General features: G+C 43.6%; 2 protein-coding genes across 2 annotated transcripts in view; both read left to right on the top strand.

The window, feature by feature from the left end:
- lrriq1 (leucine-rich repeats and IQ motif containing 1) overlaps positions 1–35,909 on the top strand; it is a gene marked incomplete at both ends in the record, with an annotated part of 160,285 nt that extends 124,376 nt beyond the window's left edge. The window contains 5 exons of the mRNA XM_084335301.1: positions 7,477–7,726; positions 19,610–20,012; positions 28,471–28,531; positions 29,155–29,272; positions 35,776–35,909. Coding sequence (XP_084191427.1) covers positions 7,477–7,726; positions 19,610–20,012; positions 28,471–28,531; positions 29,155–29,272; positions 35,776–35,909 — 966 coding nt within the window. The remainder of the gene's footprint in view (positions 1–7,476; positions 7,727–19,609; positions 20,013–28,470; positions 28,532–29,154; positions 29,273–35,775) is intronic.
- Positions 35,910–42,141: 6,232 nt separating this feature from the next.
- Positions 42,142–48,011, top strand: alx1 (ALX homeobox 1; the record flags this gene model as incomplete). The annotated part of the gene is made up of 4 exons (XM_084335338.1): positions 42,142–42,385; positions 43,276–43,595; positions 43,994–44,122; positions 47,670–48,011. The coding sequence occupies 4 exons, from the start codon at positions 42,142–42,144 to the stop codon at positions 48,009–48,011; spliced, it is 1,035 nt and encodes a 344-aa protein (XP_084191464.1).
- Positions 48,012–72,089: the final 24,078 nt, after the last annotated feature.

Below are 72,089 nucleotides of genomic sequence, written 5' to 3'. Positions count from 1 at the left end.
TACTGCCTTCTATAGGTGTTACTTCCTCCTTGTGAAGTTGTACTGCCTTCTATAGGTGTTACTTCCTCCTTATGGAGTTGTACTGCCTTCTATAGGTGTTACTTCCTCCTTATGGAGTTGTACTGCCTCCAAAGGATTGGCTCAAATTTGCCGTTAGTCGACTATTGGTCGACAACAAAAAATATATATATTTAATATATATATTTTTTTCATTCAATTTGGGCTGTGGGGGGTGCTTAATGTCTGAAGGAGTTGACTGAAGGCTTCTTGTCCTCTGCAAAAGCATGCAATTGGTCCACTGATGGATACATCTTGATATTTGTCTAGTGTGTTCATTAGATGGGTGAAATCCTCTTTCAGTGCCTCTGTGCCTGTTTTCGTAGGCAGTTAGCCTCTGGTATGCGTGCCATTAGCGTTAGCCACGCTTCTATGCCTCTTTTCTTTTGAAAAAAATGATAATTTTTTTTTTTTATTATTATTATTATTTTTTATTATATTCGACTAAGAGGTTGGCCAGTCGACTACGGCCCCTTTCGACCGATTAGTCGACTAATCGATTAATAGGGGTCAGCCCTTCAAAACGAATGCCGTTACTGGCGATCAGAGCATCAAAAAACGACCCCCCCCCCCCCCCCCCCTTTGATGCATTCATGATGAAACATGAGAAACAAATGAGCCATAGTATTGTCTCCATAACTATAATATAGAATATATAGCCCTGCAAACACAGTGACGCACAGTGAAAATGCCTGTCTTTTAGCGTGGCCCAGTTAGAACGGAATAAAGATAATAGCTGGCAGTAAATGAGTTAAGATCAAACTGCCACCGATCCTCGACCGCTGTGTGACCTGTCGCCGTTGTTTCTGCGTTGTACTTGTTTCTGCGTTGAGGTGGAAGGGAGAGGGGCCCTGGTGACGGACTCTAAAGTGCCAGCATCATGTCTCTCCTTTAGCTCTTTGGTAGCTGTAGGCCATGACCCAACTCCAGACCCCCCCCCCCCCCACACACACACACATACATCCCAGAGCACTGATTCTCTCATATTATGACCAAGGCCCTTGCTGCCTCACGCCACCCTCCACCCCACCCCTTTTATAGATAGACAGACCTGGGTGATTGGATAATGTGCTTAAGAGCCCCCACTTAACAGGCATGACTCCTATACCCGACCCCAAGCAAGGGGAAAGGAGGGATGGAGCTTGTGGTGGTTGGTGTGTGTGTGTGGGGGGGGGGGGCTTGGGGGTGAGCAGATAGTTCATCAGGGGTCGAATAGGGAGTTTTTCTCTCAGTGCTACTGAACTGTAACACAGAACGCTAACCTCTCAGGCTCTCACTCAGAACATCTCATGACCAGGTCTATCAGTGCTTTATATTAGGAATATTTCAGCTTCATCAGCTGGAGGCCCACATTGAGTATGTTATTCCTACTATGGCTGTGACCTAGGCCCTTTAAAACCTATATATACTTGTACTCTTGTTATATAGGGACCTAGGCCCTTTAAAACCTATATATACTTGTACTCTTGTTATATAGGGACCCAGACCGTTTAAAACATATATACCTTTACTCTTGTTATATAGGGACCCAGATATTTTAAAACATATATACCTTTACTCTTGTTATATAGGGACCCAGATATTTTAAAACATATATACCTTTACTCTTGTTATATAGGGACCCAGATATTTTAAAACATATATACCTTTACTCTTGTTATATAGGGACCCAGATATTTTAAAACATATATACCTTTACTCTTGTTATATAGGGACCCAGGCCCTTTAAAGCCTATATACTTGTGTAAGAGCACTGGGACTTTTAACTATATGTATCACTCCGCCGCACAGTTGTTCTATTAATAACCGTTAATTAGGCAATTTATTGTACTGTTCGCTCATATAGTAGTTCCATACATAATTTACTGTGTGGAGGTATGGAGAAACACATATAAAACCAACCCACTTTTCATACTAAAGAAGAAAGCCATAAGAATTGTGAACCAAACAGATTACTATGAACCGACAAACGCACTTTTTTTTTTAAATCAAATACCTTAAAATTGGATCTTGTTGATCTTAGCGCTGCAATAATAATGTATAAAGCACATAACCACTCACTTCCAAGCTGCATTCAGGAGTTGTTCCAAACTAGAGAGAGCCGGTATAAACTATGGGGAACTTGTGTCTTCAATATCACAAAGGACAAATATAAAAAGTAGATGTATATCTGTTAAAGGGGTAAAACTATGGAATAACTGTGACAACGAATACAAAATGTGTAGTTCGATACATACATTTAAGAAATTATTCAAATAAGGTGATACATAAATATAAAACCTTATTATAATCCTAATTATATTTTACCATAACATAACTGTATTAAAATTGTGACAAAAAAGAAAATAATGTGCATAGGTTTTGTATGTTACTGTATAAACTGTACACTAAAACTATGAAACTTTTACTGGTGCGACATTAGCAGACAGACATTAACAGACAGATGATACAATCTATTAAGCACAATAGAATAATATATTTATGAAATAAAATATGGGCCAGGGCTGTACGACTGTATAAGCGGTTGAATACAATTATGTGGGATATAAACTAAATTAAATATAGCTCAACAGATAGATATAGTACAATGGACCTGTCTCAAACCCTGCCCTCTTTTCTTGATCCTCCAATCACAACTGTCGCTTACCTCGGACAAACTTGGTTTGTCCGAGGTAAGCGACAGTTGTGATTGGAGGATCAAGAAAAGAGGGCAGGGTTTGAGACAGGTCAATTATAAGTAAAAATAAAGTAGGAATATGAGTAGGCCACCAGGGCTGTGCAACTGGGCAGATGTGGTCAATTATACAATTATATACACTAGTTAGAATGAAGTAACAATACAGTGGGCAAGTATATGGTCCAGTAGGGCAGGGTTGGAGTTATCACCTGAGAGCTATGGGGGTCCAGTAGGGCAGGGTTGGAGTTATCACCTGAGAGCTATGGGGGTCCAGTAGGGCAGGGTTGGAGTTATCACCTGAGAGCTATGGGGGTCCAGTAGGGCAGGGTTGGAGTTATCACCTGAGAGCTATGGGGGTCCAGTAGGGCAGGGTTGGAGTTATCACCTGAGAGCTATGGGGGTCCAGTAGGGCAGGGTTGGAGTTATCACCTGAGAGCTATGGGGGTCCAGTAGGGCAGGGTTGGAGTTATCACCTGAGAGCTATGGGGGTCCAGTAGGGCAGGGTTGGAGTTATCACCTGAGAGCTATGGGGGTCCAGTAGGGCAGGGTTGGAGTTATCACCTGAGAGCTATGGGGGTCCAGTAGGGCAGGGTTGGAGTTATCACCTGAGAGCTATGGGGGTCCAGTAGGGCAGGGTTGGAGTTATCACCTGAGAGCTATGGGGGTCCCGGAACCGTGCGCCGCCAGAATGTTTTTGGACAATCTTTTCCTGAAATTGTGGCCGTTTTCGAAGTCATATTTAGAGGAATATCTTATTAGGAGTCTAATACTAATGAGTAATGACATCACACAACCGTCTAATCATTAGACTATTGTGTGATGTCATTACTCAGTCTCATTCTTAACCATCAATATTTGCTCATTTTCTTACTCACCTCTGATATATAATGTCATATTTACTTATTTGCATTTTGCATCTGATAAAATACAACAATTTAATTTGACAATTAGACTAAATTAGAAGAAACTTGAATGAACATTTATTTAACTCTGTCTCTGCACTTATAAATAAAAAACGAACAAAAAAAACCTAATGGAAAATAAATAGTTGTATGGCACTTAACAGCAGCATTTATCAGGATACAGTAACATTATCATCTGATAGAACATAAAATCATAAATACTTGTATAAATAAAATAAATAAATAAATAATGTTATAAACAAATGTGCACAGGTAATCAAGAACTGAATGAAAAATAAATTGCACTGAACAGAAGCATAATTTCAGTAGCAGCATCTTCTTAGAACAACAACAAAAAGTAACTACTGCAGCATGTCACCAAATAAGCAGCAACATTACGAACAGTAATACAATGCACTTTTCAGTCTTCGTCAGCTCAGTTCAGCTCTCTTGTCTTCCTCAGTTTCAATTTATATTTTTGGGTGCAATTATTCTTTTAAGCCAGGTATGCCTACATATCTTTCACCAGGCCATACCCATATAATCTAAGCATGTCTTCAATCCCATGTTTAATGATGATTGGATTAAAAAAAAATTAAAAATGTGATAAATTAGGCAAGAACACATGATGCTCAGCTTGATTAGAATATAGTGTTTCTTAAGTAGCTGTTTGCATGTGTCCCAGCTACAATACATGCAGCTTGCTGCTTCTTCTTCATCAAATGGATTGGAGTAGATTTGGTAGACACACTCATGGGGGCGACGCATAGCTTGGAGGTGAAATGCAGCCTATTCCACAACATTAATTACTCTGTTCTTTTAAAAACTGAAAAGAAAAATCTAATCTATTAACAATTTATTTAGGTAACATAAATAATACTAATTCATACATTGAAAAAAAAATATATAAAACATATTTTTTTTTAGAGACCCGACAGGTATTGTTGACTATGGGGGCCATAACTCGAACCCTGCAGTAGGGTGTGTTAATGTAACACAGTGGGGGGGTGTCAGTGAGGGTCCCGAGCCTTGTTGATGAAAAAACTGTTCTTGTGGCGTGAGGTTTTGGCCCTGATGGACCGCAGCCTCCTGCCAGAGAGGAGTGGCTCAAACAGGTTGTGACTGGGGGTAGGGGTCTACACCTTTTCGGTTGTTTTCTTTTTATAAATGTCCCACTACTTCTATCCCCAGGCCATCAGGATGCTCAACGAACAATAACAATATGTAACAACCATCAAATGCACTCACAGCCCACAGCACACACATCCACACGCACACACTCACTTTAAACATACAACTCACTGCAGCACCCACTTTACACACTTTAGAACACCTAAGCACACTTTATATTTATTGGTAAAGAATTTGCACTACAACCCATACCTCATTACACCTTACTGTAAATTGTACCTAAATTGTACCTCATCCTTTGCACTGTATAGTATATTGTATGGTAACTCAGTTACTTCTACTCTACATTGAGCATTGTATATATGTATATACTGAACATTTTTGTCTACGTACCTGACTTCTATTTTATACTTGCTATACTTATTTTATACTTATCTATTTTTGCCTAGCACAGTCTCTGGAGCGTAACAGAAAGAAGCATTTTGTATAAAAGTATTCTGTACTTCTGTATGACAACTAATAAAGAAACTTGAACTTGAACTACATACATGTCCTGTACATTGCTTTGTAAAAGAAGCCTATATACTTGTACTCTTGTTATATAGGGACCCAGGCCATTTAAAGCCTATATACTTGTACTCTTGTTATATAGGGACCCAGGCCATTTAAAGCCTATATACTTGTACTCTTGTTACATTTTGTTACACCCATTTCCGTTTATGAATATAAGCGAGGGGCGTGACCGTGCTTCTTCCTTCCCTCATAATTAATTCGGAAGTAGTTGCTACAGGCGCACTTTAAACAGTGGAATATTGGCTTTTTTATCTTATAGTTTTTTTCTTGTTGCTGTTTCTTCGATATGGCATCGCCATTCTTGGGGCTCCACCAGCGCACTCTCCTTCCAACCTCTGCCGTTTGCCTCAGCAGCGTGTGGCGCAGAGTGCAGTGCCGCCCGAAGGCCGTTGAGCACCCCTCACTTGTGAGGAAGATAGCTCCGGCGTCCCCATCAACAGACCCCCGACACGGGCACGGCCTCTCTGGTGGCAGACGGTTGCGGCACAAGCTCTTCGCCTGCTTGCTTCCGCCGTTCGGTGGTGAGCGAGTTGGAGGAAGAGTATACACAGTTTGAATATGTACATTTGTGATTTTTTCTTTTCCTTTTGAAAGTCCACACGTGTGTTTTTGATTTATCTGTAAACAAAGACCGAAAATAAACTATTCATTCATTCATTCAAGAGTATGCGGGCCGCGGGGTTCGATTCCCTTCGGTTCTGCGGAAGAGCTGGTGCCAGAGAGGACCTTGCGCTCTCCTACCATCACATCCGAGAGGGTTACATGGAGGGGCCGGGGGGGTTTCATCTTTGATGCCTCGCTGGCAAAGAGTCGGGGTTCGATTCTCCGACGCCAAATGGCGAGAGGCCTCGTCCTAATAGACGTAAACACGGAGGTAGAGAGGCGGCACTGCTATCCCTTTTTCACCTTGTACTGTATGTTTTCTCTTTATGTGGTAAGGTCGAAAATATGGCAGGCGGCAATTCTTGTTTTGAAATGGAGCCACTGGGACTCAGGTGGACACGTTTTAAACAAACAAATAGTCTCAGAGCCCACGGTTTGGTGGTTAGCTATCGTGTTTGGCTTTTTCAAAGCAATGAAGCGGGCGTATACACAGCTAGTAACACTAGTTACAGCTAGTAACAGTGCTCCTTGTTTTCACCTCGTATGTTTTCACGTTACGTGAGGTTGGTTGGGGACGGGGGATAAACCCTCCCCTTTGGGGTGTGTTATGTCAATTTGATGAAATACTGACGGCATGGGTGATGAAGAGGTGGCTTAAAACAAGCGCTCTCATTGATCGGGTATCCCCTGTACGCACCAGTGTGATGACGCACGTACGTGGGACTCCGCTCTGTCAGGTTCCCCATGGCGCCTGGCATTTCTCGGCGGGGGGGAGGGGTCCATCGAGGTACTGTTTTTTTTTATTCGTGGCAGAGTCAGTTCACTGGCGGAGTTGGGGTCCGGGACCCCGACCCCGCAAGATTATGACCCCACGAGATTATGACATTGTACACGGCGTGCCGGACGCCCTTCCCCCTCAGCGGGTGGATTGTCGGGGTACTGTTTTTAGCAGTTTAGGTCAGCCCCTCTAAGCGTTCCTGTGTAGTTCACAGTCCTCCAGGCACGGGGCGAGCCATGCTCTTGCTAAGAAACCTGTCAGCCTGGGTTAAAGGATCAACCCCCTTTTGGAGTGGTTGTCTCCCCGGTATGCCAGCTGACCCCACAAGATTATGAGGGGGAGCCTCTTCAGAGAGTTTCAGAGCCTCCTCAGGGAGTTTTTCGGAGCCTTCCCCCTCAGTGAGAGAGCCTCCTCAGAGAGTTTCAGAGTCTCCTCCTCAGAGAGTTTCAGAGCCTCCTCCTCAGAGAGTTTCAGAGTCTCCTCCTCAGAGAGTTTCAGAGCCTCCTCCTCAGAGAGTTTCAGAGCCTCCTCCTCAGAGAGTTTCAGAGCCTCCTCCTCAGAGAGTTTCAGAGTCTCCTCCTCAGAGAGTTTCAGAGCCTCCTCCTCAGAGAGTTTCAGAGTCTCCTCCTCAGAGAGTTTCAGAGTCTCCTCCTCAGAGAGTTTTCAGAGCCTCCTCATCAGGGGGTCCTCGCGGCGTACCAGGCGGAGAAGGGCCTTCACCTGTTGTGTCCTGTCCGTGCGCTGGTGGTGTAAAGGGTGGTGTCACGAGTAAACGCCTGGAGAGGTCTCGATGCCACGGCCTCGTTGACCTCACCAGGTCCCTTTGGTCAGGTCCTGGACTCTGCAGCAGGCCTGCCTTTGAGTGGTCCATGGGGCTGGGACCTCCTCCGCACCCCGCTGCTAAGGCTTCGCTGGCAGAGTCAGAGTTCGGAACCCCGACCCCACCAGACGCCTCGCGGGCAGAGTCGGGGTTCAATGACCTCGACCCCACGAGGTGTGGGAGCGGTAACACGAAAGCTTTCAAGGTTACAATAAGTAACAAGGTAATATCCCAGCACAGCAGAACGCTCACAAGAACTCATGTAACTAGGGTTATAGGATAACCTTCGTTATATAGGGACCCAGGCCCTTTAAAGGTCCCATGCATTATAAATGGCCTTTTACAGTGTTTAGCACACACACGCATTTTACACACAACCTGATGGCGTCCCTGGTAGAGAGAGAGAGAGGGACCGCGCGCAGGAGTGTGTAAATGTGTGTGCGCGGGGCTGGTGGAGGGACTTTTCCCTGGTAGAGAGAGAGAGAGTTTCAAGTTCAAGTTCAAGTTTCAAGTTTCAAGTTTCTTTATTAGAAATACAGAATACTTTTGCATGAAATGCTTCTTTCTGTTTTGCTCCTGAGAGTGTGCTAGATAAAATAACAAGATAGTGTAAAATAGTATAATATAAGTATAAAATAGAAAGTAAAGTACGTAAACAAGTGTAAACAAAACAAAAATGTTCAATATACATATACAGTATATGTACAGTCTATACTTCTGTATAGTCTATACAGTCAGCTACTATACAGTACAGTGTAGCATGGTGAGGTATAGCTTAGCTTGTGGTGCCACCTTGTGGTGGTGAGGTGCAATGATGCCAATAAATATAAAGTGTGTGTTAGTGTCTAAAGTGGGTAAAGTGGGTGCTGCAGTGTGTTGTTTTTAAAGTGAGTGTGTGCGTGTGGATGTGTGTGTTGTGGGTGTATTTGATGGTCTGTTATTGTTCATTGTTCATTGAGCATCCTGATGGCCTGGGGATAGAAGCTCCTTCTGAGTCTCTGTGTGCTTGCCATGAGACTCCGGTATCACTTGCCTGACCGCAGCAGTTCAAAGAGGCAGTTGTTTGGGTGGCTGGGGTCTTTGATTATTCTCTTGGCCTTACCCATACAGCGCTTGTTGTAAATGTCTTGGAGAGTGGGAAGCCCCCCTCCAATTGTGCGTTCGGCTGAACGGGCCACTCTCTGTAGTCTGCTACGGTCTTGTGCAGTGCTATTCCCAAACCAGGAGGTGATATTGTCAGTCAGGATGCTCTCTATTGTGCATGAGTAGAAGTTCTTGAGGAGCTTCTGACTCACTTTGAACTTCCTTAGGCGCCTAAGGAAGTATAGGCGTTGTCATGCCTTCTTGATAACACTGTCAATGTTCATGGTTCAGGTCCATGTCAAGTCCTCGGATATGTGGACTCCGAGGTACTTAAAACTGTTCACTCTCTCAACCGGTGCCCCGTCGATGCTGAGGGGGCTGTAGTCTCCCTCCCAGTGGTCTCCCTCCTACAACAATTTGACCTGACTCCCACTGCCATGCCTCCCACCCACAAAGCAGGCAACTCCTTGGATCTCATATTTTCCCGTAACTCCAGCATCATTAACACCACGGTAACTCCCCTACATGTATCTGACCATTCCTTCATATCCTTCTCACTAACTCTCATGCTTAACCGAAAGGTCTTCACCCCAACTCAAACCGTCTCACTCAGACGTAACCTGGCCTCCCTATCCCCCTCCACCCTCTCCTCTGACATAATATCCGCTCTACCTTTGAGTGACACCTTCTCTGCTCTCCCCACAGAGATGGCAACCTCCACCCTCCTCTCAGCCCTTGCAACCTCCTTTGACAAGCTCTGTCCCCTTGTTGAGAAACCTGCCCGCCGTTCCCCACCCAGTCCATGGCTGACGGATGCAGTGAGAGAACAAAGACAGGTCCTGAGAGCGGCTGAGAGGAAGTATAGAAAGTCACGCCTCACTGGTGACATCGACACATATCACAACCTCTTGTTAACATTCTCCAAAACCATTACTAATGTCAAAGCTTCTTTCTTTCACCATAGGATCGAGGCCTCTGCCAAGAATCTTCGCAAACTGCATGCTACCATGTCCTCCCTCCTCACTCCCCCCCCCACCCCCTCCTCCCTCATCTTTTTCTGCCGAAGACTTTGCGATCTTCTTTGAGGAAAAAGTGGAGAACATCCGCAGCTCCTTCTCCCAACCCCCACCCATTCCAAACGCTGAATCGAGAACCTCATCCTTCACTCTGTCATCTTTCTCTCCCATTACAGAAGCCGAGACCCTGACACTGGTAACGTCGAACCGTCCGACTACATGCCAGCTGGACCAGCTACCCTCCCCACTCCTCCAGACCATAGCACCGGACATCCTCCCATTCCTAACTGCAACCATCAACTCCTCACTCAACTCGGGGGTGGTCCCCACCTCCCTAAAACAAGCCAGAGTCACGCCCCTCATAAAAAAACCAACCCTGAACCCCACCGTCATAGCCAACTATCGTCCTGTCTCTCTTCTCTCCTTTCTTTCTAAAACACTTGAACGTGCTGTATCCAACCAACTTACTGCTTATCTCTTACAGAATGACCTCCTAGACCCCAATCAGTCTGGCTTCCGGACTGGCCACTCGACAGAAACGGCCCTCATTGCGGTCACAGAGGCACTTCACTTAGCAAAAGCGAAGGGCCTCTCCTCTGTCCTGATTCTCCTAGATCTATCTGCAGCCTTCGACACAGTCAACCATCTGATCCTCCTCGCGGCCCTCGCAGGAATGGGAGTGGCTGGATCTGCGCTGACATGGCTGACATCATACCTCAACGACCGCTCCTACCAAGTGTCATGGAGAGGGACTCTGTCTGCCACCCGCCCCCTCCGGACGGGTGTCCCCCAGGGCTCGGTCCTAGGACCCCTTCTCTTCTCCCTCTACACTAAATCACTGGGTAACATTATCACGTCTCATGGCTTCTCATATCATTGTTATGCCGATGATACTCAACTCTTCCTCTCCTTCCCTCCCTCAGATATCCACGTCTCTGAGCGGATCTCGGCCTGTCTGTCCGACATCTCCGCCTGGATGACGACCAACCACCTCAAACTGAACCTAAGCAAAACAGAATTGCTCCACCTGCCGGCCAAATCCTCCCCCCTGACCGACCTCTCCATCACAGTCGAGAATGCAGCTGTGACCGCGTCCCCGACCGCCAAGAACCTTGGTGTTGTCCTCGACGACCAGTTGAACTTCTCTGCTCACATCGCAGCAACAACCAGAACCTGCAGATTCCTCCTGAGCAACGTCAGAAGGATACGCCCCTTCCTGACAAAAGAAGCCACCCAACTCCTCGTCCAATCAACAGTCATCTCCCGCCTCGACTACTGCAACGCACTGCTAGCTGGCCTCCCGGCCACTGCCACCAAGCCTCTTCAACTCATTCAAAACGCAGCGGCCCGCCTGATCTCAAACCTACCGAAGTCGACCCATGTCACCCCACTTCTTAGGGACCTGCACTGGCTCCCCATTGCTGCACGTATCCGCTTCAAGGCCCTCGACCTAGCATACCGTGCGGCAAAGGGAACTGCTCCCGCCTACCTCCGGTCAATGGTCTCTAACTACACACCCTCAAGACCCCTACGCTCTGCATCTTCTGGCCGCCTCAGACCTACTCCTATCCAAGCTCCCGGAGGGTCATCAAAGAGAAGCCGCCTATTCTCAGTCCTTGCCCCACAATGGTGGAATGAACTACCCATCCCAGTTAGGACAGCCGAATCCCGTCCAATCTTTCGCCGTCGACTAAAGACTCACTTCTTCAACCATTATCTGAAATGATTTTAAAAAAAAAGAATCTAACCCTGACTAACCTTACTGTCATGCACTTGTCCTAATAAACTAACCTACACTGTAACACGCAATACTTTGATGAACATTGTTACTCAGCTGATAGAGTTGTACCCTTCTTGCTGTCTTGTCGTACAGAACTTGTAAGTCGCTTTGGATAAAAGCGTCAGCTAAATGACTAAATGTAAATGTAAAATGTAAATGTAGTCCCTGGCCCCCGACCTCCTAAAGTCCACAATCATCTCCTTTGTTTTGCTGACGTTCAGGGAGAGGCTGTTCTCTTGACACCATCCCGCTAGAACCTATACCTCTTCCAGGTAGGCCCTCTCGTCATTTGCAGAGATCAGGCCCACCACTACTGTGTCGTCAGCAAATTTGATGATTGTGTTGTTGTTCCGCTGTGCCACACAGTCATGTGTGTACAGGGAGTAGAGGAGGGGACTCAGAACACAGCCCTGGGGGGCCCCTATGTTGAGAGTGATGGATGAGGAGGTGCAGTTGCCTGCTCTCACCACCTGGGGTCTGCCCGTCAGCAAGTCCAAGACCCACTGGCAGAGGTCATAGTTCAAGCCCAGGTCCCTGAGCTTGGCTATGAGTTTGGAGGGGACTATGGTATTGAATGCTGAGCTGTAGTCGATGAATAGCATTCTCACATAGTTCCCCTGCCTCTTGTCCAGGTGTTATGCTGCTGTGTGCAGCACATGGGCTATGGCGTCCTCCATGGACCTGTTGGGGTGGTATGCAAATTGCAGGGGGTCCAGGTTGATGGGGAGGGAGGAACAGATGTAGCCCTTTACTAGAGAGACAGCGCTCAGGAGTGTGTAAATGTGTGCGCGCAGGGCTGGTGGGGCTTCTCCCTGGGATATCACTGTCAAAATATCTTTGCGCACGCTCCCACGCGCACACCCGTATTCCGATCCGTACAATAATAATCACAGGGGTATATATTGTCATTTGAAACAAGTTACCAATGCATTGTCCCGTGGGATTATGCCCCCCATGGCCAAATTAATTAGTATCCCCACCAATCTCTCTATCTCTCTCTCTGTGCCAGTCGAAGACTGTGTGGGTGACTGTTACTCAAAGCGCTTATGGGCGGAGCCCAGCACAGACTAAAATCCTGAGGCTGAAAAATGATGCTTTTGAGTAGCTTCCGTCTGGCTTCCGGACTGGCCACTCCACAGAAACGGCCCTCATTGCGGTCACAGAGGCACTTCACTTAGCAAAAGCGAAAGGCCTCTCTTCTGTCCTTATTCTCCTATATCTATCTACAGCCTTCGACACAGTCAACCATCAGATCCTCCTCGCGGCCCTCGCAGGAATGGGAGTGGCTGGATCTGCGCTGACATGGCTGACATCATATCTCAATGACCGCTCCTACCAAGTGTCATGGAGAGGGACCCTGTCGGCCACCCGCCCCCTGCTGACGGGTGTCCCCCAGGGCTCGGTCCTAGGACCCCTTCTCTTTTCCCTCTACACTAAATCACTGGGTAACATTATCACGTCTCATGGCTTCTCGTATCATTGTTATGCCGACGATACTCAACTCTTCCTCTCCTTCCCTCCCTCAGATATCCACGTCTCTGAGCGGATCTCGGCCTGTCTCTCTGACATCTCCGCCTGGATGACGACCAACCACCTCAAACTGAACCTAAGCGAAACAGAATTGCTCCACCTGCCGGCCAAATCCTCCCCCCTGACCGACCTTTCCATCACAGTCGAGAATGCAGCTGTGACTGCGTCCCCGACCGCCAAGAACCTTGGTGTTGTCCTCGACGACCAGCTGAATTTCTCTGCTCACATCGCAGCGACAACCAGAACCTGCAGATTCCTCCTGAGCAAGGTTAGAAGGATCCGCCCCTTCCTGACAAAAGAAGCCACCCAACTCCTCGTCCAATCAACAGTCATCTCCCGCCTCGACTACTGCAACGCACTGCTCGCTGGCCTCCCGGCCACTGCCACCAAGCCTCTTCAACTCATTCAGAACGCAGCGGCCCACCTGATCTCAAACCTACCGAAGTCGGCCCATGTCACCCCACTTCTTAGGGACCTGCACTGGCTCCCCATTGCTGCACGAATCCGCTTCAATGCCCTAGACCTAGCATACCGTGCGGCAAAGGGAACCGCTCCCGCCTACCTCCGGTCAATGGTCTCCAACTACACACCCTCAAGACCCCTAAGCTCTGCATCTTCTGGCCGCCTCAGACCTAATCCTATCAGAGCTCCGGGAGGGTCATCAAAGAGAAGCCGCCTATTCTCAGTCCTTGCCCCACAATGGTGGAATGAACTACCCACCCCAGTTAGAACAGCCGGAACCCGTCCAATCTTTCGCCGTCGGACTAAAGACGCACTTCTTCAACCATTATCTGAAATAAAATAATAATAATAATAAAAAAAAGATATCTAACCCTAACTAACCTTACTGTCATGCACTTGTCCTAATAAACTAACCTACACTGTAGCACCCAACACTTTGATGAACATTGTTACTCAGCTGATAGAGTTGTGCCCTTCCTGATGACTTGTCGTCCAGAACTTGTAAGTCGCTTTGGATAAAAGCGTCAGCTAAATGACTAAATGTAAATGTAAAATGTACTTGATTAAAAATATAAAACAATGAATTATTTTGAAAGAAACTTTACATATGTGACTCGGCGTGGTCAAACCCGACTTGTGACGGCAGGTTACAATCATCACAAATCGCGAATATGTCGCGCACTTCAGAAATAGGTAAAAATCGAAATATAGCTTTTTTGACTGCTTTGAAATGTTCTTTCTATGTTCCCTTATTTGCTAAACTTAATACAACTTGTAAATGAGTTAATTATTGTTATTTGTCCCATAGTATGTGTCCCAATGCTTGACAAAAAAACTACAGCGCTGGGCTGGTTTTAATGCTTGGGGTGTGGTCTAGCGTGAATGGCTTGGCATTCATTCATTACAGGTACTTCAGAGGTGTTGAAACACACACTGCTCTGCTTTCATCATTGCAGAGAGAACGGAAAAAATGCATTCCGAAAAAACATTAAGTTACACTTCTTAACGTTATAGCAACTTAACTTGTGTTCCGCGGCCTCTCAATATAGGTCACACAACAATCTGTTATAAATCACATTTAAAATGTCACAAATTTTATGAGCGAACGAATTACGTTACATTGGATTTAATGCAACCTAATGTCATAATAAAGTAATTTAATCGACTACAGTTTACTACTTCTATTGACAGAGGTTCACGTGAACTATCAGCCACTGCTGTGTAGGAATGCCCCCCGGACCCCGGTTCTAAACGGGAACCGGTACTAAATTAGAAAAAAACTAAGTATTGATAGAAATTATTATTACTATGAGTTTTTTTTTGAGGAATTTAAACATTGCGAACTATCTCTCCTCTCTCTGTCTCTGCATGAGAAGCGAGCCGTTATTACTCACACTCAACTTTTTTTGCCATTGCTATGTCTACTATACATTGGTTTCTTGTTCGAATGCATTTATTTCTATAGACCAGTGGTGCCCAACCAGTCGGCCGTGATCGACCGGTAGATCAATGACATGCAATATAATTGATGCGAGCAATGTTAGCTGCTAACTAGTAATAAATAGGCTAAGCTAACTAGCGTTAGCCGTTAGCTTAGCTTAGCGTTAACCATGGAAAACGCTCAAAGCGGACTCCACGACACCAGTTCCATTCGTGAGAAATGGGGGTGGGTTATATTGACAAGGCTTGACAACAGAGGTTCAAATATAACTTCATATTTATTGGTTATTTGTTTCTTTATATCGGGCATCCAGTTTCCATCACCGTGTGTTAAACTCTTCCTGTGTTTACATTCGAGCGTGACATCATTGCCTACGGCAAGCTTACACGCTCAAAACGCAAACCGTAAACAGAACCCGGAGCGCACCAAGACACACAGCCTCTACTAATAACATGGAGTATTGAACCGTTTTTAAGAACTTTCTAAATAAAATAGAAAGTCCCAAAATAGTTAATTTATCTGACTGCTTGTATTAATTGATAAAAAAGTAGCCATGTGCAGTAATATAGTTATATAAAAGAATAATAAAGCAATGTCGATTCTGTTCTTAATAATAAATTTTTTTGCTAAATAAAAAAGAACCGATAAGAGTATCGATAAAGTACCGAACCGTTAAGCAGTATCGATAAGAGTAGTAGTATCGATAAAATCCTAACGATACCCATCCCTACTGCTGTGTGACGAGGTTTGGTGTTTGGTCACCCGCCCCACTGTCTAAACACTCCTGCTTTCCAATTGACAGCTTATGCATCGATGCGCTTTGTGAAGGCATGTCATATTCTACTTCAGTAGAAGTTTATTTTTTTTACACCCTCTTGCTAGCAACAACTGTTGTCGTCTTTTCTGGGAGCTCTTTACGAGCTGTTTCTGCATTTTGACAGGTCCGGCTGAATCTCCCGCGGCTGAGAACAGCAATGTCAGGAATGTCAGAGCATGTGATGCATCTGAACCAATTACGTTATCAGAAATCTGCACCAGCCCAATGAGAGCTTGTTGCTTGTGACAAACCCCTCAGCGCGAGACAGCTGTCACTCATAATGATATTGGGGAGAGAGCGACCGTTGATCTGAATGCTGTGAAATCAACAACCGCAGCATGACAAAGTGTACCTCCAGTTATGCTGCTCTGATAATGGTTATGTTAAAGTGGTATGTGGTCCAGTTATGCTGCTAAGTAAATGTATAAAGTGTTCCTTTACCTTTCACTAACACACTACAGAAGGTTACCCTTTCACTACCACACTACAGCTGGTTAACCTTTCACTACCACACTACAGAAGGTTAACCCTTTCACTACCACACTACAGATGGTTAACCTTTCACTACCACACTACAGAAGGTTAACCCTTTCACTACCACACTACAGAAGGTTTACCTTTCACTACCACACTACAGAAGGTTAACATTTCACCACCACACTACAGAAGGTTAACCTTTCACTACCACACTACAGAAGGTTAACATTTCACTACCACACTACAGAAGGTTAACCTGTCACTGCCACACTACAGAAGGTTAACCTTTCACTACCACACTACAGAAGGTTAACCTTTCACTACCACACACATTTTTAAATAAACTATCATGACTTTTCCTTTATCCTCTGGGTGTTGTGTTAGTTTGCAGGCTCACAAGACAGAGTCATTGTCATAACAAAGAGCCTGAGACTGGAACGCTGCCAGGTGTTAATTGCCCCAGAGAGAGGGGGGCCATGGATTACAATGAATTCTGGGTAGTGTTGTAGTTGTTTTACACTCGTAAGTGTAAACTCTTGAAGGCCCTTTTTCTCAGAATACGTTTTGTGATATCACCATGATTCATAGGAAGTAGCTTGAAAAGTATCCCACCAAAATGTTCAAGTGATGGCTTATTTTGAAGGTATGAATCTGTACTTTCATAATATGTAAAAAAAAAAAAAAAAAAAAAAAACACCATGACGTCCATGCCTGGTCACATATGTGTTCCATAGACTCACAGGAATTGTGTAAAGTTGCCCAAATAGTGCAAGGAATAGCAATGCATGTCCCATTTAAGGCCTATATACTTGTACTCTTGTTATATAGGGACCTAGGTCCTTTAAAGCCTATATACTTGTACTCTTGTTAGGGACCCAGGCCCTTTAACACCTATATACTTGTACTCTTGTTATATAGGGACCCAGGCCCTTTAACACCTTTATACGTGTACTCTTGTGTCATATAGGGACCCATCAGAAATGGGCCTGTGACCCATTAAGTCCTGACCCCTGTTTTAAGAAACCCTCTAGTCGATATGACTATATAATAATAATAATAATAATAATAATAATAATAATAATAATAATAATAATAATAATAATAATTATTATAATATAATAATAATAATAATAATAATAATATATGGGTTCACCTCTGGGTGTTTCTGAAGACCAGTGGTGAAAAGTCACTAATATTTTTACTCAAGCACAAATGTTGAGCAGTATTTTCATTTTAGGGAACTAAAATGCACTTTTACTCCACTACATTTTAAAGCAATTATTGTACTTTTTACTCCTCTATATGTATCTAAACCCATGACACTTCAACACGCTGCCGGGAGGAGTTGGAATTGAACCGTGAAACTTCAGATTACCAGACGACAGCTCTAACTCCTGAGCCACTGTTGTGCTGTTCTGAAGACGGTTGTATACACAGCGATTTGCCTCTTTATTCTGTTGTATATTTGAAGCCTTACTTCATAAAACAAGTGAACTAATACATCTGCCAATGGTGAGAGAGAGAATTTCAGTTCCAATCCAGCTGAGATTTCTTGAAACAAGTAAAAAATATATCTTGAAATTTGTCAGGTCTCTCTCCCTCTGACAATTTTTTTTTATTGATCTTTTCCCCCTCCTTTTTCCTCCGTTTTTTCCTCCCATCCCAATGTTAGTCGTTATGCCAATTCCCAATCCCCTTCCTGGTCGCTGCGCACTTACCCCCCACAGTCGGTCTGGGAGAGTGGAGGCTATCACCTGCTTCCTCCGACACACGTCCAGCCAATCAACCGCTTCTTTTCACCTGGCAGCGTGGACTCTCACTGAGAGGGTGTAGCGTGTGGAAGGATCACACTACCCCCCTTAGATCCTATCCGCGCTGAGCAGGCGCCCCGACCGAACTGTAGGAGTCGCTGTTTACAACGACCAGGACCCACCCATCAGCTTTCCCACCCTCTAATACAGCCAATTGTGTTAGTATGAACGACCAGCCAAGCTGATAGCAATGTGGAGAGCTGGGCTCGAACCCAGCGTCTCCAGCATTGGTGGCAAGCGCCTTGCCCACTACACCACCTAGCCGTCCCTATTGTTTTGTGTTTTGAGGAAATCCTTAAAACAAGCTAATTTGTATTGGAACAAGTGGAATGGACCTGTCTCAAACCCTGCCCCTTTTCTTGATCCTCCAATCACAGCTGTCGCTTACCTCGGACAAACTTGGTTTGTCCGAGGTAAGCGACAGTTGTGATTGGAGGATCAAGAAAAGAGGGCAGGGTTTGAGACAGGTCTATCGTCTCACCGTATTGGCAGATTCCCCGGATTGTTTTTGTAAGAAAATACAATTTTAAGACTCAATACAAGATCAAATGGCTCTGTGTTGTGTGCGATCAGGAGATCTTGTGTTGTATGTCATTCTGCTGCGTCAGTCATACTAAATAAACAGTGGTAATGGTAGGAATGAAGGAATGGTCTGATATTATTTTGCGCAGACCCTCTTGTTCAGGATTATACGATGTGCTGTGTTCAATGTGAAAATAACCTCTTGTGTTCCTCTGCGACAGTCTGCAGATATTCCTATGTTTGTATTTTCAGCCCGAGGAAGTGCAAGTAGCCATTTCCTGTCCTTCACACGCCTGCGTGCCCGGGGGACGCATCCGTCACTTGACATTTTTAGTGTCTCTTCTCTCAATGAACCCATGAACACTATAAACCTTTTCTCCCCTTTACGGCTTGGCAATTGCATGAAAACAACTTAAATAAATGCTTCATTAGTTTCAGCGTTTGGGCCTGTCAAGACCCATTATCAATTCACACCCATCTGTGGGGGCATTACTGTCGGCACAGCGTAAATGTTTACTTTGAATTACGGCTTTGTTATGGGATTTGAGGGTTGCTCGTAAATCAGCCGCGCTTCTGATTGGGGGGCGGTAACGGAATTTTTTGGAACGTTTCTCAAATTCATTACATTTCTTTTTGCAATGAACCGCAAGCTTCACCTTCCAAGAAGAAAAAAAAACAAACAAAAAACAAGGCTCTCCAGTTGCGTCATTCGGCAGTGTATTATAGTAATGCCCCCTGAGTCCTCCAAACAAAGGGCTACCTTAAGCCCAAACATAAACGCTGGGAGCCTTTGACCACTGATCCCCTCCTCTCAGCGCTGGAGGGATCCTGGATCAGATCTAATTGCAGTGGAACATGTCAAGCATTGCCACACATCAGGAGCACAGAGAGTTGTATATTTGTTGAGCTTGTAAGTTGGTGAGCATCTGTTAACATAAGCCCTCTTAACTGAGGCGCTGATTACCGCCTCCGGTCATCGGGAGAAACGTGTCGCCCCTTCAGCCGAAAAGCTTTGCTGACCGGGCAGGCCGGGCTCGCTCCGTCTGTGTGCTACTATTGTCATCAGAGTTGGCTTAACCGCATGGAGGAGGAGAAGTGACATTTATTTGATGTTTTCTGTCAAGTGCAGGTGGCGAGGAGGCCGCGGGGAGAGTCCAGCGGATGAGGCTGCAGCCAGCGGGGAGAGACCAGCGGATGATGCTGCAGCCAGCGGGGAGAGACCAGCCGTCGAGGCAGCAGCCAGCGGGGAGAGACCAGCGGATGAGGCTGCAGCCAGCGGGGAGAGACCAGCGGATGATGCTGCAGCCAGCGGGGAGAGACCAGCCGTCGAGGCAGCAGCCAGCGGGGAGAGACCAGCGGATGATGCTGCAGCCAGCGGGGAGAGACCAGCGGATGAGGCTGCAGCCAGCGGGGAGAGACCAGCGGATGAGGCTGCAGCCAGCGGGGAGAGACCAGCGGATGAGGCAGCAGCAGGAGCGCACGTGTGACTGGCTCTACAGCCAGGCGGAGCACTCTGACAGACACTCAGAGAGGTGAAACCTTTAATAGACATTTACATTACTACTTCTCAACCTTTGTGCTGTGTTACAGGACCGTGAACAGGTATTTACTGTATGTGGGCCAAGGACTAAACACATAGGGACACATCTACACCTAAAAGTATATACTATAACCGAGAGATGTGGAGTGCCCTTGTTAAATAGGGTACCTCTGTATTAATGGATATACTTCCCTATTTTAAGTGGAAATAGTGGTAAACTAAAATCTATATGCAAAAATAAGGGGCAGGGGCTCAAGCCCCCTTCAGACCCTGGTGTCGAGGGGCACACACTTCTGTGAAACAACAAATTACAAGGCACACTAAATCATTGTTGACAATCATTTCACAATGCCTTCACATGACGTCATACAACTTTGTACAAATATTTGTCTATGAGCTCATTAAATTGTAACTAAATTGTGGCCAAAATATTAAAATAGTTTTTCAGTTATTGGTTTTCCAATAGAAATTACACTTTGATGTCAATGTTTTTACAGGCTCCCCAAAAAGAATTATAGCAGTCATATACTGTTTTAAACACTGTAATATAGTCATAATATACTGTTTTAAACACTGTAATATAGTCATATATGGGGGCGACAGTGGCTCAGGAGGTAGAGCAGTCGTCTGGTAATCTGGAGGTTTCCGATTAGATTCCCTCTCCTCCCGGGCACCGTGTCGAAGTGTCCTTGAGAAAGACACTTAACCCCTAATTGCTCCCAATGAGCAGGTTGGCACCTTGCATGGTTGCCTCCGCCGTCTGTGTGTGAATGTGTGAGTGAATGGGTAAAATGTGAGGAACAAATTGTAAAGCGCTTTGGATAAAAGCGCTATATAAATGCACCATTTATATACTGTTTTAAACACTGTAATACACTCATATACTGTTTTAACACTGTAATACAATCATATACTGTTTTAAATACTGTAATACAATCACATACTGTTTTAAATACTTATAAGACAAAATAAATAGCCCTTTTGACCCAGACTGGCCCACCACAACCAAAGCGTGGATACTCCACCTCCCCATCGACACACATACAAACACAGCAGCCTTTAATACCACCATACTGGATGGATACTCCAGGCCAGTGGTACTCAGACTTGGCCAACTACTCAGGAGCCACATTGACAACAAATATTTGTTGAAAGGATCACATTTCAAAAACATGCTGTTCCTGTTACTATGAGTAACAGTACTGTATATTTGAATACCGTATATGTCACAAATGTATCAGTACTAAATACCTATATGTCCCTATGCCATAAATGTCATGTATGTTGAGTATGTCATAAATGTCAATATGAAATGAAAATGGGGGACCCTGATGGAAACAAGACGAAAGTCTTTCTCTGGTCTGCATCCCCTTAACAATTGTGTGTATTGAGCCGTACTGTATTGTACCCATTCTGCAATCTGTTAAATACAGTTTTCATTCATTCATTCATTCATTCATTAATTCATTCATTCATTCATTCATTCATTCATTCATTCATTCATTCATTCATTCATTCATTCATTCATTCACAGTAACCATCAGGTTACTAATAGTCGATTTACAAGCTATGAAAAAGCATGATCATGTACATTACTGTGTGCTGTACCAGTAGGCTACTGAAATATATATTACCATTACCATGGCAACCTTAACTTTTGATACATATGGCAAAATGACAGGCAGTATATAATTATATCCTTATATGATCAGTCATTAATGGCTTCCCCTGGCAATAGAGGCCTTGCAAGGAATGTTTGTGTAGTTTCTTCCAGCATGGCTGCCTGTAACGTACAGTAGCATAGCAACCATTGTTTTGTAATGGCAATGGAAGAGCGTTGCTATGTGCTGATATAGACATGGGGAGTGAGGCTTCACCTGTGATTTCCCCCTATTGTAGCCAGCCAAAATCAAAACGTATTACAGCCAAACCGTATTGTGTAGATTTAATTCTTATACTGTAACCAATATAGTAATGCTTTAACTTAATCTTTGAAAATGTGTTTTATATTGTAATATTTACTTGTTTCCATGGTAACTACTACAATACCCATAAACCTTACCAATCATTTACAGTCTATGGACAAATCAGAAGAGCACAACCACACGTTTGTATCCCTTGTCATTCTCGTTGGTTATTGCGGTATTCGCCACCATCTTTGTTTTAATTGAAGCCATGAATAAAATACACAAAAAAATTATCGTATGGTGTTTAAAAACAAACAAATCTGGTCATTCCAATAGTGTATTCTGTCTGTTTTCTTTGACTATTTTGGTTTCATAACGTCATCCCCTCAGCTGTGCAGCATTTGCTCAAGACTGGTCTTCAAATGGCTTATGGGTACTGTAGTAGTTACCGTGGAAACAATAAAGATTAAATTAGGTACACAGTCTTGTACCCGCATGACTTTTTTCTTGTTTTTCTCAAATGTATAAAAACACAAATCTCATTTAATTATGCTCAACTCTGCTCCCGTAAAATGTCAGACCAATTGAATAAGTGGAACCATATAAACCTGCTACCTTGAGAAACTCCTATGGTAAAACACCATAGGCAAAAATGTATTAAAACGATCACATGACTCCCCATGTCTATGAGAAATATATCAACAAAAGCACAATCATTTGGTGTCTTAATACTGGATCTTGTAAACACGTCACAGTAGAACACTAATATGCTTTTCCATGTTTTACCTACTCTACCACTGCACATAAATTGGAAAGTGGTTAACAGTGGTTACAGGCAGCCATACTGGAAGAAAGAGAATTACACAAACATTCCCTGCCAGGCCTCTGTTCAAATGCCTCAAGTGTCCCTAGTTGTCTAGGCTACAACCTACCCATCAGCACAAAGTCAATGTATGTACTGTAGTAAAGTCCAAAACAACTGTAGTAAATAGAATATAAGAGAAATAGACTAATGTAGTAGGATACAGACAGCCTGATCACCACAAAGTCCATAACTGCAGCTTCAGATTATCTCTCCCCCAGATGTGAGAACAGAAGGGAGGGACACGCACGCATGCACGCACACACACACACACGCACGCACGCACGCACGCACGCACGCACGCATGCACACACACACACACACACACACACACACACACACACACACACACACACACACACACACACAGTTATCCAGGTGGGAGAACACAAGTGGCAGAGAGAGGCGAGAGAGAGACACACACACAGAGGGGGAGAAGGGGTGCGAAAGATAGAGAGAGACGCATACAGAGGGGGAGACACAGAGAGAACTTCAGGTTTACTGTACAAAATATTAGCCTGTAAACGGTTAGCAGGAGATAAACATTGGACTTACCCCATTCAGTGGTAGGTGCACGTGATGCTCCTGCAACACAATGCTGTTGTGATCTGGCTCTGCGCTTCCTGGAAACAGGGATCCGAAGGAGGGGCAGTTCGGTTCTGTTTGACTTTTTTCAGTTATTTCACCTGCTTCAGGAGGGATCATCCCTATGTTCCCCGGGTCCTATGTTCCCCGGGTTCTATGTTCCCCGCTTTGATTGATTAATAGATTGAACATTTTATTAATTTTTTTATTTTATTAATTATTAATGTCCGCCTTGTTTCGAACGGTTAAGCTTAGGCCCTCTTTCGAACTGGTTAAGGTTAGAGTTTGGAATCAGGGCTGGTGGTCTAAAATTTTCAATCAATCAATCAATCAAAGCGGGGAACATAGAACCCGGGGAACATAGGACCCGGGGAACATAGACATGCTCCCCTTCAGGACAGTCGGTAGGCCTCGTTACTGGATGTCAAATGTTTTCACAAAGCAGACAAATGCAACTCATCTTTGAATGTCTTCTAGCCTCCTCTTCTGCATACTTTAGAATTTATTTTTGCTATTTTAGCTTCACGTTAGGTTTCCTCTGACATGATGTTGTGCGCACAGGTGCAGAGTGCACGGATCAACTGGTTCATTCAGAAGGGAAGGGAGTGGGAGGGGCTATCAGATCAGTGGTTGTAAGTAACTAATGGGAAATTAAAGGTGCACTGTCGTTTCGGAGGAAGGGGACTTGTTTGCAGAGCCTGTAAAAGACATTTACTGTAATTCTTAATTCATGTAATTCTATCTTATGTTTTCATAAATGAAAACAAAATCATTATTAGACACTGTGAACCAAACATACAGTAAGCCTAGAATATGTTTGTCAACTAAATTGCCGGTCATGCAAAGAAACGGGCAGTAATAAACTCAGGGACGCGGGAAGTCCGCGGGAAGTGGGGGTGCTGAGATATCGATTTTTTTTTAAATTTTTTTTTATAAAATATATATATTATATAATTATACTTGTAGTTGTATTGTCTGCGAGACATCGCCACCACGCAACAAGTCAAAATGCTCGCTATCTGCAAACAGCTCCACTGTCTGTCACGTCATAACCAACACTCTCGTTCACTAGAGGATACCGCTGCCCAACTCCGCGCTCTGAGCGTGCGAGACAAACAACGTAACCCTTCTGATGATGCACACATCACAGCCCAGCTTACCCCACCTGGCTGTTGCGCCCTCCCTCTGCAATTCGTTCCCCGCATACATGATCGCCGACATGCAAAAGGTCTTCGACCACCCTCCCGGGGGCTCGGATAGTTCTGCTGGCTTGTTCATATATTCCTTTACTGCGAATTCAGCGTCCCAAAACGATCCCAGGGCGCAGCCGCTGTGTCTATTTTTTTTTCCAACGGATTTCCAGTTCCGCGTTGACGCTTCCAGGCCGCGTCTATTCGAATCCCAACCGGTTCATGCGTCGGCTACACACTGTTAATAACACTGCATTATCGAGACAGCGCCCCTATGATGATCTGAATGAATTCCAAGAGTAGGGTAAATCTGCAGTGCCATTCCGCTCTGTGACATGAGTAGCCTCGGTTACAAATTTGGAATAAAATCCAAAACAACCTTGCAGTTGCAGTTACACTCCCCGCCAGCAGGGGGTGCTGCAGCCCCTGCCGCACCCATAGTTCCCGCGTCCCTGAATAAACTAGTAACATTTCAGGTAGCTTTCTAGCTTCAAACAGCTTTCTAGCTTCAAACAGCTTTCTAGCTTCAAACAGTGTTCCAGGGATCCAATTCTCCTCTGAGGACTGTTTGTTTATTCAGTAATGAAAACATACCTTAAAATTATTCACTTTTCTGACTCTCACAAAACTACTTAGTGCACCTTTAAGTTTTAATGGATTATCACTACTGGAAAATCACTACTGAAAGAAAATCTTTCGAAATACCTGTTTAAGAAAAAGAAACGCGAAAAATCTAAATTGGAGACTAGCCTACTCAAAGAGCCGTAACATAGTCATAGCCAGGAGGATGTGGGCTGGTGCAGATTCAAAGTGGACTGATGACGGTCCACTTTGAATCACTCTCAATCACTCTTGCTCTTGTTTTTGTATCATGGGCAGCTCAACTGGCCCACAGTACGACCACCCGGATCTCTCCCAGTACTCCCGATGGCCAGTCCACTATTGAAACACTGTAATACAGTCGTATACTGTTTTAAGCACTGTAATACAGTCATACTGTTTTAAATACAGTTGTATACTGTTTTAAATACTATAGTACAGTCATACACTGTTTTAAATACTGTAATACAGTTGTATACTGTTTTAAATACTGTAATACAGTTGTATACTGTTTTAAATACTGTAATACAGTCATACTGTTTTAAATACAGTTGTATACTGTTTTAAATACTATAGTACAGTCATACACTGTTTTAAATACTGTAATACAATCATACACTGTTTTAAATACTATAGTACAGTCAGTCATACACTGTTTTAAATACTGTAATACAGTCATATACTGTTTTAAATACTGTAATACAGTTTTACATGGTTTTAAATACTGTAATACAGTCATATACTATTTGATATAATAATAATAATAATAATAATAATAATAATAATAATAATAATAATAATAATAATAATAATAATAATAATAATAATGATAATAATAATAATAATAATAATAATAATAAATTCAATTTGTACCGCACTTTATATTTGTGAAAATCTCAAAGTGCTAAAGTGATATACTGTAATATAGTTGTATACTGTTTTAAATAAATAATGTAATACAGTCATATATTGTTTTAAATACTGTAATACAGTCATATCCTGTTTTAAATACTGTGATACAGTCATATATTGTTTTAAATACTGTAATACAGTCATATATTGTTTTAAATACTGTAATACAGTCATATCCTGTTTTAAATACTGTGATAGTCATATATTGTTTTAAATACTGTAATACAGTCATATACCATTTTAAATACTGTAATACAGTCATATTGTTTTACATACTGTAATACAGTCGTATACTGTTTTAAATACTGTAATAGTCGTATACTGTTTTAAAGGTCAACCTCCACGTTGTATTTTTGTTCAATAAACAATGTGGACTAGGCCAACAGTGACTTTCATGAAGAATTGTAAAAAAAAGTATTGAAATTGACCCAGTTTTAGCGTTTTTATCAAAACATTTTGTCTGCCCAACACAATCAACATGCACTTGCATATTTTAATCAATGGTTTATAACGTGCACGTGTAATGTCGTCACAACAGGTATTGGTCACCAGGGGTATCACCAGGGGGCGCTGAGAGTCACACAGCTAGTGGCAGGCAGAGAGCCTTGCTACCATAGATATATGCTTGCTACTACTAGCCGAATGGAAATGTATCTGTTTCACCTCACTATTGCTCCGTGATTATAGCCATCCATCCATCTCTAAAGCTAACCACGTTACCATATTTGTAATAATGTAAATCATTGTGTCGTTGTACACATTGTGTTTATAACGTTAGTAGATAACATAGCTTAGCTTGGTAGCTATTGTGCTAACAACATATCCCGACATCCGGCTCGCTGGCCGGCATGAACGGCCGACCCAAAATGGTTCTCTCCTCTCTGTACACCCCGACCCGACGGGTGCCCTGCCGGGGGGCCCATGGACGCGACGGCAGCCGCAGGGCGCCCGAGCCCGCAAAGGCTAGTGTTACACGATAGCTATGAGCTAACTAGCGCTGCGGGCTCCGGCGCCCTGCGGCCGCCGCTGTTGTCGAGTCCACAAGCTTCACTCGGTGCATCAGTCACGAAAGGGGCTATGATGAGCTTGGCAAGCCAGAGTAAAACACAGTTTTCATTCAATCAATCAATAACAACATTAACCAGACTCTCGTTGTGTCTATTATGCTAACGCTAACGTTACCTCATTGTGTCTATTCTACACAGATAGCCTCTCGTGTCTATCTGCTAACGTTAGCATTAGGCTAACTAACGTTACGTCCCTAACCCCAAACAACAAGCGTAACTAATCAGCGATCTTTTTGTCAGACTAAACTCTCCGCTCGGTGGCAAATTGTGTTGATGTCGGTTTTGTTTCATCAATAAATGAGGCAGAATACACAGTGACTGTATCCTTTTTTATTGCACTCGTTTCTTGCTGCAAACGTACAAAAGATATCCTACGCGAGACATTAAAGATGGCGGCGCGGACATTCTGTTTTCGTTCAGACTCCCCAAACAGTGACGTCACGCGTCTCTCTTCTGACCAATCAGTGGTCTGCAGTTTTTCACGTGTCATTTCTGGAGCTCTCATGCTGATCACCAGCAGCCCCGCCTCCCCACACGGAGACAAACTGAGTACTTTATTTTAGTGGAAAAGCAACATTAGATTCGGCTCATTAATATGCAAGCCACACCTGTTGTGACGTCGGCGTTTTGATAAGCTTTTTTGATTCGCGCGTGCATGTTATTCGTGCGTGGACCTTTTTAACTCTTTCAGAGTGGCATTTCCGGTGTCAAATGGAAATAAATAAATAATGAAATTATATACCAATGATGTAAACTACCCATAATTGATCAGTAGGGTTTAACCTAGAGGTTGGCCTTTAAATACTGTAATACTACTGTTTTAAATACTGTAATACAGTCATATTATTGTTTTAAATAATGTAATCCAGTTGTATACCATTTTAAATACTGTAATACAGTCGTATACTGTTTTAAATACTGTAATACAGTCATATATTGTTTTACATACTTTAATACAGTCATATATTGTTTTACATACTGTAATACAGTCATATATTGTTTTACATACTGTAATACAGTCATATACCCTTTTCAAAATTATTGACTCCACTTCTAATTCCAGGTTATGATCAAATGTAAACCAGGCGAGGTGCAGCAACACAGGCAGTGTAGGCCCACGCTACCCCCCTTACCCCGCATGAAAAAGTAGACATTAGGACTACCATACGTGAAATCCAATAATACCGCTGGTGTTTACATTATGATCGGTCAAGAGGTAATTGTATTGAATTGAGGGAGCGGGAAACGGCGGAATTGAATTGAAAGTACACTGCGACCGCTAATAGCTCAACTAGCTAACGTTTTGGGCCTTTTCCTTGTCTCTTAGCGATCATTTCCTTCCCGAGATTGACCCAGACGTCCTGAACGGAGGGAGAGTGCAGCTTGTGGTGAGTGGAGCCCATTTGGTTTGACTCTCACTGCTTTCCCCTACGACTCATTCACTTCCATTGAGTAATTGACCCATGATCCAAATCTTGTCAGTGGGACTGGGAGGAGGGGGGGGGGGGGTGCGCTGGGGGGGGGGCAAGTGAAAGTATGCATTGTTTACATTTCCCATTCACAGTGGAGTCCCACGATATGCCCTCTCCCTCTGCTGGAGTTTGTCTCACCGTGTACATATATACGGGAGGGGGGGCAGGTTCGGTTCCAGCGCAGTGACACTTTCAATTGGATCAGCTCGCTGCAATTTCTTCATTTCACTCGCAGAAATACCAGTGTCATTCCCACTGCGGTTCTGCACAGACCCTAGAACGATATTGATGCCCGCAAGGGCTTTGAAGTCGCAAAACCGCAGGTCTCCCTGTCCTGTTATAGAGCCGTTTGAATTACGATCGCTGGCAAACAGAACCACCCTCTCACCCCACCCCTCACTCCTGTTCCTACGAGACGTCCCGGGCTACACAGCAGTTAGTTGTCCAATGTTTTCCCAAAAATTGCTGGGTCGCTTGCGTGAGAAGTGTCATGTCGGGCCTCATTTGTGTGTGTGTGTGTGTGTGTGTGGTGCGTGCAGGCTGTCCCAGGGTACAGAGAGAGTCCAGAGCTGGTCTTGTGGGGCGATGACGCTTCAATCTCCCTGTCCTGCAAAGAACACAACCGTCATCCCCGAAGAAACTCTGAGCGGCACGCAAGTGCGTCTTTCTGTGTTTACCCCCAATCTCCCCCGCCGCCTCCAACTCACCACTCACTATTGTTTGGCATTGGGTGAAGTCAAAATTAAGATGTGTAAAAATTATCTGAAGCTCACTAGTATGCACTAGGTGTTTTTTTTTTTTTTTTTTTTTATCGCAGACCCCATGTTTAACAATGTTTCATGCAATATTGTGTCAAATGGAAACAGTGATTCAGGGACAATTTAGCTGACGGTTCAGCTTCCAAAGTCCGGTCTGCTTCATTTACAGGTGAATTTTATGATTCGAGATTCAGGATTTGGGATTCAGAGGCCCTAAAACACAAGGAAACATTCCACCAATTATTCCTGAATGTTGGGAACATAGATTGTTTAAACTCAAAATGTAACATCCATTAGAGTTGTTATTATCTATACTAGATTTGTTATTGTACCCTCCATTGAAATGACAATGAAATATTTTGTAACTGAAAAGCAAGAAAGAGATGCAGTAATTTCATTAAGAAATTCACCAGCCATTATAAATACTGTGTGTGTGGTGTGTATATCAGCTACTCATCAATGTGATCAAAGCACATTACCTTTTACCTTCCTGCAAAATTCACTAGATAGAGTGAATGGTTCGCTGCTTCATGACTAAGCCCAATGATTAATAGGCTACAATGATATGAAAGCTTGTGTGTGTGCGTGTGTGTGTGTGTGTGCACGTGTGTAGCTATCTGCGTGTGTGTAGCTCTCTGCGTGTGTAGCCCTCTGTAAGTGTGTAGCTCTCTGCGTGTGTAGCCCTCTGTAAGTGTGTAGCCCTCTGTAAGTGTGTAGCTCTCTGTAAGTGTGTAGCTCTCTGTAAGTGTGTAGCTCTCTGTAAGTGTGTAGCTCTCTGTAAGTGTGTAGCTCTCTGTAAGTGTGTAGCTCTCTGTAAGTGTGTAGCTCTCTGCGTGTGTAGCCCTCTGTAAGTGTGTAGCTCTCTGTAAGTGTGTAGCTCTCTGTAAGTGTGTAGCTCTCTGTAAGTGTGTAGCTCTCTGTAAGTGTGTAGCTCTCTGTAAGTGTGTAGCTCTCTGTAAGTGTGTAGCTCTCTGTAAGTGTGTAGCTCTCTGTAAGTGTGTAGCTCTCTGTAAGTGTGTAGCCCTCTGTAAGTGTGTAGCTCTCTGTAAGTGTGTAGCTCTCTGTAAGTGTGTAGCTCTCTGTAAGTGTGTAGCTCTCTGTAAGTGTGTAGCTCTCTGTAAGTGTGTAGCTCTCTGTAAGTGTGTAGCTCTCTGTAAGTGTGTAGCTCTCTGTAAGTGTGTAGCTCTCTGTAAGTGTGTAGCCCTCTGTAAGTGTGTAGCTCTCTGTAAGTGTGTAGCTCTCTGTAAGTGTGTAGCTCTCTGTAAGTGTGTAGCTCTCTGTGTGTGTAGCTCTCTGTAAGTGTGTAGCCCTCTGTAAGTGTGTAGCTCTCTGTGAGTGTGTAGCTCTCTGTAAGTGTGTAGCTCTCTGTAAGTGTGTAGCTCTCTGTAAGTGTGTAGCTCTCTGTAAGTGTGTAGCTCTCTGTAAGTGTGTAGCTCTCTGTGAGTGTGTAGCTCTCTGTAAGTGTGTAGCTCTCTGTAAGTGTGTAGCCATCTGTAAGTGTGTAGCTCTCTGTAAGTGTGTAGCCCTCTGTAAGTGTGTAGCTCTCTGTAAGTGTGTAGCTCTCTGTAAGTGTGTAGCTCTCTGTAAGTGTGTAGCCCTCTAAGTGTGTAGCTCTCTGTAAGTGTGTAGCTCTCTGTAAGTGTGTAGCTCTCTGTAAGTGTGTAGCCCTCTGTAAGTGTGTAGCTCTCTGTAAGTGTAGCTCTCTGTAAGTGTGTAGCTCTCTGTAAGTGTGTAGCTCTCTGTAAGTGTGTAGCCCTCTGTAAGTGTGTAGCTCTCTGTAAGTGTGTAGCTCTCTGTAAGTGTGTAGCCCTCTGTAAGTGTGTAGCTCTCTGTAAGTGTGTAGCCCTCTGTAAGTGTGTAGCTCTCTGTAAGTGTGTAGCTCTCTGTAAGTGTGTAGCCCTCTGTGAGTGTGTAGCTCTCTGTAAGTGTGTAGCTCTCTGTAAGTGTGTAGCCCTCTGTAAGTGTGTAGCCCTCTGTAAGTGTGTAGCTCTCTGTGAGTGTGTAGCCCTCTGTAAGTGTGTAGCTCTCTGTAAGTGTGTAGCTCTCTGTAAGTGTGTAGCCCTCTGTAAGTGTGTAGCCATCTGTAAGTGTGTAGCTCTCTGTAAGTGTGTAGCTCTCTGTAAGTGTGTAGCTCTCTGTAAGTGTGTAGCCCTCTGTGTGTGTAGCCCTCTGTAAGTGTGTAGCCCTCTGTAAGTGTGTAGCTCTCTGTGAGTGTGTAGCTCTCTGTAAGTGTGTAGCTCTCTGCGTGTGTAGCCCTCTGTGTGTGTAGCTCTCTGTAAGTGTGTAGCTCTCTGTAAGTGTGTAGCTCTCTGTAAGTGTGTAGCTCTCTGTAAGTGTGTAGCTCTCTGTAAGTGTGTAGCTCTCTGCGTGTGTAGCCCTCTGTGTGTGTAGCTCTCTGTAAGTGTGTAGCTCTCTGTAAGTGTGTAGCTCTCTGTAAGTGTGTAGCTCTCTGTAAGTGTGTAGCTCTCTGTAAGTGTGTAGCTCTCTGTAAGTGTGTAGCCCTCTGTAAGTGTGTAGCCCTCTGTAAGTGTGTAGCTCTCTGTAAGTGTGTAGCTCTCTGTAAGTGTGTAGCCCTCTGTAAGTGTGTAGCCCTCTGTAAGTGTGTAGCTCTCTGTAAGTGTGTAGCTCTCTGTAAGTGTGTAGCTCTCTGTAAGTGTGTAGCTCTCTGTAAGTGTGTAGCTCTCTGTAAGTGTGTAGCTCTCTGTAAGTGTGTAGCTCTCTGTAAGTGTGTAGCTCTCTGTGTGTGTAGCTCTCTGTAAGTGTGTAGCTCTCTGTAAGTGTGTAGCTCTCTGTAAGTGTGTAGCTCTCTGTAAGTGTGTAGCTCTCTGTAAGTGTGTAGCTCTCTGTAAGTGTGTAGCTCTCTGTAAGTGTGTAGCCCTCTGTAAGTGTGTAGCTCTCTGTAAGTGTGTAGCTCTCTGTAAGTGTGTAGCTCTCTGTAAGTGTGTAGCTCTCTGTAAGTGTGTAGCTCTCTGTAAGTGTGTAGCTCTCTGTAAGTGTGTAGCCCTCTGTAAGTGTGTAGCTCTCTGTAAGTGTGTAGCTCTCTGTAAGTGTGTAGCTCTCTGTAAGTGTGTAGCCCTCTGTAAGTGTGTAGCTCTCTGTAAGTGTGTAGCTCTCTGTAAGTGTGTAGCTCTCTGTAAGTGTGTAGCTCTCTGTAAGTGTGTAGCTCTCTGTAAGTGTGTAGCTCTCTGTAAGTGTGTAGCGTTCTGTGTGTGTAGCCCTCTGTAAGTGTGTAGCCCTCTGTAAGTGTGTAGCTCTCTGTAAGTGTGTAGCTCTCTGTAAGTGTGTAGCTCTCTGTAAGTGTGTAGCTCTCTGTAAGTGTGTAGCTCTCTGTAAGTGTGTAGCCCTCTGTAAGTGTGTAGCTCTCTGTAAGTGTGTAGCTCTCTGTAAGTGTGTAGCCCTCTGTAAGTGTGTAGCTCTCTGTAAGTGTGTAGCCCTCTGTAAGTGTGTAGCTCTCTGCGTGTGTAGCCCTCTGTAAGTGTGTAGCCCTCTGTAAGTGTGTAGCTCTCTGTAAGTGTGTAGCTCTCTGTAAGTGTGTAGCTCTCTGTAAGTGTGTAGCTCTCTGTAAGTGTGTAGCTCTCTGTAAGTGTGTAGCCCTCTGTAAGTGTGTAGCCCTCTGTAAGTGTGTAGCGTTCTGTGTGTGTGTAGCGTTCTGTGTGTGTAGCGTTCTGTGTGTGTAGCGTTCTGTGTGTGTAGCCCTCTGTGTGTGTAGCTCTCTGCCCGTGTGTATGTGTGTAGCTCTCTGCCCGTGTGTATGTGTGTAGCCCTCTGCCCGTGTGTATGTGTGTAGCCCTCTGCCCGTGTGTATGTGTGTAGCCCTCTGCCCGTGTGTATGTGTGTAGCCCTCTGCCCGTGTGTATGTGTGTAGCCCTCTGCCCGTGTGTATGTGTGTAGCCCTCTGCCCGTGTGTATGTGTGTAGCCCTCTGCCCGTGTGTATGTGTGTAGCCCTCTGCCCGTGTGTGCAAAGCCAGGGATACGCGGGGGGACAGGTGGGTCGGTGGAGTGGAGAGGCAGTGAGGTCGTTCAGGGGACAGAGTGCCGTGAATTTCTCCTTCGACAGGAAACAGGCGGAGAAAAACACAGTCCTTTCAGTGGAGAATGACTGGCCCTTCTGTCAGGCAGGCCGGGGCTCTGGGAGCTGGAGTGACAAAGATGCTACTGACAGCCTGGCGGCAGATGACCACATTAAACAAGCTCGGGAATCCTAAAGTGAAGGAGGACCCCGTTTCCCCGCTAACGAAGCCTAATTAGATTCCAGTGTCAAAATTATATCCACGAGGTGCAGCAGCAGCGACCCTGCATGTGAAGCAGCTAGGAAGAAGTCCTCTCTGTCCACACCCATCAAAACACCACTTATCAAATTGTCCGCCGGCAAATTGCAATATGGATGTATGTGTAAGCCAGGCGCATTTTCTCAAAAGCCAATTAGATATTTCATAAACTAAGCAATTGGCAGTTTGTCAGAAGATCATTTCATCTTGCTACTTTGGTTAAATCACCGGGGAAAGAAAATGGAGCTCCTCGGACACAAATCCTTTGGTGGGTGAGTCCGTGAGGGCACGCCAGTTAAAAGACGCAGATCTGTATTTGTCCAAAAACTATATATATATATATATATATATATATATTCTGAAGCAGTGCACGCACATCAAAGTGAAGCTGTAACGTGGGAGGGTTCACTTAGTTTGCCATAGCAGTAAAGACTATGTAAATACTCTATAACCTATTGTAACCCGATACCCGCTGCTCGCTGGGGCGATGCCATAAAAGTGAGTTTTTGGCCCCACAAAATATTTTCATTACTTACACTCAGGAAACCACTTAAACTGCGTATCTACTGCCTCAATTTTGTCCGCCGTTCAGACCTAATCGGAGAGCGAAATGACTGAAAACAATTTGTTTGGTCACAGCGGTTGGGTCAAACGTGTGGCCTTGTATTTATTTCCTTACATTTAATAGCATGACCGTCGCAGCTTGCATCGGGATTAGCCCCACATGTGTCAATAAAGCTATTTGTTTTGGCCTCCGTTTTTTTTATTCGGAACAAACAATCGGAACTAAACTATTTCCAATCACCTCGAGCCTACCGGCCACATAGCTGCTCAGAATAAGCACAAAAGAACTCGGGCGGTTTGTCTTTGATTGCTGTTAATAAACTACATCACACTAATCTAACCCACGAGGACAAGAATACTCAACCTTATTTACCAAGAGCGTCTGTTGAAGCATCAAAAAGTGGGTATGAGGCAATTCCTAATTCCAGGTCCATCGCCGGTGGACGGACACTCAATACAGGGGGAACCAGCTGTGCAGGTATTTGGACCCAGCTCAGTACCTGCACTCCCCCCCCCCCCCCCTCCCGCCTCCTCCGGAGTCTTCCCCGCTGTTCGGCTCCCTGTGTGGGGCAGCCGTGGTGAGCGAGCCGGCCCTGGTTCTACACGTGGAACGCATCATGCCCGGTAGAAGCGCTGCCTTTGTTCTCAGTGTTTGGAGAGCTCTGTGCTGATCCCCAGGTGAAATGGTAAAAGGGCCTCCCCTACAGCTGACAGCCCTCCTGGGAGACGGAACCGCACACAAGCGCCACTTAGTACCCGCGGACTCAAAGTCTGCTCTTATTGTGTACTTTTAATATACCGCTAGTACATCCTTTGGTCTACCGTGTGGCATATCGATAAGCATTCACTATAACTTTATTATGCGTACGCTATCGGAATACTTGAGTGCAAAGACCACTTGGTGTACGGTATTTGTACGAATTCAGAAATACATTTTATATTGCTACCGACCCGCCGTGGTTTGTTTAAGCCTGTTTACTACAAACATATTTTACCCTGACCATTTTTCCTGGGCATAGCTTACTTTTTTAGATTCTTAAAAATGTGCCATTCTTTTTCTTTTTTTAGCTTTTTTTCCAAATGCAAACGAAGAAACGAAGAATTATACAGAAGGAATATACAAAAATGTATCTCCCGGTCCGGCTAACAAATTGGTAGCTCCTTAGATAACTCTCTCTCTCTCCTCTCTCTCTCTCTCTCTCTCTCTCTTCTCTCTCTCTCTCTCTCTCTCTCTCTCTCTCTCTCTCTCTCTCTCTCTCTCTGTCTCTGTCTCTGTCTCTGTCTCTGTCTCTGTCTCTCTCTCTCTCTCTCTCTCTCTCTCTCTCTCTGTCTCTGTCTGTCTCTCTCTCTCTCTCTCTCTCTCTCTCTCTCTCTCTCTCTCTCTCTCTCTCTCTCTCTCTCCTCTCTCTCTCTCTCTCTCTCTCTCTCTCTCTCTCTACATACTTAATGTTATTGAACATCCGGTACTAGCTGCCCATTCATAGGTCCTTCACAGATCACAGATGCTTTGTTTTAGATTGCAGTGCTTAACTTGTTTAATTTCTTTTTCACCCCATGTTCTTTCTACAGTAAGCGAGGCGCCGTCACTTACGAGTGACACTCCTGCGCCGTCGAAAAAGGAGCGCATCTCGTTCCGGGACAACCCTGTCCAGAGGAGCGGCGGCTGGGGGAGCGGCAAGAAGAGGGAGAAAGTGTGCAAGTAGAAACGCATAATTCATCCACAAGCAGGACGCCATTGTAATTTCCTGAATTCCCAAGGGGATTAATAAGTATCCTATCTATCTATCTCTCTATCTCTATCTCTATCTCTATCTCTATCTCTATCTCTATCTCTATCTCTATCTCTATCTCTATCTCTATCTTCTATCTCTCTATCTCTCTATCTCTCTATCCCTATCTCTCTATCTATCTATCTATCTAATTAATTACCTACTGGCCCCCAAAACACACACAACAACTAAGGACAGACTTTTATTGTTTTCTTTATTACATTTTTACCATTTACCACCTTTTTTTGCAGCAGGGTGGTGTGTTGATATCACATTTCTGTGTCAATATCTCAGATTCTCCCTCGTTTTACATTTTTCATTTTTATTCTTTTTTCATTCTTTTTCTTTTGCTTAGTTTATTTTTATTTTATAGTGCCATTTTATCCCCTACCCTCGGAAATCCCTTGCAGCTGTCATTTCGACCCCAAACCTGGACTCTGAACATTAATTAAGAGCAATAGGAGGATGCCCGAGCCCAAATATCTGCAGGCCGTTTCATTACGCTCATTATGCTCAGATGTCGCTGCCTTAACGTGACGGCAGCCAGCGCCCAAAACACATGGAGCCAAGTCCACAAAACCTTCAGCAAATGACACGCTATCATATGCAAAACAACGGCAGGAAATCAGAACCAGGGCTGTTATTCTGATTGCCTGTGCATTCTATTTTGTTTTTATCATAAATATTTGAAACGCTGAACTGTCGTTGCTCTTGTTTGTTGACATGATGATGCCCCTTTTTGTATGAAAAGATCAGACAAATAAAAGGTTTTGAGAGAAGGGACTTGCTTGTTGCAGTCTTGAGGATTAATACAATTTAGAAGCTGAAAATAAATTTAGATATTCTATTCAGGTATTGCTGGCAAACGGAGCGCCAGAGATTACCGGGGGTTATGAGTGGAGTGCAAACATTGGTGTTAGAATTAGAACCGTGTTTCTTTATTCCCAGCCGCCGATTAACAATGGCCTTGTTCTGTGTATTTGAATTTGGAGAGGAATAAGACGTCCGTCCACAAACACTGCCCCCCCCGCACTGGAGGCTGCACCACACCACGGCCCTGGCAGGTTCCTAGCTGATCTGTTGCCTGGAAGTGATAAGTTTAATCAATGTCAAAACAAATAGTCGTGAGCTAGAGAGTGGCTCCCTGGCAGAAATGCACGTCTGTTTATTTTCTTTTCCCCCCCCTTTTTTCCTTTTTACTTTCATATATTGGCGGCCTGTGTTTTGACTGTACGGGCTGATAGGGAGTTTTGTCTGGATGAGAGTGGCGCATGCCAGTGATGAGGTGGTCCTGCCCGCTGGGGGCTGTTATGACATGAAACCCAAGAGCACTGTCTGTCCTCGGGGGGTGGCGGGGGATGGTAGACTGACTTTTGCCCCCCCCCATGGGAGAAGTCTACGTAGGGATTGTCTTTCTACCGTCTCGCCATTGACTCATATCGTCATCAACCTTGGAGTTGGTGAGCAGTTGTTTCATCCCTCAACAACGTACTTCCCTCTTTTTTACTTTTTTTATTTACTAATAAATAAATAATGGATGCGCTGTATCCAAAAACAGCGATTTCTGACATGTGAGGGAATTGTATTAATTTGAAAGACCTGTGGGATTTAGCTCATTTAAAGGAACACTCCATCAGAACAACAAAGCTGATTCAGTGTCTTCATAATCTCAACATATCCTAAAACTATGTAACAAATTGGTGCGTAGTTAGTTATTGAGTAAAAGGGTTAAAGTGCTGGGACATGTAATATTATTATGATGTCACATATCCAGGAAGTATTACATGTTAATCCAGAAGATTTGTCCGTTGGGCGGATTTGGCGACACCTGTGGTGATAACATCAGTTCAAACTGATCCTAGAGTTCCACTGCCACCAAAGTTGCCATGACTACAACGCTTCTTCTTTCTATTTGTATTTGGCTGGTATGGCGGACACCCGCAGCACCAATGAAAACAGTATATAGAGAAAGCGCTTACAGGACGTGAATACATTGAATGGCTATTGCAACAGAAATCCCAGCTAGAAAAAGTATAACATATATGGTTTTTAAATATGATCATCTTAAAGATTAACACTTTAAATACAGCTCTTGAAATTATGAAAATAAAAGAAATACATAGCCTCAGTGGATTAACTTCATTTCACTGAGCTTATTTAATATTTCCTGGAAATATGACACACATCCAAACTCTTTACTCAATAACTTTTCAAACCAAATTAATTTGTACAAGACGGTTTACAGTTTTGGGGATATTATGAGCATGATACATTTTTCTTTTTTAAGTGTTCCTTTAAATCATCCATCTGTGTCATGGGCTTATAATGAGAGTATAATGAGAGTCATAGACATACAGTAGGTAGACTAGATACTAGGGGTGTAACGGTACACAAAGACCACGGTACGGTACGTACCTCGGTTTTGAAGTCAAGGTTCGGTGCGGGTTTTCGGTGCAGTGGAGGAAAGTTTGGCTTTCCATGTTCCACTCAGGGGTGATGTAGTGTGCAGTAACTAATTGTACTTGCAGGGCTGTCAACGAATATTCTATATTGAAATTAATAATCGACTTGTAATTTTTTTTAAATATATAATAATTATATTAGATTGTGAAAAAAAACAGCCCCCGGTGGTTAGTGCACATACCGTTGTATTCGTTCGGTACACTACACAGCCGTTCGGTATACGGTACACACTGAAACTGTTCGGTTCGGTACAGATACGTGTACCTTTACACCCCTACTAGATACTATATCAACTTATGCATGCTATATTTACTCTTTCTTACGGCTTTTAAAACTCTCATTACAAGCCCATGACACAGATGGAATCTCTGTGGCCCTAACTGGCATTTGACACAATTGCAGATTTTCTTTCTTTTAAACATTTCATCTGAAATGATGTCGGTAGAACATACCGTTTACTCCTCCAGACTTCACCAGTCGTGTTTACTTCTGGCTTATACAATAGACTGTATATGTAAATGTCGGGCATCCAAGTGTGGCACGGTTGAAACCGAGCAATGCTAGCTCCCTCACTCGAAAACTCACTCCTATAAGTTAAATACCCTCCACTTCGCCACCTGAACCGGACTGGAATGGATCAGACCGTGGTCAGACATGGTGCCGTGAGCGGAGGGTTCGAGAGTCGGGAGGGCAGATGCAGAGGAGCACCAAGTGACCGCTGTTACACAAAGCATGAACTGTGTTGTGAAATGGCTTTTTCCACCACATATACAGATGAGTAATGTCTCTTAATGGCATGAATGCCAGGCCAGCCATGCCACGCCAGGCCAGACCATAATTTTTTGCATTATCATAACCTCTCATCTGGATGTAACCTGGCCAAGGGGTTGAGTGGTTTCTTCTGGCTTCAGCCTAGACGGGTCTATAGAGGACTTTAGTCAAGTGACTGAGCGCCAGGGTTCCTCACTACTCAGGAATGCCTGTTCTGAGCACGGAAAAACAAAAGACAAACAAACAAAATGAAAACAAACGAACTGCATAAATCTGTCACTCTCATTTTCCAATATTTAGCTTATGAAGCCAAATCTCGTGCAGTTTGAAATCTGTTTCATGGATTCAGATTACTTTTATGGGCTCCACACACACACACAAATATTTTGGGAGGCGGGGGGGGGGGGGGGGGGGGGGGGGGGGGGGGGGGGGGGGGGGCGTAAAAGTTGGTCTCTTTTTGAATTTAGTGGCAGCCCAAAGTTTTATCTCAGAATGTATAGTCGACTAGACCTGCACTGTGGCTTTGTAGGCATCACGCTACAGGGACTCATTCCTTCTGACATGGAGCTATTCTGCCTTTTTAGGCTTTGGTTTTGGTTGCGGTGGATTCATTTCAATCACATGTTGGCTATAATGAATGATAATTCAATTGAATCGTATTATATTCCCGACGATCATGAGTGATACATAATGACAAGACATGCCAGAGGTAACACATACATATCTAAAAAGTGGAGATATAGGTCCGTCCCGGTAGCTTGCTTTCAGTTGGCCTCTAAATGCCTCCCATTAAAGAATTAGTTTAATTTATCTGCCTAATGGTGGGCGAGCCCTCGAGCTCGACACATTGTGCATCCAGCCATTTGTGGGAGGAATTCCCAGCCGTGGGCCCGTGCACCTAACCGCAGTGAACTTTTCGCATTTTCTCCCCAGCATGAGGCCGCATGCGAGGTCATCTTAGAAGCCCAATAAGACACCCCCCTGCTACTTAAGGGCACCCCTATTTATTTATATTTTTCTCGCGTGGCACCGCTGCAGCCCCAGGTATTGTCACTGACCCAATAGCGAACCATAGCTGAGGTTGGTGTGCATCGCAGGTGGTATATATGGCCCGGGACACAGAGAGCTGGCAGATATAGGTTTGGTTAGTTGGTAACATAAGTCCTCCAATAAGAAGAAATAGAGGAACCAGGCTTCCTGTCCTTTTTGAAAATATATCACACTTGTACTTTGAACACTTCACACTTAGTTTGTACTCTTTTCAGTTGGGAGTGTTTGAATGGAATTTGCAGGCCGCCCTTTTTCAGCGCATGCAATTCAACTTTCTCGGGAAGCCTTGCTGGTGTGTGGCTCAGGAGGAATACAAATTGAGTCCACGAATTCAGCCCAATAGGTCGAAGGATATTTCATTAAAGGGACATTTATATTGAATGTTAAAATAAAATAATGACCCCATCTTATTTATTCTTGATCCTCCAGAGAGGGCAGATGTCACACTTAAACAGTAAAACAAAGGGCTACATAATGCATTGAGTAGAATGCTACACTGATCTTTTAGCTTTAATTAGAGGCAGAGCCATAATAAAAACACACAGATTATTAGTCTTATTTTCTTTGATCACATTCTGAATCAAATACTTCTGTCTATTCACATTCATTGTACGAATGAACACAACATCAAACAACCCTCATTCATATTTGGGTAAACAAAGCTACTTATACTCTTAGAAATATAATATAATCCTATGTTGTTATAAGTCTAATAATATGAGAATATTCAAGTGAAGTTATTGACATTATGTGAATCCAAACTAACATGAGTGCATTGTCCTATATACTACTCACCGACAGCATTTTGTCCATGAATGGGTCTTATTGCTCCATAGCCATGCATCTACAAATTTAACAGACGTGATATCTTTATGATCTCAAAATATATTTTGTTGGAGAACATAAACTTATATTCGCATAAAAAAAAGTGTTCCCCCTCAAATTTCGCTTTTGTTTGGACACTGAATTCAAGGCTGCAGCATCTGCCATATTGTTGAATATAATTTTTCCGTATCGTTTTAAAGTAAATAATTACAAACTAATATTGTCTAGAAACTATTTAGCATTTTACTGGCATATAGTGGATGTTTATTTGCTATTGGGTTTCCCTTGATAAGGGAAATAATGATAATAAAGGTTAAATAAAAAAGCGATACTTTCTCTTCAGTTTGGTAACAAATGAAAATAATTATGTTTTTGTTAATTAAATAGCTCCACTCTTTCCTTATAAAAATATATTTTGTATTTTTCTTCTTTACACTAGGCATAGGCTACTTTTTCATACGCAATATAATATACTTAAAGCACAATATGCCAATGTGTCTTCTTCAAATCCCTACTGTATTTTCCGTGCACGTGAATTATATTATATAGGTTTTTGGGGATTTGATTGGTTCAGTTTATCTGTTTATTCCAGCAGCATTACAAGCTAAATTCACCCAAAGGCCACTCGAATGGGTGGCGGGGGGGGGGGGGGGGGGGATGAACGTCCCTCCGAATTACCCAAATGCTCGAACAAATCCCATTTGCAGTCACAACTTGTATCCGATAAATTATTGCCTTATTCGGGATGTCTAAACATGTTGTAAATTAAAGTCAATTTGATTGTTTCCTTTTTAGAGTAGGGTCTAGCATCACTTAAACTCGTGTTTGGTTTGGAGTGAGCGCGTCATGGGAGGAGTTGGGGCTGTTTCATATTCAGAAGTGGAGGGGGCTTCTTCAAGGAGGTTATAAAGAGGCTGTGTGCCTTCTTCAAGACAGGAGAAATTAACGACATTGGCGAATTATTGTGTATTACAAGGTATCGCTCCACTTGTGGGCAACACAACTTCTTTATGGTGACATTTTGACAAACGCGCAAGCGACAAGGATTTGGGTAAATATGATGGAATACATGGATGACAACAAGTTCGCCCTGAAAAGCCAAGCGATAAAGGGCGGCGATTACTACCTGGGTTCGAGCGGCGCGCTGGAGCTGCAGGTCATGGAGAGTCTGGACGGCGCGCAGTACTACAGCAAGACTTCTGGCCCCAAGTGTGTGCAGGCCTTCGGGCTGCAGGGCGGCGAGCACCACGCCGCGCGCATGGAGCGCTCCTCGCCCTGTGCTGCCGCTGCAGACCAACACGGTGCGTAACTTATCTGGGCTACTTTGTTTTGGTGTGTGCTGTCTGTGCCCCCTGCGCGCAGAGGGCGCTTCTATGCAACTATACTGTATTATGATTGATTGATTGATTGATTGAAAACTTTATTAACAGATTGCAGAATGGGTACAATAAGTACGGCTCAATACATACAATTGTTAAGGGGATGCAGACCAGAGAAAGACTTTCGTCTTGTTTACATCAGGGTCCCCCATTTTCAATTCATCAGGACATAATGACATACAGATAGACAGTACTGCTACATCTATACATTTATGACATACCAGATTTGCAAACATATGCACGGGGAGTTGTGGAGCAAGTATAAGCAGGCATGTCATATACACCCAGATTCTGATCAATAGCTATTTTAGAGATTTGTATTTCAGCGAGTAATGCTCGAATTGAATGACTATTAATTATCTCCTATTTTCTTTATTTATATATATATATATATATATATATATATATATATATATATATATATATATATATATATATATATATATATATATATATATATATATATATATATTAGTATTATGTTTTAATATTAAACTGTTGTGCATTATTTGGGGGGAAACCGGAAATATATCATATCAGCAGATTAAATAGGCTTTGAATAATAGTCCTCTTTTATTTGGCTTCAGTTCAGGAAACCATCTTATACGCATTATTATCCGTGATAAAACAAAGTCTATTTACCAGGCCTAGTGCCTCATCATCCATGATGATTAAATAAAGGCCTACATGAGTTGCTGTCCTGTTCTTCTGTTGTGTTTCCCCCTCCATATTATTACATTAATTAAACTAAACTAAAATGATTATCTTTTATTTTTATTATTATTATTATTGATTTATTGATTTATTCTTAGCAAATTACGGTGTTCCAAAAACGGACGAGGACACTTTGCACGCGGACCTCGGAGGAAGGTCACTGGACAGTTGTTGCAGCATGCGGGCCTCCTCGCCGGGCATCACGGCGGCCGGACGGGAGGACAAGACGGAGCTGGACGACCTCGGCGACAAGTGCGACAGCAACGTGTCCAGCAGCAAGAAGCGGCGGCACCGCACCACGTTCACCAGCGCGCAGCTGGAGGAGCTGGAGAAGGTGTTTCAGAAAACTCATTACCCAGATGTTTATGTGAGGGAGCAGCTCGCCATGAGGACGGAATTAACAGAAGCCAGGGTTCAGGTATATACATTTAACGCCTAACCCCCTTTTTCCACAAAAAAAAAAAAAAAGAAAGAAAGAAAGAAAGAAACGTTTGCCATATTTGCAGTCTATACATTTTCATTTGGGTCAATTTAGGAGAATGGCATGCTAGCCAAAATCGCGTGCGTCATAGTGCGTGGTAACATCATGTCATGTAACGGTCTAATTAATTTAGATAATTAAACTAATGTTATAGTCTACTTATTCATCTATTAATTTTACCTGATAAAAGTGACACTAATGTTTCGCTGTAGGCTGTCTGATTATTTTGCCAATGTGTGAATAATTTAGGCCTGTTGGAAAAGTATAGAGGTTATATGGACTGGAGAAAGGGTTACACCTTATTTAAAAATAAAAATGTGTTTTACCATTAATAGGTATGGTTTCAGAACAGACGAGCAAAGTGGAGAAAAAGAGAGCGCTACGGGCAAATCCAACAAGCTAAGAGCCACTTCGCTGCGACCTACGACCTATCAGTGTTGCCAAGAACCGACAGTTATTCACAGGCAAGTTGTGTTCAACTTTCTTACAAACTGTACGCTATTTCCAAGATGATGTAAATGTCAAATGAAGAGTTCCATTCCAAAATGAGATATCCATCCTTTGAAATATAATGTTTTACTCATAATCTCTCAGAAGGATCGCATGGATTCAAAGTAAAACTCCCTATTGAATATTCCCGAAGTAATTAACGATCTGCAGACATTATGCTTGTGATAAAGTAAAAGTAGTTATACATTTTAGAGGATGTCATCGACTGCATAAGCTGCTTTGAAAATATTGAATAAAAGAACACGAAGTCATGATCCTTTTTCCTCCCCAAATGGATTTATAACATTTTGGAATGAAACCATTAAATAGCGTGGATATAGCTTTGGCCTATATCAAGTGAAAGCCATCGGTTGTGTATAATACAACATGTGACTCGCTAATAGCAAACGTTTCTGACATTAGGCTATAAGTCCTATTTAATTCCGCTCTACCATGTGTTATTCTCAATGAAATATGTATGTATTTAGCATTAAGTCAATAAGCTCTCATTTAGGGTGCGGGTTATGAACTGTCACACCACCATCCATTCATATAGCCCTTCCTCATGCAGATAAGAGTCTGTATCTTGATCAGCACGGCTGTGAGGCGCCTTGGTTGAATTAATGTCGTATATCTCAGATTTCATGTCAGTTGGTGATTTATCTGGCTGTCAGGGCAGAGGGTCCATCAGCATGACACGAGGTGAACGGAGGCACAGCAGGGCCATTCTTTATAGCGAGGTGCTCCCTGTCACAGTCTGGGAGTACTGGACACCTTCAAATCAACCTGTCGTTGTTCTGCATGTGGCTGCAATGTGAAAACCGCTACTAAACACAGATGCTGTTTTCTATGTTATTATTTTAGTTTAGGCGTGTATGTGTTCCTTTATGCTCAGAATAAGTTCCATGACCCCTTATGAACCCCATTAAAAAAACAACCTGTCATTTAAAAAAATACATCCATTGTTTGTGGTGCATTCCCCAAAAGCTATTTTGAAATACAACTATACATCTCTGTCCGACCGCTAATGATATGTGGATTTATTTCACTTGATCCAAGCCCGGAAAGCGAGAACTCCTGCATGCTACAATAAAGAGACAACATCACCAGGTCAAATCATCAGGAGTTTTACCCAATGAAGGTCTAATGACCGAAACTTTGTATCTCGAATAAAGTTTATTGCAAGTAAAAGGACAGCGTGCTTTCTCTCTTCTCTTGCCTTTGGACATTTCCACCTACGCACCTGTCTACAAGAAACTATCCACAAAGAATGGATTGCACGGAGCAAGTTGCACCCTTACTTACAATTCATTATGAATTGAAAATGGGGGACCCTGGTGTAAACAAGACGAAAGTCTTTCTCTGGTCTGCATCCCCTTAACAATTGTGTGTATTGAGCCGTACTGTATTGTACTCATTCTGCAATCTGTTAAATAAAAATTTCATTCAATCAATCAATCTGCACAGTGATTCATTGAATGAACATTTTATTAACAGAATGCAGAATGGGTACAATACAGTACGGCTCAATGCACACAATTGTTAAGGGGATGCAGACCAGAGAAAGACTTTCGTCTTGTTTACATCAGGGTCCCCCATTTTCAATTCATAATGAATTTTAAGTAAGGGTGCAACTTGCTCCGTGCAATCCATTCTTTGTGGATCTAGCCCCTTGGTGTGCATAAGCCTCTACAGTCGATGCTTTCTCTAAGCCTGAAAGCTTCTGGCTGGCATCTGTTGGTGGGGTGTGGTCCCAGAGACAAGACGTTGGTACATTTCCACCTATACAGAATGTAGTTCGTTCCTAATCTCCCTGACATATTTAATGAAGGAATATATACTATTCTGAAAAAGTAGTCTAAGTCACGGTCATATAGCATGTGGTTGGAAATCTGTTGGGACTGTGTTCATTTCCTCTCATATGTTTCTAGTAAACACATGGGATAAACCCTTTGTTGTTTCTTGGAGTAAATGCAGATTACTGTCATTAAATGCAGCGTTCCCTTTGTGCTTTCGTTGTCCATGACTTAAGAGCGGTTCAGCTGGAAGTGTGTGTTTTTGTCTTTTAAACATGGTGGAGAGAAATTGCATTGTTGTGGGTTGTCTGTTGTTTGGGTTTGTGTGGAGGACCAGGCTTGGCCAGCGATGCTCCTGTGTGGGCAGATGCCCCAGGTCATGGTGAGATGTAGAGGACGAGGCTTGGCCAGCGATGCTCCTGTGTGGGCAGATGCTCCAGGTCATGGTGAGATGCCCATCGATGGCGTCTGTTGCGAGAGCGGGGATTGTTTGCAAAAGGTTGATGGAGCACAGTCACTTTGCGTGCTTGTAACCTTATCTAACTATCATACACCATATTGTTTACGCAAGCTATGGCGTGCTGTGGTAGTCGCTAAAATAGTTTGTAAGCTAATGTTTGGCAATATATGTTACATTGTGGTTGGGAATAGTGTATTACCACCAGTACTCGCAGTAGTGACCAGTTCCCATGAGATTTCTGATGACACTCATTCATTGTGAGCTGGTTTCTTATAATTTTTTATCAAATATTTTTAATTCTTTCTATACATAAAACAAGACGAACGCAATACAGCAACAATAACAAGAACTCACAATACCATAATAATAACAACAAATGACATTAGCAATAACAAAAAATAATAAACATAGAACAAAACATACAAAATCAACTTATACTATTACAGACACCACAATAGACACCACAAAAGACTATTCCTTTTTTTATTTGATTATTTCTTTACGATTTTTTTTTTTTTAAATTATTATCAAATTAATTGTCTGAAAGAAAATGAAGCGATTTCAATTCGACCGAGCTGTATTGAAATCTAAACATTATGTACAGGGCGAAGAGCGGCTGGATTGTCGATGGGTGCGCTACACTCTGCCCCTCAGCTGTATGCTGCCTATTACTGTATATTACTGTATATATTAACTGTGTGGTTTTGTATCACCTGTCCGTCTTCCATCTTTTGTTAAATACTGAAGGAGGGAGCACTGCTCTCTGTTCTTCGAGAGGGTCGCCGTGTCCATACGTATCTACATATCAAATCAAATAACATTTATTTGTAAAGCCCGCAATCACAAGTTAATGTCCCCATGGGCCGGACACGTCTTCTTTAAACAAGTCAAGAAGAAACATCACAATAAATCAAGAACAAAAAACCCACCATGAGATCCAAAATAAATGTAAAATAAATAAATGCAACACTCCCAGACATAACCCAGCGAAGGTAAGGAAAAACTTGCACTAAAAACCTAGCAATAGGAAAAAAGCACCACAGGCAATGTGGAGGAGAGAAACCTTAGAAGGGCCGTTCAAGGGGGGACCCCCCTTCTTGGATGTCGGCAATAGTAGTGTTGCTATGGATGATCGATGGGTGGAGAATAAAACAGGCGAAATAGTTGGTATGTATGCACATATACGTGTAATAAAACACAAATATGTACATGCAATAGCAACTGGGGTACATAAGAACATATCTAAGGCCTCCTCTGTCCCCACAGATCTCCAACAACCTGTGGGCCGGCCCGGCTCCCGGCGGCTCCGTGGTGTCCTCCTGCATGCTGCCCCGGGGCTCTCCCCCCTGCGTCGCCTCCTACTCCCACTCGCCCCGCTCCTCCGCCACCGTGGCCGACCACGGCTACGTGGGCTTCCCCAACCAGCAGAACCAGTTCGGCCACGTCGCCCTCAACAACTTCTTCAGCGCGGACTCACTCCTTGCGCCGGCGCCCAGCGCCCACCACGCCTTCGAGACCAAGCCAGAGTTGGAGAGGCGCTCGTCCAGCATCGCCGTGCTGCGGATGAAGGCCAAGGAGCACACGGCCAACATATCCTGGGCCATGTGATCTGCACATCGCCCCCCCATCCGTCCACAACGCTCCCGGGTCACTTAAAGCTTCTATCATTAACACAAGCCCTAATAGCCATAATGTTGTGTGTGCGAGGGGATGAACTTGGGAGGGGGGAGGGCGGGATGTACTGAGAGAAAAGAGGACACTACTGGTATGCTGTGTCTGACCCGTATAAGTACTAATAATGAGAAACTGCTGGGACCATGAAGGAAGTGTTTCGGGACTCTGAGCTTCTGTCGTGGTGGGACTTGATCTAGATTAGCGTCGTTCTTGGTTGCGCGAGCGATAGATTTGAATGGTTAGAACTGAAATCTTCAGGGTCATGCCCCGGTGCAATGTTTTTTTTTGCGATAGTGCGGAACACAAAATGTTGTATTCTCTGGTCTGACCAGACTCGAGATGAACCCGTGGTGTTTTCTCGAGGTGAGTGTGTTGTTGTTGTGAATGCATGTTCCTACCTGTGCCTTTCAAGCAGTGTTGGTTTCAGTTCACTTTTCGGATGCAATCCCTATTCCACTATGGCGTTACTAACGGAATGCTGTCGTGTGAATGCTACATTGCTCTCACTGAAAACAACAAGAGCTGTATTTAACCTTTTGTAAATGGCCAAATTCTGACAACATTTTCTTCATTTCAGTTCTAGTGATTGTCAAACTAAATAATTGATAAACGTGATATCTAAGCCTGGTCTTGCCTTAAAAAAGTAAAATCCCTGTTTGTTTTACAGCACTTGATTCGCCGGTCCCCTCGACGAGACAGTCTGTTTATATAGCACTGTAGTTGTGAAATAGGCCAATTGAAACGTCAAATAATGAAAACATTTAGGCATGCAAAGGCTGACATCAATCCCTCAGAACCATATAAATCTGAAGTTTCAGACTTCATTGTTTTCACTTCATTATCTAAGGATGGTAAGTTAAGAGTGTTGTGTACGTTTGTAGTTAAAGAGCTTAGAGAGGCTGAGTGGCATGTGATTTGGCTCGAGTTTACAACTGCAAATACACGGGCCGTCAAAGACATTTAAAGAGTTTTATGGTTCTTCATCTGACGAGTTCAATATAGAACGAATGTTCTGCCGTCGGCCAGCGAACTACAGTTTCTTTTCACGTTCCGATTTCAAAGGGAATCGACCCCCGACCTTTGAGACGTTCTGTTTACATAGCAACGAGCTAATGTGAAATGGCTGCAATTGTGAAAATGGATTACCTTCAAAATTCAAAATACCGTTCGACACGCGAAAGGCTGACATATCCAGCCTATTGGGAGATAATTGAGAATGAATGTTACTGCCATTAGCCACTGAACTGCAGCTCCTCTGTACACTTTGAAAGTAAACGGACTCCGACCTGGCTTGTTCTCCCCTCTCACCCCCAGCGCTGCACTGCCACAGAGCCAGGCGGAGACCAAGTTGACATACTAACGTGTCTGTGTGCTTTGCAGCAAAGCTATGTAATCCCTATTACCTGCGTCTGTTCTGTGTTACATGGCACAATCCAGAGGAGGCATTTTTTCTTTTGTCTTTTATTTTATTATTTTTCAAATAGTATTTGTATTATAAATTTATCGGAACGTAAAACATAATAAATGAATGTGGATTTATTCCGGCATCATCTGTTTTTTATTTAGTTATTTTAAATAAATAAAAAACCATAGCCTACAGGTGACGCACTCCATTCCACTTTAGACGTCAATGATGGTTTATACAAAGATAATGTTTATTTTCCGTACTGAGAGAGAAAATATGCAACTTGGCAGATTTTGTTGTTGTTGCATGGACCACTAAAGTATCATTACCCTTGTCCAGAATTTAATTAATAAATGGTTACGGATTTATCAAATAGTAAACAACCCCGTTTTTATGTAGCTCCAAATGGAAAAAGCCTCAAAATGTTTGACCTAAAGGGGTGTTAGGGGTAGTTGACCGTGTTGAGATTTTCAATAGTAGCCTTCTTCTCTAAGCCCTTTACATGTTTTTATTAAAACCTGGAACCCCCCCCCCCCCCCCCCCCCGTCTCTCTTAATATCGCACATATCCTCGCGGAAACAGGAGCATGTCTTTTGCATTTTGTCCTCTTCCACTGGTTACATCACCGCCCTTTTGTTTTGCTTTGTGAGATCACTCTCCGTGGTGGATAGCATCTAGAGGAGAAAGCTCGTCCATAGGAATGGTATGCAATGATTCAATTAGGACGGTAACTTGTGTCAGATGCTTCGATATGGTACCGCGCTTGTTTTGTTAGGGGCACTTCCTGGACGTTGCCAATCACAAGTATGGGTTCCAGTGCCTTATCTGCATGCATCAAAACAAAAAAGGGGCCTTTGATCAAGAAATGTACATATGTCTTGGAAACAACCCTGAATATGTACACTTACGTTCCGGTGATGGGTTTATTTTGCAGATAGGGCATAGCGACAAAATGTATAAATTAGAAGGGGATGATCTCATATTTCTTGGCCTGTGATGTTCACCATCTCAATTTCTCTTGTACCCTATCTAGTTTGATATGCTGGATGACGATCTTTGGGCCAAACCTCTTGTCAAATGTAGTGAGATGACGGGGTCAGTCATTTCTTTTTCCATAGGTAGCATAGTTAATAATTTAGATTTATTTGCGGAACAAGATACAGATTCTTCTTTGGGGGTAACCCACTCCATTTTTAAGTATTCTTTTCCTCACAGAGACAGTCGGAAGGCTGAGAGAGAAGGGAACAAAGTTAGCGGGATGCAGGAGAGAAGGTTCTGCCGACATTCGACCCTATAAGCCAGTGGTTTATTATATCTACGCAAGCATGAAATGTCATTCCAACCATCTCCGACGAGCCGTTTCCATGACATCATAGGAATGCATTTCCTGTAATCCCGTGTGGAAATAGACACATTCTACATTTTGAAGAAGCCTATATCTGATTCGTCAGATATAGAGACTTCTACTGGCAGTGCTAACAAATGCTAACAATTCCTGCATCCAATATTATGATTAATGTATTAACTGGAGGTTAATAACGCATTACTCATCTACAGATCCAGCTCTTAAAAATCGAACCTCTACCCCAAGGGCGCAGTATCGTTAACGCCTCGTTAACAGCACTGCCAGGTTAATGGGGCATGATTACAGCAGTAGCAGAGCTCAGAGCCCTGAGAGATGCATCTGTATTAATGTATTGTGTTTGTGAAATAACGATGTGGCCCCGCCTTCTGATGTATTAATAAGACCAAATGTATTGGTTACGTGTGTTATCAGGAGATTTAGCATAATGCAGAGCTCTCCACACCTATATGTCACACAGCCTGAACTGGCTCTGCCATAGGTGCCTTATATACAATTTACTGACCTCCGCCACCAAATTAGTTTGAAAGAACATGTGACAATAACCTTGAGTTGCATGTCTACATATTATCACAGAAATAACCAAATATTAAAATATTATAGGGCACTTCACTGAAAAACAATGCTGATGTATTTTGCACATAATCTCACACATATCTCAAAGCTCTAAATAGTTTCAGTTTTTCACACATACTGTAGTTTGACAGTTAGTGAGAATTAATAACTGTGAACATGTCCTCCAGGGATGTCATGGGAAGTCACTGAATCCTTGTGTTGTATTAAATTACAGCTCAATGAAATTATAGACATAATAAAATTGCAATCCCTATCATCTACATCATTCATCACGTTGCAATTGACACAACACAAGGACTCACAGTCTTCTGATGACATCACTGGAGGAATATTCAAAACCATTAACTCTCAATAACTCAAACTAATTATTCATGTGTGCAAATGTGCCCCTTTTAAGCTTGTATGACCATTATGAGTTGAGCACTAATATAGTTATTAGAAAAGTAAATAGACTTTTCTTTGGAAGGAAACCATATCTTTATGGCTGTGTTTATCATCCATTTTCATGGATACGAGTGACTAAACAAGTCAAGTGTTCCTTGGGGAAAGTCAGGTGTCATAGCGGAGGGGAGGGGAAGTAGAGGCAGAAAGATAATAATAGCAATAGTAATAATAGAACATGGTAATAATAGTGGAATGGTAGGATTCAATCAGTTGGTAATAATAGTCATAATAGTATACATGGTACATAACGTAGTAGCATACTGCGCCAGAGTCTGTGCAGTGTTTAGTAATTAAGAGTCAGACAGTCCTAATAGTTCTCATGTTCTCCAGCCATTAGTTCTCCAATTATTGGCAGCAGTCTATGCCCACGGTTGTGGAGCTTGATGGCTACTGGCACGAAGGACTGGCCGAGTCAGTTTGTGGTGGGGCGATACGTCTATGGCTGAATGTGCTCCTCATCTTGGCTAGCTCCTCATAGAGGGGGGTGAGAGGGGTTTTCCAGGATAGCATCCAGCTTTTCTCTCATGCTCCTCTCTGCCACAACCTCTAGTTTGACCAGTTCTACAAGGCTGTACTGATGTTGTGAAGTGAAATATTTTCAGTTTGTATTAGGCAAAAAAGGTAGAGGGAACAATTAATAGAACATTATTCAATTGACTTATTTTAAACCCGCCCTCTTTTCTTCATCCTCCAATTACAACTGCTTCTATAAATTGAGGGGAAATAAAAACAAGTGTAATTAGAACTGGTTAGTTTACTTCCTCTGATGTTTGACATTACAACATCATCCAACTCTGCGTAGTGCTGAGAATATCTTGGCACACATTTACATAATTTACATTTAGTCATTTAGCTGACGCTTTTATCCAAAGTGACTTACACGTTCTGTATAACAAGTTAGCAGGAAGGGTACAACTCTGGCAGTTAAGGGTAAGTAATAGTGTCAAACAGTGTCGAACTTGAGTGCTACAGACTTGAGTTCATATTAGCATAGTAGGTAATAATATAGGCATGGTCGATTCCTTAGTAGCAGAGTGCATACTAAAGGTTAGTATTTATTTAATTAAATTTTTAGAATTTTCAGATATTGATTGAAGAAGTGTGTTTTTAGTCGACGACAGAACATTTGTGGGTTTCGGCTGTCCTGACTGTGGTGGTATGTTTGTTCCACCATTGTGGAGCAAGGAATAGTCTGCTTCTCTTTGATGAATAGTCGGCTTCCCTCCCCCCAGAGCTCAGATAGGAGTGGGTCACACATTGAAATGTTGCTCAGCCAATCACAATGCGAGGTCTTACCTAACTTTTAATAGATAAGTAATAAATGCATTCTGAGTGAACGGTCAATGTAAATCTTTACCAAAAATGTAATGTCTACTTTTTCAGAACAACCAGAAGTATTGGTGGAATTCTCCTTTTAATATCCAGACACTGTGTCTGAACAGCCATCAGCTGTCCCCAGGGAATATCTCATTTCTCCCTCCCTCGCTCCTTTCATCCATCCATCCACTGTCCTCTCTCATCCCCGCATCCTCTCCACCGTCTCTCTCATCAGCTCTAAGAGAGGTGGTCGTCAATGATGGTACCCTGGGAGACGAATGGTCATGCACCTCTAAGCCTGCACATATGGGAAGTGTGTGTGTGTGTGTGTGTGTGTGTATGTATATATATATTTGTGTGTGTGAGTGTGAGCGTGAGCGAGCTCCTGCAGACCAGATCCATCAACAGCTCCAATGGGTTTGACCCTTCCAGGTTAACCACAGCCATTAATATAAGAGCTTCCCTCCCTCGCTTTCCCCCTCACACAGGGGAGGAAAGGAGGACTGTGTGTGTGTGTGTGTGTGTGAGTGAGATAGAGAGTGAGTCTGTGTGTGTGTCTATACCTGAGTGTGAGTGTGTGTGAGAGGAAGAGAGTGAGACTGAGTTTGTGTTTGTGTGTCTATACCTGAGTGCGAGTGTGTGTTTGTGTGTGTGAGAGAGGGAAAGAGTGAGACTCAGTTTGTGTTTGTGTGTCTGTCTATACCTGGGTGTGAGTGTGTGTTTGTAGGATGTTTGCATGTGTGTTTATACTGGCGTGTGTGTGTGTGCATGGTGCTTGCGTGTGTGAGAAAGGTCACACACACACACACACACACACACACACACACACACACACACACACACACACACACACACACACATACACACACACACACACACACACACACACACACACACATACTCAGATTCACACTTCTTAACACTCATACACACAAATACACACAGTGCTCTCCTCCCCTGTGTGAGGGTCCCTAGCGCACGCACGCACGCACGCACGCACGCACGCACGCACGCACGCACACACACACACACACACACACACACACACTTGTTGACATAGGACAAGACATAGGGCTACATCCAACGCAGCAGTGCCGGTGCAGCTGAATAATGGAGGCGTCGGTCATACATGTCTGCTTCACAGCAGAAGTCTACACTTGCTGGCTGCTCACTGGTGTTATGCTCATCTCTCATCTTCCCTGCCTTTCTGCTTTGGGAAAGATAGGCAGACTCATCATTAGTCTTACTTGTTGTTTTTGTGTACAGTACAAGCTGTGTTATTGTTCATAAGAAGCTCTCTCTCTGTGCCTCAGCGGAATATCTTGAAAACATTTGGCTGAAATAACTTTCCCCCCCAGAGGCCATTTCATATATGAATTAATGAATTATGAGACTATAGTTTAGGATTCAATGGGGATTATTTAAAGGCACTAGAGGAGAGTTCCTGGGATCACCTAAATCTATAGGATTCCTCATCTAGGGGTCATGAATGTGCAAAGCAAATTCGATGACAATTGGGCCATTACTGTCTGAGATATTTTGTTCACAAACAAACAAACAGACAGACGGAGACAAACAAACCGAGGTGAAAACATGCTTATGCCATGCTTATGGGCCTGCTCAGTCAAGTCTACATGTGTGATTTATTTACTCCAAAAGCAAGAAACCAGAGAACCAAGACACACATCTGAGATGTCTTATCGGTGGACAAAATGAACTGTAGAGAATGATATGAACGGTCTGTTTGAACCTTTCCATGCAAGACATGTTTACATTATTCTAGTGTTGTTATCGGTTCTGAACTAGAATACTTACCCTTACAGGTATAACCACACTGGTATGAATAATTATTGCCCAAGAATGAGGATTATCGCACACAGTATTTTTATATAGCACGGTAAGGCCATTAGGTTTCCCTAGGGGGGGGGGGGGGGGGGGTATGTAATGTGTTCATCATCATCATTATCATCATCTACTATTGGTATAAACTCTTATAAGTCTATTCAATTATGTTAGCATATGTAATTTCAAAATCCACGAGTAATCCAACATATCTGTGATTTGATACAATAAGGTATCTGTGATTTGATTAGTAATTAATTTTTTACAGTAACTGTATTGTATCACAATTACCATTCCTTGTAATCAGATTACTGTAATCCACAGGTCAATAAAATACTCTTATCTCTTATCTGTACTCAAAGCTAACAGGAATGATGTGCTGTATTACCGGGGTATTATATAGACTATTCCCACTTCCCCAACGAGGAGGCCTATTCCTCTCCACATGTCCACCTGCGTGTCCCTCACAGTCTAGAACACGTCCACTGACAGCTCACATCACTCACTTAAGCAAACATAAACATGCCAGCATCCACCGAAAACCCAGTTAGCTAACATTAATGTCCATTTCCCCCGACTTATGTTCGTAATAACGTCCACCCAGATATTCTGACATTGCTGTCGGACTCCATCAACGTTTACAAGTCCTTAATGGGTCCGAGGCGTCGCGGTACGTGGCCAAAAGCCCTTCTTCCGGACGTCCCTTATGCTCAGTGGAGGGAGAGAGGGCTCCACTGGAGTAGGCTGCAGGCGGCTGACATCAGGCTATTAGAGCCCTGAGGCAGGATGCCTCACAAATCCAATTAGGAAGGAGGAGGGAGTGAAGCCGGTCTCAACACTGCTGCCTGTCACTCACAGCACGCTAGAGTTAGGGGTGTCATACTGGGGGGGGGGGGGGGGCGCGCGTGTGTGTGCGCGTGTGTGTGCGCGTGCGTGCGTACGATGTTAGTGAGTGGGTTTAGGTGCGTGTGTATGTGAGAGAGAGAGAGGGTTTGTGTGTGTGAGTACATTGTCTGTGTACGTGTGAGAGAAGTTCTTTGTGTGGTGTGTATGTGTTTGTAAGGATGTAATTTCTGTGTACGGAATAGGCTATGTATGAATATGTGTGTAGTAGCCTTTGTACATGCATGTCATGTATACACTTGAGAGAGAGAGAGAGAGAGAGAGAGAGAGAGAGAAATCTAAAAGCATCGGTCTTCTCAGCAGATGGAGGCTGTGGGCTGGGTCCCCAGGTAGTCCAATCCACCATGACCAATGGAGAATGTGGCCCTCTGTCTTCCTGTTGCCATGACATCATGTCCCTCAACGCAAGGACTGATTACATCATCACATGCAGCCATTTGACTGGAGTGTCCTCAAGTCAGAATGAAGCCACTATTACTGTGAGCTAAAGCACCATCATCCAGAGGCAAATACTGCAGTTGCTGAGTGTTTTTATTCATCTCTCTCATTTCTCTGCCAGAGGCAATGTAAAGTGACAATGAGCTGTATTTTCACAAGTGGATGGAATGGATACCCTTCAAGAGAACATCAGTTATGACTGGTTTATTCATAGTATTCAATCGCACTAGACTACATCTTGGTCACAGACAACAGGTGATTGTAATCAACTAGCAAGTGATTGTCAATAAATGATAACATTGGCCAATTCGGTTGTTTAGCTGTGACGTAAATGTAAATAGTTTCCGGGGCCCGCTGTCTGAAGTGGAGTGTTTGGCTCCGGACATGAATATATGTCGGACATAACAACCGAATAGGCCCTTTTCTCAGTGGCCATTTTGTCATTGCAGGGTAAACACAGGTGTAATTATAGTTTAATTCCATTTAAGTGTGTTGCAGACATTCCAGTGAGACAGCATGCACAATAACAGGGTCCTGGAACATCTAAATAGAACAGGACCATAATTAATGTTAATAAACATCTGTGTTTACCCTGCCACGACTTGTGCAAATGGCTGCTGTGAAAAGGCCCTATGAGCTGTGGCATTGTATCATATTGTACAGCAAAAGACATAATGAGAATATACTATGAATTGTCCGTTAAATGAGCAGAAGGTTAAATGGGCTGTTGTTGATCAGGAATTACCTGCGCTATTCAGGTCTTGTGAGTCACAGCCGTTACTTCAGTCCTGGAGCTAGAAAGCAAGGCTCCCCTGTACCTCCTTACTGCAGTTTGGACCAAAGACAGGAAAAGGTAACAATAGCGCGGCAGTGGCTCAGGAGGTAGAGTGGCCGTCTGGTAATCTTGTATTCAACTGGTCGTGTGGTAGTCGCCTGGTCATCTGGTAGTGGTCTGGTAATCTGATAGTCGTCTGGTAATCTGGTAGTTGTTTGGTAATCTGATAGTCATCTGGTAATCTGGTAGTTGTTTGGTAATTGGAAGGTTCCAAATTCCGTCCCGGCTGCGTGAACACTTTAGGCAACCAACATGCGCTTCCGCGTTTCTCTGATTGGCCGAGCGCCTTCCGCGTTTCTCTGATTGGCCGAGCGCCTTCCGCGTTTCTCTGATTGGCCGAGCGCGGCTCCCCCTTAAACTCCAGGAGAGAGGAGAGAGGCTGAAAACCTGCAGTTCTTGCCCGACTGATGGGAGCCGAATCCCGGATCCGATTTTTCTGATGAATACCCCCAAAACATGGAGGTCCCGAACGCATGGAAGTATTGATTGCGCCGTAACGAATCATTAAAAAAATATACCGTTAACTGGAATATGTTGTGCCTTTACACATATGTTGGATTATGTAATTGGTTTTTCATGACAAACTAATAAAAAATCGCGATTTACCCGGTGGCTACAACAACACACAGCTCTGAGGAGCTTGTCGCGGCTCATGCGCATGCGTGCGCTCGGCCAATCAGAGCAATTCAGAGCAACGCGAAAGCGCATGTTGGTTGCCTAAAGTGTTCACGCGTCCCGGCTCCTCGCAGCAGCGTGTCGAAGTGTCCTTGAGAAAGGCACTCAACCCCCAACTGCTCCTGATGAGCCGCTGGTTGCATGTTGCCTACGCAGTGGATGAAACCAGTATGTTGCAGTGAACATTATTGCAGGAGATTTACGATCACTGACATCAGCGAGCTGATGATTAATACCGGGAGACCCCCGGAACGTTCCGGGAGAGATGGGATGTCTGCCCAATGAACTTACTAACAATCAGATAGAGGTCAAAGTATTAGTCATACGCAGTGTTGGGCAAGTTACTTTTAAAAAGTAACTAGTTACAGTTACTAGTTACTTCTTCCAAAAAGTTACTAAATTACTTACTCAGTTACAAATTATAAAAGTAACTAGTTACTTCAGAAACTAACTATTGAGTTACTTTCAAGTAAATATTTTACATAAACAACATACACAAATCTAAACTATTTTAATGTTGCTGTGGGACAAAGTGAGACTAGCCTCCAATCAAATGCCATGTATGTAGATATTATAATTACTATGTTTATATAGTGGATCATACAAATACAAACACAATAGTTGTTTTGGAACTTTTGATATGTATTGCCCCTCAACAGGCCACAACTGGGCAACATTAAATTATGCTTGTTAAGCACTATACCAAAAATAAATAACAAATATATACTGATTGATTGAACATTTTAATTAACAGATTTCAGAATGGGTACAATACAGTACGGCTCAATACACACAATTGTTAAGGGGATGCAGACCAGAGAAAGAGTTTCGTCTTGTTTACATCAGGGTCCCCCATTTTCAATTCATGACATTTATGACGAAAGTCTTTCTCTGGTCTGCATCCCCTTAACAATTGTATGTATTGAGCTGTACTGTACTGTACCCATTCTGCAATCTGTTAATAAACTTTTCAATCAATCAATCAATGACATACACAACATACAGATATAAGAATCTAATCGAATCATCTAAACTAATCTAATCATTACATTTAAGACATGCATGACATACAGAGATATATATATCTCTGAGCAGCTGAAGCCTGTGCTATTAAACCAGGAAGTGCAGCACTGTTGATAAGGCTGTCAGCACTGCAGTATAGCCACTCAGTGCCCTGCGCTGCAAAGAGTGAACACAAAACGCTCATGGACCCGCGGTCTCATGTTGACATTGTGTTGCTCGTTGGATTCGTTTTGCTCAAAACGTACACTACACGGACCGCGGTCTCATGCTGACTGATCAGTGATCGCTTGTCTTGTCGCGCTGTGTGTCAGACTCTGGATGCTTTAGACACCCGCCCACCTCCACCTCTGATTGGCTTACCATGACATTGTATTCAACCTCAGCCAATCGTCAGCATGTATTCTTGGCTCGCGCACTGTCCACTAAACAAGGAAGAACATTATTATTGCCTCTCGGCGCAGAGATATGTCTGATGAAAGAAACAGGTTCATTCATAGTAACGCGCCGCATTTTTTTGTAGTAACGGTAACGACGTTATTACAGAGTACAGCAACTTGCAATGGGCCTGGTCTACAAGATACACTATACGACCGGGGTGCCCATGTACATGTCAAAATACTTCCCAAAGGTCAGTGAATACCACAACCACTACACCAGAGGAAGCTCAACAAATCATGTTAAACCCAGATTCGGCTCAAACAAGGGACTAAACACGTTTCGCAATTATGCCACAACAATGTGGAACGCCCTACCCAAAGCTGTAAAGGAATGTGAATCCCTGCCCACATTCAAAACCGCCCTTAAAGAGCACCTACGGGAGGCTGCAATTCGAAACTGGCCACCGTAAATGCCCAAAACCCCCACCACCTCCTAATAGACAGTCTCCTCCCCACCGCATGTATATATTCCCTCCCCGCCGTATGTATATTTCCCTCCCACCCACCCACCCCCTCCTAATGTACAGTCCCCTCCCCATCATATGTATATACTCTGTCAGGATCTAGGGGTAACAGTACTGTATATTTGAATACCGCCTATGTCACAAATGTATCAGTACTAAATACCTATATGTCCCTATGCCATAAATGTCATGTATGTTGTGTATGTCATAAATGTCTATATGAATTGAAAATGGGGGACCCTGATGGAAACAAGACAAACGTCTTTCTCAGGTCTGCATCCCCTTAACAATTGTATGTATTGAGCCGTACTGTATTGTACCCATTCTGCAATCTGTTAAATAAAGTTTTCATTCATTCATTCATTCAAGATTGGAAGAGTAATCCGTTAGAGATTACTCGTTACTGAAAAAACGAACGCCGTTAGTAACGAAGTTACTTATAGTGCCGTTATTCCCATCACTGCTCAGGAGGTAGAGTGGCCGTCTGGTAATCTTGTATTCAACTGGTCGTGTGGTAGTCGCCTGGTCATCTGGTAGTGGTCTGGTAATCTGATAGTCGTCTGGTAATCTGGTAGTTGTTTGGTAATCTGATAGTCATCTGGTAATCTGGTAGTTGTTTGGTAATTGGAAGGTTCCAAATTCCGTCCCGGCTGCGTGAACACTTTAGGCAACCAACATGCGCTTCCGCGTTTCTCTGATTGGCCGAGCGCCTTCCGCGTTTCTCTGATTGGCCGAGCGCGGCTCCCCCTTAAACTCCAGGAGAGAGGAGAGAGGCTGAAAACCTGCAGTTCTTGCCCGACTGATGGGAGCCGAATCCCGGATCCGATTTTTCTGATGAATACCCCCAAAACATGGAGGTCCCGAACGCATGGAAGTATTGATTGCGCCGTAACGAATCATTAAAAAAATATACCGTTAACTGGAATATGTTGTGCCTTTACACATATGTTGGATTATGTAATTGGTTTTTCATGACAAACTAATAAAAAATCGCGATTTACCCGGTGGCTACAACAACACACAGCTCTGAGGAGCTTGTCGCGGCTCATGCGCATGCGTGCGCTCGGCCAATCAGAGCAATTCAGAGCAACGCGAAAGCGCATGTTGGTTGCCTAAAGTGTTCACGCGTCCCGGCTCCTCGCAGCAGCGTGTCGAAGTGTCCTTGAGAAAGGCACTCAACCCCCAACTGCTCCTGATGAGCCGCTGGTTGCATGTTGCCTACGCAGTGGATGAAACCAGTATGTTGCAGTGAACATTATTGCAGGAGATTTACGATCACTGACATCAGCGAGCTGATGATTAATACCGGGAGACCCCCGGAACGTTCCGGGAGAGATGGGATGTCTGCCCAATGAACTTACTAACAATCAGATAGAGGTCAAAGTATTAGTCATACGCAGTGTTGGGCAAGTTACTTTTAAAAAGTAACGGAGGACGCCATAGCCCATGTGCTGCACACAGCAGCATCACACCTGGACAAGAGGAAGGGGAACTATGTGAGAATGCTATTCATCGACTACAGCTCGGCATTCAATACCATAGTCCCCTCCAAACTCATAGCCAAGCTCAGGGACCTGGGCTTGAACTATGACCTCTGCCAGTGGGTCTTGGACTTCCTGACGGGCAGACCCCAGGTGGTGAGAGCAGGCAACTGCACCTCCTCATCCATCACCCTCAACATAGGGGCCCCCCAGGGCTGTGTTCTGAGTCCCCTCCTCTACTCCCTGTACACACACGACTGTGTGGCTCAGCGGAGTAGCAACACAATCATCAAATTTGCTGACGACACAGTGGTGGTGGGCCTGATCTCTGCCAACGACGAGAGGGCCTACCTGGAAGAGGTCAAGGTCCTGGCGGGATGGTGCCAGGAAAACAGCCTCTCCCTGAACGTCAGCAAAACAAAGGAGATGATTGTGGACTTCAGGAGGTCGGGGGTCAAGGACTACAGCCGGGGCACCGGTTGAGAGAGTCAACAGCTTTAAGTACCTCGGAGCCTACATATCCGAGGACTTGACATGGACCACACACATTGACAGTGTTGTGAAGAAGGCACGACAACGCCTCTACTTCCTCAGGCGCCTAAGGAAGTTCCAAGTCAGTCAGAAGATCCTTAAGAACTTCTACTCATGTACAATAGAGAGCATCCTGACTGGCAACATCACCTCCTGGTTTGGGAATAGCACTGCACAAGACCGAAGCGGACTACAAAGAGTGACACGTTCAGCCGAACGCACAATCGGAGGGGGGCTCCCCACCCTCCAGAACATTTACAAGCGGTGCAGGGGCAAGGCTAAGAGAATCATTAAAGACTCCAGTCACCCGAACAACTGCCTCTTTGAACTGCTGCGGTCAGGCAAGCGATACCGGAGTCTCAAGGCGAGCACAGAAAGACGCAGAAGAAGCTTCTATCCCCAGGCCATCAGGCTGCTCAACGAACAATGAACACTACACAACAACAACCATCAAACGCACATAGCACACACATCCACACGCACACACTCACTTTAAACAAACACACTGTAGCACCCACTCCCCACACTTTATAGCACACACTCACTTTAAATAAACACACTGTAGCACCCACTCCCCACACTTTATATTTATTAATGAAGGATTGCACTACAACTCGTACACCTTACTGTAAATTGTACCTAAATTGTACCTCATCCCATTTCTGATTTGCACTATATAGTATTGTACATTAGTACACTGCATAGTATTGTATATTATATGGTAACTCAGTTACGTCTATTCTGCATCGAACATTGTACATATGTCTATACTGAACACTGTGACCTCATTTTCTACTTCTAATTTACATGCTATACTATGTTATTTGATACTATCTTGTCTAGCACAGTCTCTGGAGCGTAACAGTAAGAAGCATTTTGTATGAAAGTATTCTGTACTTCTGTATGACAACTATTAAAGAAACTTGAAACTTGAAACTAGTTACAGTTACTAGTTACTTCTTCCAAAAAGTTACTAAATTACTTACTCAGTTACAAATTATAAAAGTAACTAGTTACTTCAGAAACTAACGATTGAGTTACTTTCAAGTAAATATTTTACATAAACAACATACACAAATCTAAACTATTTTAATGTTGCTGTGGGACAAAGTGAGACTAGCCTCCAATCAAATGCCATGTATGTAGATATTATAATTACTATGTTTATATAGTGGATCATACAAATACAAACACAATAGTTTTTTTGGAACTTTTGATATGTATTGCCCCTCAACAGGCCACAACTGGGCAACATTAAATTATGCTTGTTAAGCACTATACCAAAAATAAATAACAAATATATACTGATTGAATGAACATTTTATTAACAGATTGCAGAATGCTTTCAAACACCCGCCCACCTCTACCTCTGATTGGCTTACCATGACATTTTACTCAACCTCAGCCAATCGCTCACTGCCTACTAACCAAGGAAAAAAAGTATTGCTTCACAGCGCAGAGATCTGTCTGATGAAAAAAAACAGATTCAATCATAGTAACACGTCGCATTTTTTGGCAGTAACGGATATAACAGCGTTATTAAGATTGGAAGAGTAATCCGTTAGATTACTAGTTACTGAAAAAACTAACGCCGTTAGTAACGCCATTATTTATAATGCCGTTATTCCCATCACTGGTCATACTGTACAGTTGTACCAAGGACCAGGATGGAGACAGACAAAACTTCAGACAAATACAGTAGATGTGAGGTAGGGAAGTGAGCGAGGTGGCTGTGAGGTCTACAGAACATTATCTTCTTAGAAATGCCAAACGGGATTATTATAGTGACCAATTTATTAGCTCTTCAAACAATATTAAATCGACATGGGACACCCTGAAAACATTACTCAATATGAGACACTCCTCTTCTCCATCCACAACTGAATTTCAGGATGGTACGGATAAGATAACAGAGCCATCCCAAATTGTGAATAGTTTTAACAACTTCTTCGTGAATGTGGGACCATGTCTTGCAAAACATATAGGCAATGCTCATGGTTCTCCAACTGATTTTCTAAGTAAAGAGTATGCTTCTCTAAATGCTTTTGAGCCTGTAAAGACCTCAGAAGTACTTGATATTATTATGAGCCTAAAAAACTCGTCTCCTGGCCATGATGAAATTCTTTGATCAAAAAGGTTGCATCTTCAATTATTGATCCTTTATCATTCATTTTTTCCATGTCCCTTGAATCAGGCACTATCCCTCAAGCCTTCAAAGTTGCCAAGGTTATACCGCTGTTTAAAGCTGATGACCCCTCTGTATTCTCAAACTATCGTCCTATATCGATACTACCTTGTTTTTAAAAAAATCTTGAAAAGCTGGTATATAGTAGAATCATGAAACATCTAGATGACAACAATATCTTGTTCGAACATCAGTGTGGCGTTAGAAAAAAATACTCTACATATATGGCTCTTTTGCACCTTAGAGAAAAAATTACAGCTGCTCTGGAGAAAAATGAATATACCTTAGGCATTTTCTTAGATTTATCAAAGGCTTTCGACACAGTGAATCACGAAATTTTATTATCAAAAATGTCATGTTATGGTCTTACAATGGGTTGAGAATTACCAACAGAGAGCAATTTGTAGTTTTCAATGGTAATCGATCACAGCTGGCTGTAATAAAATGTGGTTTTCCACAAGGGTCCATTCTAGGACCCTTGTTGTTTTTGATTTATGTGAATGATCTTGCAAATGCATCCAGTTTATTGTCGCCTATATTATTTGCTGATGACACAAATCTCTTTGTCACTGACAATAATTTTGATTCCCTTATTGATAAAGCAAATTCTGGACTCATTAATTTTTCCTATTGGTTTCAGTTAAACAAGTTATCACTCAATGTCAAAAAAAATCTAACTTAATTATTTTTAGAAATAAGAACAAAAACATTTCAGACGGAACCAAGATTTGTATCAATAACAATGAACTTGCACAAGTTTCATCAGTGAAATTCGTAGGTGTCAATATCGATGAGAAACTCTGCTTCTGTGAGGATGGGGTTCTTGCGGAGCCCAATAGAAAAACACAGGAGGAGAGAATGGAGCAGTTTTAGGGTTCTTTAATTATTCTTCCCAACCAAGCAGAGTATAACAGGAATGTGAAACAGGAATGTGAACAACACAGAGGTTATAATGTTCTTGGGGGGGAGAAGAATGAGAGCAGTTGCACTTCAGTGCAGCTGTCGGCAGCGAGAGAGAGAGGACACAGGTCTTGCGCTTGAGAGCGAGCAGGAGTCCTCTTTGCTTGGCTCGAGACGTCAGGGTGGAAGGACGCTGGGGCTCGAGACATCAGGGTGGAAGGGCGCTGGAGCGAAGTCCTGTGGCACAAGAAACAGAAGGTTAGGGAAAGCATAAACAGGGGTAGTTACAGCTGGTCTTCAGGTAGCGTCGTCGTACCTTGGTAGGCAGTTTAACACTGCGACGTCGGATGGCGGGATCTGCCAGTTGAAGTAGGGAACGCTTGATGAGGTGATCTCTTGCAGCCGCGCTGATTGCTCCTCATCTGGCAGACTCGAGCTCCGATCGTGACAGCTTCAAGAATCATTGTGAAATTGTTTGCAAGAAGGTTTCAAAATCGTTGGGCATTATAAAAAGGATTAAAAAAACAATTAAAAAAGAGCACATTACTAACTTTGTATTACAGTTTAATTTTTTTTTTTGATCAAATTTTTTTTTATTATTAATTACATGAAACAGGACAACACAATAACCACAGTAACAAAAAACATAACTTCACAGGAGAATAACAAACAATAATAATACAGAATAATAAATTATAAGACAAAAAGAAAAAGAAACAGCGTCCAACCTATCAAATATAGGTGGCTACTTCAATAACAAAAAGGGGTCTTCAAGACATGGCAACCTTTCCCCACCTTTACAAAGTGGAGTGACTTAAAAGATTGTTTATGAGAGTGTTGTCGCAGATTTACTGTAGATAGCCTAGGTCCCTTACACATGTTCAAGACTGCCAAACTCGCAGACGGTAAAGTGTAAGAAGAAAGAAATTCCTCTTCCAAGTTGGTTGACAGGTCAATCAGTCTGCCAATATTAGTCCCTTGGGGAGATGGCATGTGAATTGACATATAGCGCAGAATAGCTAAATACCAACCCCCCCTAAAATCCCCCCAGCCAAAGTTAAGAAGGACAAGACAAAAACCAAGACAGACAAGACATTTCCTCCTCCCCCTCCCCAGAGACCGCCGGACCCCCCCGATCAAGCGCCCCAACCCCGCTCAGCCGCACACGGCGGTCTTTACCTTCTCAGCTGCTGCGAACCACAGGTCAATGCCAGCCTGCCCCACCCCAATCACCCGAGCCGTGGATATCTCAAGATAAATCACATCCAATAGAGTTAGGGACCAGTTGATCATTGTCAGCTTCTCAGGCTCCTTCCATCTCATTGCTATAAGCTTCTTCGCCGCTGTGACACCCGCTAGGACAACCCTTTTCAGTTGTACGGACGCGGGTAGTGTCGTTATATCGTTCAGGAGTAGCGTAACAGCTGTGAATGGGATAGTTAAGCCACACAGATCTGAAAGTTTGTCCGTTATTGACCTCCAGAAACGGGCCACTGGTGGGCAATCCCAATACATATGCATATAAGTGCCAGTGGCCTTTTGAGAGCACAAAGTGCACCGAGAGTCGGTTATCAGTCCCATAGCAAATAGCTTCCTAGGTGTAAGATAGGTCCTATGAATGTAATTAAAATTAATTTGCTGGTGATTGGGGTTGCGGGAAGATAATGCCACATTTGCCCAAACATCATCCCAGTCAAACTCGGGGTCCAACTCCGGGATATCCACACGCCAGATTGTATCCAATGATAAATTTTTATACGTGGATTGAATTAAGAGCGTATAAAAGTCTGAGACAAACCCTCTGGATGTCGTTCTGTCCACTATGAGCCTGAGGAAGGGGTGTGGTTGCAAAGCTTGAGCCCACGGTACGCCATGCGCCCTCAGTGCTGACCTTAGTTGAAGGTAAAGAAAGAAGGACTCGCCGGGAAGATCATAAAATTCTCTTAAGTCCTGAAACGCACGGAGGCCGTTCTTATCATAAATATCCTCCAGAGTATGCACTCCCCTCCTTTGCCATTGAGGAATATTAACCGGCTTGTGTCCAACAAGTAATTGCTGGTTATTAAAAATTGGAGAGTCCAGGTGCCAAGGGCATTTAACCCCACACGACCTCTGTACATTACGCCACGTTTGGATCACGTGAGTTATGATCGGTCCATACCTCAGCCGGCATTTCGCAATAGAGACAGTGGAGTACACTACATCCTGCAATCTTAGCGGAGACACCGCCGCCGCTTCTAAGGAGCGCCACGATACAGCCTCTACAGGGTCTAGCCAGCACATCAGAGGTCTCAGTGAAAAGGACCAGAAATAAAGTTTAAAATCAGGGATTGCGAGGCCCCCATCTTGTTTCCTACGTTGAGTAGTAGCCCTTTTGATTCTCGGGCGTTTGTTATTCCAGACAAACTTAGATACCATCGATTGTACCTTGCGCCAGTGGTCTATTGGAGGGGGCAGGGGGAGCATTGAGCTAATAAAATTTATCCTAGGCAGGATGTTCATTTTGATTATGGAAGCCCGGGCTTGTAAGGAGTTAGGAAGGGACGACCACCTGTCTAGATCCTGGCGTATTTTATCATAAGTACCCGTGAAGTTGTACTTAGTAGTTTGGTTCAGCGTGGGGAATATCTCTATGCCCAGGTATTTAAAATGTTCTACTATGGGGATATCAGCTGGTAGTCGTACCGCCTTGGCCAGTTCATTAAGAGGTAGGCAGGCTGATTTGTTCCAGTTAATCTTAAAACCTGACAATTTACCAAAGTCGTCGATTATCCTCAATAATTTTGTGGCCGACCGGGAGGGGTCGTCCATGAAAATCAGCAGGTCATCCGCATAGAGAGCAATTTTGTGTGGAGTATTGTTGACCATTATGGGGACGATGTCCTCCGATTGCCTAATAAATTGAGCCAAAGGTTCGAGGGAAAGCGCGAACAGTCCCGGGCTCAGAGGGCAACCCTGTCTAGAAGATCTGGAGACTGGAAAGAGTGTGGAACAGTTTTTGCCTGTCAGTATCATCGCAGACGGCGAGGCATACAGGACTTTAATCATATGAATAAAACTCTTTCCAAGACCCATGACCTCCAGTACCCTCCACAGGTATGACCACTCAAGTCTGTCAAACGCCTTCATGGCATCCAAAGACAGAACTGTGGATGGAGTTGTATTGTCTTTACTGTTATCGATTACATGCAACAGCCTCCTAAGATTATCTGCAGCCAGACGCCCCGGGATAAAACCAGTTTGATCGCAGTGTACCAATACAGACATAAATCTCTGCAGGCGACGGGCCAGCACCTTGGCAAACACCTTTAAATCGGCCCCGAGAAGACTCAAGGGTCTATAGCTACCACAATCATTGGGATCTTTGTCCTTTTTGAGAAGTAAAGAAATCAACGCCATATTGACATCTCTTGAGAACTCCCCTTGTTCGATAGCGTAATTGATCATATCGAGCATCAATGGACCCAGTTGGTCCCAGAAAGCTAAATACACTTCGGGTGGAATACCATCCCAGCCTGGCGCCTTACCCCTCTGCATTTCAACAATAGTCTCCCTCAATTCTACGAGAGTAATCGGTCTCCCCAGTTCCTTGGCCTCTTCCTCAGAAATGTGGGGTATCTCAAGCCCGCCAATGAACGATTCAAATCTAGAGTCATCCAGATTACCCTCTGAGCTATATAACTGTGAGTAAAACTCTTTAAAAGTGTCATTGATCTTTTTCGAGTCAGTAGTGACTGCACCCTGGCTCGTCCTAATCGAGGGGATATCTGAGAAATGATCATTTGAGCGTATTTTCATTGCCAATAGATGGCTAGGTCTGGAGCCGTGAAAATAGTAATTTTGTCTTGTCCTATGTATTAAGAACTCAGACTGTTGTTTAAGTATGGAGTTTATTTCTTTTTTGACTATCTTACGTTGTGTGTTTAGTCGTTCATTATAGTCAGTTTGCAAGGATGCGTATAGGTCCGCATATAATGATTCCAGTCCTTCTAGCTTTTTTGACTGGGATTTTCGCAAATTGGAGGCAAATAGTGTGACATGACCCCTGATGAATCCTTTCAATGCGTTCCACAGGACCCTAGGGTCTTCTACCGTGCCAACGTTGATCTGCAAAAATTCAGCTAGTTTACTCCTGAACTCAGAACAGAAGTCATCGTTCTTTAGCAAGGTCGAATTAAAACGCCATCTGGGAGCTCTTGCGGAGAGCCTGCCAAAGGTTGCCGTAAGGAAAATCCCCTTGTGGTCTGAGAGAGCCAAGGGAACCAATGAGACATCGAAACTATCAAACATATTAGGGGACGCAAATGCATAGTCAATTCGAGAGAAGCTTTTGTGTCTGGCTGACAGGTGAGAGTAATCTCTGAGGGTGGGGTTGCATAAGCGCCAGAGGTCTGAGAGCCCCGTGTCTTTGGCCCACATCCTGAGGGCCTTAGAGGCCCGTTTCTGGTCGCTCGTTTCAGAGGGCCCAGACCTATCCATCTCCGCATCCCAGCACGCATTAAAATCGCCACCCACAATGAGAGCGTATCCATTAAGTTCCAACATATTCTTCGTGATTGTATTATAGAACGCTGAATCAAATGTGTTAGGAGCATACAATGCTATTATAGCCATCTTCCTATGCAAGAATTCAACTTTTGCTATAGTAATCCTTCCCTCCGTGTCCGACCATACATCCAAGATTTTGATATCAAGGTTACGTCTTGTAACTATGACTACTCCTTTCGTCTTATCATCGGCTGAGGATGCGGAGATAACGTGATATTGCCGATTTGCCAGTCTTGACACGTCACCTACCATTAAATGCGTCTCACTAAGGAGAGCAAGGTCAATATTTCTCCTCTTCAATAGCCAAAGGACACTGGCACGCTTGTGTGGGGCGTTAAGCCCTCCTGCGTTCCAAATTAAAATATTCAATTTAGCCATGGTCGAGCTTGTATAAGTGCGTAGAGAACATACCCGTGCAGCCAGGCTGAGTACAGAGGTGCCGATCCCGGCGGGCCCGGACGGTCAATCCCAGGAGTTCAGAGGAGGAACACTTACACATATATAAGACAACAGTACATAGAACACATAAAAATACCACCCCAGCTACAGCCCCCCCTCCTTCTACTCTAAACCCTAACCCACCCGTCCTACTATAAGTTCCTCTATACCCACTCTCCAATCCCCACCCTATGCCCCATCCACTGAGGATGGTCATCTTCCTATCACTTCCCACTAGAGACATGGATCAATAAGACGCTTCCCACTCCCACCCCCCTCTAGATAAACCCCTGAGTAAACCCCCACTAGTCCAATAAACACAAATAATAATAAAATAAAATTCAATAAAGATATCGGTCGAAAACCACCTGAGCCCTGGCCCCAACATGAGACAACCATAATGGTAAAAATAGCCATTATTAAATAATAACTCCGCATCAACCTGCAGCCCTCTATTTCCGAATCTGCGCTTCAACATCACATTGTTATAGCCCAAAAGGTATAGGAAAATTCAATATAAAATTAAATTAAAGCATCCCAGCCGATAGTCTAAGGCAGGTTCGGGTCACAGGTTAATTGTGCAAAATTGTGTGAACAGTGTCAACTAAACAATGACAAAAAAAAAGGAGGAAGGGAAAAAAAAGGTTATGGTCAAAGTGCACCCCTTTAGCCGTCCCTCTGATCAGGCACAACGGCTGAAATGACCCAACCTATGTAAGAATAGAATTAAACACAATCATTCATTAATCAATCCGGGGATGGTAATAGGCAACACCTGACACCACCTGTCATCATACATTGTTTCAATAAAGATATCGGTCGGAGCAGTTAGTCCAAGGTAGGATCGAATCACAGTTAAATTGCTCATTCAAATGCCATTAAAACATATAGGAAAATTCAATACAAAATTAAATTAAAGCATCCCAGCCGATAGTCTAAGGCAGGTTCGGGTCACAGGTTAATTGCTCATTCAATTGCCCTTAAAACAGCGACACTAATTATTATATAATTACTCAACATCAACCTGTAACCATCTACCTTGGAGTCTGCATATTAATGTATCAACGTTATAGCATAAGTGCCTCACGGAAAATTCAAAACAAAATTAAGGCGAGTCAGCAGTTAGTCCAAGGTAGAACCGGATCACATTTAAATCGCGCATATAGATGACATAAAAACAGCGACAATAGGAAAGAAAAAAGAAAGGAAGAGAGGGTAATGGCTAGAGTGCAAGCCATATAACCATATAGCCATTAAGTGCAAGCCATACCCGACCCAACCTGTTATCAAATATTGTTTATGCATATTCAACCGACCTTGGCATCTACTTTGGATCACCAAAGCTCAAAACAACCTGGATATAAAAATAAAAAGCATACCAGAAGTTAGTTAGGGACTCGGTCACCCTTGAACTGTGCAAACCAATGTCCCTTTGAACAGCAACAGCAACCAAAATACGTAACCATTAACGAATGTCTCAGCGCAGACCATAGTCGAAGCCCGAGGCTAGCGCGTAAGCTAGTGACGAATCCGGATAGCACGTTAGCCTACTATGTACATTGTTCAGCTAGCTCGTTAGCTTCCAAAGAGGCGATACACAAGTACGACCATGAGGTCAGCTTTAGCAAGTAACAGAAGTCATTGGGAAGCCCCGCTAGTTGGATGGGCAGAGGACAGTTAGCATGTCTGGGCATGACAGCAAGTGTTTGTGAATAGTCGACCTAATCAATGTATATAGGCCCAAACCGCCAAGTCACTCACCCTCCATAGATATCAAGCAACAGACTCGGGTGTCTTCGCGAGATATTCCTTCGCTTTAGCCAACGACCAAAACAAACGCTGACCACCGACCTTCTCCAACACAGATAGTTTCGCGGGAGCGAATAACGTGGGCCTCAGGCCTAGCCTCCATAGCTTAGTCAGGACCACCTTGTACTCGGCTCTCTGAGCTTGAACCTCCGGTGTAAAGTCCTCGAAAATGGCCACTTTGTGATCGCCAAGCCTCAGAGTACCCCTTCTGGTACGAGCCGACCGCATGATGATTTCTCTCTGTTGGAGTCTGTTCAGCTTGACTATGATGGGCCTCGGTTCTTTGTTCACGCCGGGAGAAAACCTGCCCGCTCTGTAGGCAGACTCACAGATAGGAGGCGAGGGGAGGACGTCCGTCCCTAGTATCTTCTGCAGCAGTTCGGGCATGGTCTCAGAGA

The sequence above is a fragment of the Notolepis coatsorum genome (genome assembly GCF_963971535.1).
Source record: "Notolepis coatsorum genome assembly, chromosome: 18".
Classification (NCBI taxonomy): domain Eukaryota; kingdom Metazoa; phylum Chordata; class Actinopteri; order Aulopiformes; family Paralepididae; genus Notolepis; species Notolepis coatsorum.
This window is presented reverse-complemented; position numbering and strand designations above follow the sequence as displayed.